Genomic DNA, 72,089 nt, shown 5'->3' with positions numbered 1-72,089 from the left:
AACGCAGCAACCTTGAGCCTGAGCACATCTGCTCCCCGCCACCACCGAGTGCGCATTCCACAGCCTGGCAGACACACCGCGATGGGTCTCAGTCATTAACTGGCTGTCAGGTTCCTCAGATGATGGAGCTAAAAATAGCGCGCTATAGATAGAACCTTCTCCCACGCAGGCAGGCACAGGCTGCAAATGGAAGTGGGGAGAAGGGGCTGTGCGGCTCTCTCCCCTAAAGGGAGGTTCATGCCCATCTCCAGCCCCGCGCCGCGCTCGTGGGCAATGTCCTGCTTCCTTCGGCAGCATCCCTCCCTCACGACCCGCAGATGGGCCCCAATGTTCCAAATGCGCACTGCCGGGCGAGGCGCACCACGGTGGGGTTCATTTGTATGCTGCAGCCTGGATAACAGTGATACGGCCCCAAACACGCCAAAGAGACGGCGCAGATGAAACCGGCGCTGCTCGCTCGGCAGGCGAGCTATTTATAGAATCCAAATATCAGCATTTTCCACCCATTTACACAAAGCAATTTCAGCCTTTTCAGATGAGAAAAGTGCAGCCCGGATCGTCATTCATTCCAGTGCTGGAATCACATTTGGGGCCAGGAAGCCCTGATTTTACAGGAAAACTCGAGGCAGGCTCGGACGAAAGATCAATGGCAACCTAAAATGTAGGCTGTCATTTTTTCGCTGTGAACATGTCCTGGTAATAAAAAACATGTTGTTTTAGTAAATAAGCTCGGGGAGATGCATTGCCAACTGTTCTTTATCCCCGCCGACCTCACCCTGAGCGCTTGGAACAAAGGACTGAGAGAGAGAGACACACACACACAGGCATAGAGTGCGAGTCCACAGCAGAGCTGCCAGCCGCCCGCCAAGCCACTGACACGCTCTTCACCTTCAGAGCCAATGCCGCGTGCTGGGTATTTCACTGCTGAGATGCTCACTTTGCTGATTCTCTCGAAAAGTGTGAAATGTGTTTCTTAATGATGACGAGGCTGGCAGTCGAACTGGCTGGCTAGCAGTGCAGATCCTGGGGACAGATGGACTTGGGGTCACGTCCGGGTTCTGCCACAGCCTAGCTATGTGATCTGGGAAGTTACCTAATCCTGCTAAAACTGTTTCCTCACCTGTTAAATGGCACTGTGGTCCTCTCTCTCATCGGACAAAGGTCCTTGTACTTTCAGACCCATGCCGTCCAAACCCATCTGGCATGTCTGACACCACCCCCTGATTTGGCAAACCAAAGGCAGAGGGGAGCTGCCGTTGAGTTGTCTATTTTCCAGGTGCCATCTCCTCATTCTTTGCTTCCCTGCCAACCCACCTTTCTCCTCACTGTCCAAACCAGTGGTTCTCCAACCTTAGGGTACCATCAAAATCATCAGGACAGGGAGTTCTCTGGCGGTCCAGTGGTTAGGAGACGGCACTTTCACTGCTGTAGCTGGGGTTCAATCCCTGGTTGGGGAACTGAAATCCCGAAAACCTCACAGTGCATAATGTCACATGATGTTGATCTGATCCAGGGACCACACTTTGAGAACCAACAGTCTAGAGAAACCAGTATGGAGGGCAAGGAGCTAGGAAGTTCTGCTCCAATTCATCAGGTCTTATAGAGTCTCAGTGCATATAAGCTCTTTAGGGTTTGCTGAGCCCAGACCTTTGAAACACAAAAATAAAGATATATTTAGAAACTGTGATGAGTGCTATATAGGAAAACTCAGCATATCTGGAGAGAGTACAGGAGTCCTGGTTCAGGATGAAGGACTCTCTCAGGACGTGACAATGGATTCTGAGAATGAAGGTGCATAGAATTAGCTAGATGAGGAGCCAGCAATGAGCATTGCAGGAAGGGGTCCCAGTAGATGCCTTGGGAGAGAAGTGAGAGTGAAGGAGAGACTGCAGTAAGGATGAATTTCCAGCCCAAAGAAACTAACCGCCAGCTGTGGTCTCAGTGAGACTCACTGACAAGAGGTCAGAAGAGAGACTCAGACCCTTTTTTTTCACCATCTGTCCCTGCCAGTTGCCCCTCCACTGGCCCCCCTCCCACCTGCCCCAGTACCATCAAGTCCTGCTGCTGAGTGCCCTGCCTTCCTTGATGGTTCTCTTCATAATACCTTGTTCCGCTTGTCGACTGCTACATTAAAAACCCCAACATTTAATTCTCACAATTCGATTGGTTGGCTGGTTGGCTGGTTCTTCTGCTGGACTCACCTGGGCTCACCTATGCAGCCTACTCGGCTGGCAGGCAAACTGGGGCAGCTGGGCTGTCCCACACCCCTGCCTCTCCACCATCGCCCCATGGCCACGTCGTGTGTGTGTGTGTGAGTGAGTGAGTGTGTGTACACTCTGAGGGGTGGGGATCCCCAGGGCCATGACCTCTCCTGAGGGCAGCCTTTCTTGAGTCATGACCACCCAGTCCAAAAGGTCCGAACTCCATGTTTCCTAGCATATTCATTCCTATCTGGATATTTCTAAAGCTCCCTTCTCCACCAGCAGCCATCAGGGAAGAGAAAAGCAAAGACCTGGCTATGTGAACCTTTCATTCTCCCCCTGGTGCCATTTTCCTCCATGACCCCTTGGGGTCAGAGAGGTGGGAAGAGGGATTTCCCCCTCCCTTATATCTCCTCTCAACTCCAGCTAAGCCTTCGTGATCCATGATGGTCGCTGCTCTGTTCCCAGGGCCCAGCACAGTGCCTTGCACACAGTGGGTGCTCACCAAGTGTGCTCTGGATGAGTGAATGCCTTTGCTCCCTTCCCTGACTCTGATCCAGGGGTGCCAGGCCCATTACCCACCTCCCCAGCTCTCCTTGGCAAATCCTATTTATCCTTCAGACTCCAGCACACACCCATGTTTTCCAGGAAGGCCTCCCGTCCCCTCCAGCAGTCAGAATAACTTGGAGAGGTCCTATTTCTTCCTCGGGTCTCTCCCCTATCCCCTGGCCCTCTGTTTAGAAAGGATTTTGTTCAGCTCTGTGCTAGAGCGAGTTGCCTACGCATCCTACTCCCATTCTAGGTGTTTGTTATTTGTTGATGGGAATGGGAGACATTTTATTTTGCTTTATATTTATTCCCCTTACCTCTTACCCCCATCTCCAGTGGCCAGCACCACGCTTGGCACATGATAGGTGCTTAATGAATATTTGTTGAACTAATAATAATAATTATTATATTACATATATGTATATATACATTATATATACTATATATAAAGTATATATGTAATATTATATTTTGCTAAATATATATATAGTATTTTATGTATATATATATAGATTATGGATGTGTTATATATATCATATATACAGTAAGTCCCTTACATACGAACCTTCAAGTTGTGAACTTTCAAAGATGCAAACGTGCATCTGGTTCCAGCAAGGAACCAGAACCTGTACCACCCACATCAGGCGTGAGTGAAACTGCCGCTTGCTCTCCATCTCCTGTTGCTGACGATCCTTCAGCTCTACCATCTCCCACCTCCTCTCCCTCCTCCAGTCAGTAACTCTTCTTGTTCACTCGATGCCAGCCCTGTATGTCAGCTGTTGTCCTGTACTACTGTACTTTTCAAGGTACTGTACTGTAAGATTAAAAATGTTTTCTTCATTTTTTGTGTTTGCTTGTTTTTTATGTATTATTTGTGTGAAAAGTATTATAAACATATTACAGTACAGTACGATATAGCCAATTGTGTTAGTTAGCTGGGTACCTTGGCTAACTTCATTGGACTTATGAACAAATTGGACTTATGAATGTGCTCTTGGAACAGAAGTCATTTGTATGTAGGGAACTTACTGTATATGTGCTATATGTATCATATATTCTAGTTACAATGAATGCTCCTCCATTCCAAGGACAGTTCTACATTCTTTGCATGTTAACTCATTCCATCCTCCCAGCCACCTTGAGGGTTGCCCCAGGCCATGCATTTAGTACCAGAAAGAGCTGGGACTCTAGCACTGGAGACTGCCTGGTTTTAAGAGTGCATGCCAAGGAAAGAGTATTGGTTATTTGGGCTCAGTAAATCCAGGAAGTCTTCTTGAAGGTGGAGGTAGATTCCCTGGTTATCTAAAGGAGAGGAAGAAGTTTTCTTGGTGGTAATGGACAGAGAAATACAAGGAAGAGTAGGAAGTCCATGGGCAAAACCATTTGCTTGTTTTCTGTTCCTCACTCATCAGGCCTTAAGTCAGCAAACTTGAAAGAGAAACTGCTTTATTTGGTTCCAGGGAAAGATGGTTCCATGGAACATTATCTTGATATGCTGACTGTACCAAGTATCATCACTGCTGGAAAAGGCGCCCCCGTCTCGGCATATCAGAGCTTTAGTAAGAGTTCACGGTCAGTTATCAAGGTGAATTACTTTCGCATAGGTATTCAGTGAATGGCAGAAACACCATCCACTGTAGCTAAAGGGTTCCTTCTCCATCTGCATAATTCCCCATGCTGTCAGTCGGCGTGACATGTGTGCGCCAGGCCTCTCACCACCATCTGGCAGCCTCTTTGACATCGCAGCTCCCCCTGCACCCCAGACCCTGCCCTCCATCAGCAGCGGGTCCCAAGCCAAGACTGTCGGTAAAGCAAGATCAGGACGTATGGACGCCTCAGCGATGACAGCCGTGATTTAGCTGCGCCAATTGCTTTCTGACGTTTCTATAGCTCTTCCCAGATTTACCTTCGTGGCCGGCCAGTTGAGAGCTGCAGGAGGCAACAAGCAGAAATTGAATTTTCCACAGTGCACTCATTTGGGAGGCTCATTCTTCAGTTCTATAGGCAGCTGCCTGGGAAGTTTCCAGCAGCTGCCGCTGCCCTCCATGCTCTGCCCTGGCCAGCCGCCCTGGGGGGAGCTGACCCCACCCAGGAAGGGCAACTTGGCTCTGGGGACAGATGGGGAGTAAGAGTGTGCTCTTCTCTGAGGCTACTGGAGTGGGTGTCTGGAGGCCCTCTCCTGAGTTTCCTGAGAAAGCCCGGGAGAAGTTCCCATTTTGTTGACAATTTGACCACACAAAGGCTCCCAAGGGTGTCATGGTGAGTGTCGTTGTGGGAGAGACACCTCAGCACCCATACTTAGCCAACATCAATGTGCACGCTGGCCAGTTCTCTAAGTCCCTCAGACAAAAGAATATTTGCCCACAGTGAGGTTACACAAGAATCAGCAAGAAGGAGACCTTCCCTTTGTCAACCTGACATCAGAACAATAGGCTGCTGAGCGGAGACACAGGGGAAGTTAGGGTGCCAGACAGACTGGTTATTTGCTTTTCTGTAACCCTAAATCCTCTTCCTCTGTTTCACTCTAACACCTTTGACATGTGTAACATGCCCTGAGAGACGGCTCCCGAGTTTTGGTGTGTAAAGGAATTTCCTGATGGCCTTGTCAAGACCTGTCTAATCTCCGGCGGTCGTAAGTTGCTTTGAGGTGAACCCAGAAAAATGAATTTTGAACAGGTACCATGCGGGGCTCTCTTGTAGGTGGTTCTCAGCTGTCATGCAAGAAATATGGTCGCTACACGCAGTCCCTTCCTCCTGTATCAAATCTGTCTTTGAAGGTGATGACAGGAATGCCAATTATGGGATGTTCCTTGCTTCCTTCTTTCTACCCCTTAGACATCGTGTCTGCTCCCAGGACACATTCCTGTGGTCTCCCTCCTACAGCATGGCTTGCTTCTCTCCCAAAGCGGGTGCCCCCGTCACCAGGTCATGTGCTGGGTCTCCATGTGAGCAGCGGTAGAAACAATGCTCTATTCCTCTTCATGTCCGAGGTTGCCTAGCATGGCGATGGGCTTACTAAATATCCTCGAGCCACGACATTACCTGTGTATTAAGTACTTACCTTTCTTCAGGCCCTGGGCTAGCTGCTAATGAGAAGAAAGAAGGTAGACAATAATTTTAACCCAAATTGATAACAGGGACTAATAGTATAAAGCATCAAACCTATTAGATCTGCAAAGACTGAAAAAGGGAAAAACCCCAGTTTGCAGAGATGAGGCGAAAACCTGACAATATATGTAGGATTGTAAGTTGACAGGACCATTCTGGAGGGCAATCCAACCCTATGTGACTAACATCAAAATCTCTATTCCTTTCATCCTAAAATTCTAGTTCTAAGAACTTTTCCCAAGGAGACAATAGAATGAGGACACAAAACTGTTCATTTAGGTTAGTCCCCAAACATCTATTGAGAACATACCATACACAGGGCATGAGCTAGGGACCAGGCAGAGTGTAAATCTAACAGGCAGGGGGATGTCAGTGAGAATGGGTCCACGGAGAGTCACCTCAGCAGGGTTTATCAAAGCAAAAGGCCGGCAGCAACCCAAGTCCATCCAAGGAGGGCTGAGAGTACATTGTGCTACAGCCAGATAACTGAATTCTAAGCAGCCCTTTAAAATGTTGCTGTGTGTCTATAGTCATTGGGGGAATCTCTCGGTGACATCGAGTGAAAAAAAAGCAAATTGGGAAACGGAAAAAGTCTCACTGTGTTGAGTGACACATAAATGCCTACACAAGTGCATACATAGAAAAACATGTCAAAAACTTCACTGCCAAACGTCAGGGTGTTCAAAGGATTTGTTTCTGGTTGATGGAGTGTTTTACGTTCTTTCTACCCTTCTGTATTTACATTTTCTACAAGAGCATGTACACAGAATGCAAATATTATCTTTGTAAACAGAATGAGTGAATGAATGAATGAGGAAAATGCAACATAACATCAGAGTTCAACAAGAAACTAACTGCTGGGGAAGGCAAAATAGCCTTCCCAGAAGGCCTGGTATCCTCTTATACTCTCCCGGTGAGGATTTGAGCTCCTGGAGGGTAGGGACTGGGGCAGGCACAGGGTAGGTGTCCAGCAACCGCCTGTGTAGTTGTGTGGCTGCTACCCTCCCGCTGTGTCCCAAGGTGAAACGCTTTCCCCCAGGAAAGCTTCGCGGGTCTCCTCTCATTTGACAACTGCTGGACTCTGTGACCTTCCTAGGCCCCTTCCAACTCAGAAGCTGAAGCGGCTGTCAGCCCACAAGTGAAATCAATCCAGCCCCGACGTCGGGCTGGGAGCTGGCCCACTGGCCCTGGCCCTGGGCTGTTGTTTCTTATCTGCGGAGGCTCCGCTGAACTGGCCAACTAACGGGGCACAGCTGAGGCCGTTAAATCTTCCCCAGCAATGCATGTGCTGTCAGTATTATTCACAGTAGCTTGCGTCCCCTGCCCAAGACCCCTTTTCCCCAAAGATACCCTTCCAAGCCTGAATCATGGCTAATAAACCCATACCCAAATTGATCTCACAGCTGTTCTTCAGATGCCGTGCCAGCCCCTCATCAGAGCCAAGCTGTTTGGACCTGCAATAAATAGGGGTGATTTTTCATCTGGGGCTTGTCATTGGTTTCAGAAAATGTCCTCATTCAGCAAAGGCCTTATTAACACAATTTTTTAGAGCAGTTTTAGGTTTACAATAAAATTGAGAGGAAGGTGCAGAGATTTCCCATACACCCCCTACCCCCACCCAGGCATAGCCTCCCCCATGATCAACATCATTTATCAGAATGGTCCACTTTGTACCAAGGATGAACCTACATTGACATTATAACCACCCAAAGTCCGAAGATTTCTTAAGTGTTCACTCTTGCTGTTGTACATTCTGTGGGTTTGGACAAGTGTATAATGACATGTATCCATCATTATAGTATCTTATAGAGTATTTTCATTGCCCTAAACATCCTTGGTACTCGGTCTATTCATCTCCCCCCAGCCCACCACCACCCCTGGCAACCACTGATCATTTTGTCTCCACAGTTTCAACAAAGGCTTTTCAGTGGAGCCAGTAACACATCTTGGCAACATCATATCATGAATTTGGAAAACTGGCTTTCTCCTACCAACAGATATACTGGCCAAAAAAGGCCCCTCAGTCTAACATAGTTTGGTTATTCCATGGCTGTATGATTCACTCATGAGAAGGAAAAGAGGACAGTGAATGGCCCCTCCCCATAGCTTCCTTCCATCGATTGAGGCACAACTTCAAACAACATGGCGCCGATGTGAGAGGGACCTGGAAATCAAACACCGCTAATCAACTCAGTACTAGGCAGTTGGGGAGAGAGAGGAGGGATGATTATTTGGAATGAGGTATCTGGTGGTCCATGAGGACAAGAGCTGCAGACCACTTAAGGACAGCAGTGATACAAGTCCTAGAAGCAGTAGCCACAGTGGTGAGAGAAATAACAATTATAATAACAAACATTTGTGTAGAGCTTTGCCCCTTACAAAGCATGTTTTCCATATATAATCCTATTAGATTCAGTTGAAAAGACAGCTTTTCCCTTAGATGCAAAGCACCCAATGGCCATTGATCCATTCATTCATTCATTCATTCATTCATTCACTTACTGACAAACACTTACTGAACTCTCTCCTAGGTAATCGTATTAGCCAGGGTACTCCAAAGAAGTGGAACTTATAGGATATTCATATATAAAGGGAGATACTTATTTTAAGGAATCTACACATGATTATGGAGGCTGGCTAGTACAAAATCTGCATGGTGTACCAGCAGGCTGGAGACCCAGAAGAGCTAATGCTGTAGTTTAATTCCAAAGACCACCTGCTCGCAGAATCTCCTTTTGCTCAGGGGAGGTGAGTCTTTTGTTCTATTCAGGCCTTCAACTGATTGGATGAAGCTCAGCCACATTATGGAACACAATCCCCTTTAATCACTGTCGGCCGATTTAGTTAATCTCATCAAAAAAACACCTCACAGAAACACCCAAAATTCTGTTTGATCAAATGTCTGGGCACTGGCCCAGGCAAGTTGACACAGAAAGTTGACTTAAAATTAAGTATTGTGGTAATGGAGGCACTGAGCTGAAGAAGCCCAGCCCTCAAGAAGATCAAAGACTAGTAGGGAAGCAATAGTACGTGCTAGAATAGTAGTACAAAATAGAAAACAATACATGCTATAAAAGAGACACTGATAACAGTGCTGGAAATTGAAATATAATTCCTTTGACCATGGGAAGGAGGTAAAAGAGCAAAGAGCTCACAGAAGCCTTCCTGCAGGAGGAGAATTAGAAGTGGGATATTGAAGGATCTTGAAGAATTTGGATGGGTGTACATGGAGGAAGGATCCTGACACTAAGTAGGTGGGAGAGCATGAGCAAAGAGAGATATTAGAATCTGTTCAGGAAGCAGCCAGGAATTGACTATAATTGTGGAAAGAATTAACAAGCGATATGACAATCAACCGAATAGATGAAGGCCATTGCACTCTGTTTGAAAGTGTTCTCTCTTGTCCCATTCCACCTTCCTGTTCACTGTGGTCTGACTTATTTCTCTGCACAGTTATGGTTGGCCATGAGCATGGCAGGCTGTAGAAGGCAGGCATATCCTGTGTTTGCCGTAGCACCCAATAAACCCTACCCATGGCTACTCTGGGGGAAACCGCTCACTGCCTCGCGGATCTCCAGCCCATACTCTTCCGTTTGAACTCTACCACTGGCTTTGAGATGGACCATGTGACCCAGTCCTGAGCCAATCAGAGCCTCACACTCTCAGGGCTAGAGTGACTGGTTAGGAATGAACATGTGACACCACTGGGGCCAGTTATACTCTGTGAACTGGATTTTCACTCTTTTTCTCTCACCATGAATATGAGGTGATGGAAGTAGCACTAACATCCCCATGGAGTCTGAGACCGGAGCCCACAAACTGGTGGGCAGAGCACAGAAGGGAGAGAAGATGGGTCCTTGTACCTTCAAATACAGCCCACAGAACATGGAGGAGGCTACTGCGAGACAGACTGTGAGCCCTGGGTCCATAAGCATCTGGTGATGATTAAAAACCCTGATAAGGGGCTTCCCTGGTGGTGCAGTGGTTGAGAGTCCGCCTGCCGATGCAGAGGACACGGGTTCGTGCCCCGGTCCGGGAAGATCCCACATGCTGCGGAGCGGCTGGGCCCGTGAGCCATGGCCGCTGAGCCTGCGCGTCCGGAGCCTGTGCTCTGCAACGGGAGAGGCCAAAACGGTGAGAGGCCCGCGTACCACAAAAAAAAAAAAAAAAAAAAAAAACCCTGATAAGAATTTTAACAACCACTTACTGAGCACTTACCATGAGTCAAATACTAACATATTTTGTCTTATTTATCCTCTCAACCCTGAAAGGTAGTTACTATTATTCCTCATTTTATAGCTGGGAAAACAGCCTCAAAGAGTTTCAGAAGCTTCCTCAAGGACACCCCTCTAAAGGTAACAGTAAAATTGAGTTTCAAATGCAGGTCTCCCTGAGGTTGAACCCCAAGCTCTTGGCACCTTTGTGGTTCAGAAACGCCTGGGAAGATTTTAAGAAATTCCAGAAACCTAAGCCAATCCCTAAAGATTTGCATCACTTGGTCTGGAGTGGGCCCCGGGCATTGATATTTTTTCAAAGTTCCCATGGTACTTACTCCTAATGGGCAGCTGGGAGGAGGAACTATTGCATGAGATCATGGAGACACAGTTCCTATTTCTGTAAAGTATTTTCAGCCACTTGCACAAAAGCATGTGACCTCCCAAATTCCCAGCAACTCAGGGCAACCCTCAGCTTGACTAAACATTGCCATTTGGATTACACGATCCAGTCACCCCTGAGTGATAGAACTGCCATCTGACCTAAAGGCTGCAAATGAGGGGTGGAGGGGATGAGCGAGGCGAGAGAAGAGAATGCTCCTTTCCTTTTTTAATGTGGCCTGTCATTTTTAGGGAACACGCTTTACAGGACTATGAAGTATAAAAAGTAGCTGCAATGAGAAGAACTCAGGGATATTCGCTCCCGGCTTGTCCCAGCCATGAGTCATGTTCTGTTCCACTCCTCTTATAAGCACAAATGTCCCTGTGATGTGCAGGGAACAGTATACACAGCTGAGCCCAGCACACACACATACCACAGTGAGGGCCAGGAAAGGGACTGGCTAAGGCAGGGCACAAGCCTGTGCTTCATGTCTAGGGGCTGTTTAGTTGTTCAGTTGTTGGGTGGGGGGGCAAGGGGGAGGTAGGGGCTTGTTTGCTTCTTTTCCAGGGTTGGCCAAATGTAATCGTTTAGGACTTCCTTTCTGAACACTCTTCTTGCTTTAAAAAAAAAAAGATGCCTGGACTGCAATTTTGCCTTTATGGCCTCTCCCATGAGATCAGCTTTTATTTCAAAAGTAAAACCCCAGCACAAATGGTAAGGAAGCTTGCAAACCTTTTGAGGATGGCTGTATAGCATGGGCTTGCATTAAAATGCTTCTGCAACTCCTATATTATCAGGAAAATGCCTTTTGTGCTTGCTCTAAAAAATCTCCAGCTTCCTTCTGATTTTATGATCCTGTGATTCTCTCATTTCTAGCACAGTGCCTGGCACATAGTTGGTATTAAGCAAAAAAAAAAAATTATTTTGAAGGAACAAAAGCAGAAAAGAATGCTAACTGACCAACTAGATTCATTCCTTCTTCAACAGCAAGACACTGCAGGGACTTTGGTATTACATGAAATGTGAAATGATTATCGAACTTTTGAATCTGGATGAAACATTTCATTATGGGGGGGGAGAATTTAAGAAAAAAATGCAAATACAAAACTATCCCAAGTTTGTTGTTAGTCTCATAATGTGCTTCTACAAACAAACAAAAAACCTTAAAACTATATTCAGAGGGAAAAAAATCAGAATAATAGGAATAGTGCTGGGGAGAATGGTATCTATTTCTAAAAGACAACAGAAGGATGTTCGGGCCCAGGACTCAGCTTTTAAGACTTTCCTCTCAAACTGGTTATTAATCAGAATTCTTTGGCTTTAACCAAAGATGAATCAACCTGTTTGGGCTATATAGCCAGAACACATTTCACCTTCTTGTCCAAAAAGCTATCGTGGATGCCTTTGATAAATATTGCACAAGATCAAGGTCCACCAGGGATTTAGCATTTCCCAAATCCATATTAACCCATCCTTAAAAGATATGAAGTGGTTTAGCATAGGGAACTCATAATAGTACAGGGTGATCCCTCTTTTCTTCTATAAGCATGTCCAAACTGTCTAATAATTTTATAAGTGATGGTTGTCACACTGGTCTGGAGTTGCTACAATTCATCCTTTTTTCCTTAAAAAAGAACTAGAAAAACTGTCTTCATCCCTGGCTCTCTCCCCTATCAGTTTTATGGCCATGTCAGCAAGTTGTTTAGTGTCATGGGTTGCAATTTAATTGAGCCTTGGGAATGGCGCTAATCTAAAGTAGCTCAATATACTCTCTCTGTCCTCCTGCTTGTAAGGATCCTTTCACTCCTTTCCTGAACAGTTGTTTAAAGGTGAGCCTTTCTGAAGAAGCTAGAACTAAACTAAGCGTGGTCATGGTCTGTTCAGGGCTCCCACACATGCTAACATTCTATATAATAACAGCTACATTTACTGAAGAACATACTGTGTGTTCAACATTGTTCCAAGGGCTTTACTCACAGACTCACAGTGATTCTTGGAACAACTCGATGAAGTAGCTATTAACCACCTTGTGTGGATGAGAAAACTGAAGCACAGAAAGGGTGAGTAATTTCTCCAAGGTCACACAGCTAACTGGCAGAGCTGGCATTCAAACCCATGTCCTGAACCACTGTGCTACACTGATCTGTCCATTCTTTGTCACTTTTTCTGAACTTAACTTTAAAGACCCTTTGTAACATTATGGAATATGGGAGATTATTTTCAGTTTTCTGTTAATAATTTTTGCATCAGATGAGTAGTTTTTAAAGCCCATTTAGGTCACTCTAGCACCACTGTTTGGTCCCGACTTTATGGAAAATTAGCCTTCCTCCCACCAGCCCCCTGGTTTCCCTGCCTCTTCTGAGGTCCTCCTGGCCAAAGCCCCATCCCTGCTTTGCGCATCTCAGCTCATCACAGGCAAGGCTGCTGCCCTTCTCCATCCTTCCCCAGGAAAGCCAGTCAGGCTCCTTTCCTGCCTCCTGATTCATTCCCCATCAGTCTTTTCAGGAGTCATAATCCCAGACTAAGACGATGGTAGAGACGGAAATCTCTTCCCTGGAAGCATCATCCACAAGGAAAGACTTGGTGTTATGGGTTGAATTGTATCATCCAAGTTCATATGTTGAAGTCCTAACCTCCAGTACCTCAGAATGTGACTTTATCTGGAAACAGGGTCATTTCAGATGTAATTAGTTAAGATGAAGTCATACTGGAGTACTGTGGGCCCTAATAGATTGTGACTGGCGTGCTTATACGAAGAGAAAATTTGGACACAGACACACAGGAAGAATGCTGTAAGGAGGCATGATGATGAAGGCAGCGATCAGGGTGATGCAACAGAAGCCAAGGGATGCAAAACACTGCCAGCAGACCACCAGAGGCTGGGGGAGGGTCATGGAACCGTCTTCCTCAAAGCCCTCAGAAGGAACCAACCCAGCTGACACTTTGATCTGGGACTTCTAGCTTCCAGAATTGGGAGACAATAAATTTCTGTTGTTTAAGCCACCCAGTGTGTGGTACTTTGTTACAGTAGCCCTAGGCAGTGAATACACTGGATATCAAATAATAGAGAGGAAACATGGCCATCCCAGCTAATGAAAGCCTCCGACTCCCCACTTAGATGTCCCTCTCTCAAGAAGCCTTCACGGATCCCCTGACAGTGGTCTACAGAAGAGAGGATGAAGGGTAAGCTGTGACAAAGTGAGAGAGTGGCATGGACATATATACACTACCAAACGTAAAATAGATAGCTAGTGGGAAGCAGCCACATAGCACAGGCAGGTCAGCTCGGTGCTTCGTGACCACCTAGAGGGGTGGGATAGGGAGGGTGGGAGGGAGGGAGACGCAAGAGGGAAGAGATATGGGAACATATGTATATGTATAACTGATTCACTTTGTTATAAAGCAGAAACTAACACACCATTGTAAAGCAATTATACTCCAATAAGATGTAAAAAAAAAAAAAAAAGCAATTAAAAAAAAAAAAAGAAGAGAGGATGGCCAGGAGATGGGGTCGAGAAACTATTGTGCTATAAGTACCTTTACTTGTGGTGCTTTTGGGTGGAAGGATTGTGAAGCTGGGAGGGAATAAAGCGGCTTACCAGGCTCCATCCTGCCCCCACCCCAGTCTGGGTGAGTTGTTCCTTATCCTTCCCCTGTCCTCACTTCCGGACTGAAGCAGGACCCCACCCACGTGGTCACCATTGTATCTGTACCATCAACTGCGGGCTTGGCCCACAATGCATTTCTGTCAGGTGGATGCATGGGCACCTGTGTGCACAGAGAGCCAAACAGCTAAGAAGACGCAAAGGTAGGAAGGCAAGGAAAAGAAGAAACAGAGGGCTTCCCTGGTGGCGCAGTGGTTGAGAATCTGCCTGCTAATGCAGGGGACACGGGTTCGAGCCCTGGTCTGGGGAGATCCCACACGCCGTGGAGCAACTAGGCCCGTGAGCCACAACTACTGAGCCTGCACGTCTGGAGCCTGTGCTCCGCAACAAGAGAGGCCGCGATAGTGAGAGGCCTGCGCACCGCGATGAAGAGTGGCCCCCGCTTGCCACAACTAGAGAAAGCCCTCGCACAGAAACGAAGACCCAATACAGCAAAAATAATTAATTAATTAATTAATTAATAAACTCCTACCCCCAACATCTTCTTTAAAAAAAAAAAGAAGAAGAAGAAGAAACAGAGTATCTTTAAAAGCAGGATTTTTTTAAGAGAGGGTGGTAAGAGCGGGGATAGAGGAGGGAGGAGGACAGAGATAGGAGAGAAGGATGAGAAGGGTGTGCTCAGTTTTCTCAGGCGGCTCCACAGTTTCTTACCTGATCCTCCTGCAACCAGAGGTTTTCCATAGTTGGGATTCTGAGGGGTTTTAAGAAAGGTACGATGGGGCATAGTTGTATTGGGGCAGCATCCTGTACAAAAACACACTGACATTTCTGCAGCAAAAACAGATGACTAGGGCTTCCCTGGTGGCGCAGTGGTTGAGAGTCCGCCTGCCAATGCTGGGGACATGGGTTCGTGCCCCGGTCCGGGAGGATCCCACATGCCGCGGAGCGTCTGGGCCCATGGGCCATGGCTGCTGAGCCTGCGCGTCCGGGGCCTGTGCTCCGCAACGGGAGAGCCACAACAGTGAGAGGCCCGCGTACCACAAAATAAATAAATAAATAAATAAAATAGATGACTAGTCACACAAAGTGGGATAAAGGAAGATTAAAAAGAGCCCCACATAGTTCAAGTCAGATTTTTTTCAGCTTTAGGTTTTCCAAGGTTTGGGGGTTGAGGGTAATGTTAAAGGAGTGTGGCTCTGTGATGGAGCAAAGCCAAACTGAGACACAAATCTCTGCTCACCAGTCTCATTTCTAGGAAGGGAAGTATTCAGACAGAGAGGCTTTCCCCAGCTGTTGTGTTCTAAGGTCACAGCCAGGGTGAGTTTGGGGCACGGGTTCCCAAGAACTGTTGGGGACAAACCATTTGTTCAACATATGAAAAGATAATGCTTTGTTCTCAGTCAAAGCCAGTTGGAGAATGAGAGGCAGGGAGAGAAGTCTTCTCATTGAAACTCAAATCCTTCCTTTAGTTCCAGACTCCTTTCCACCTTTTCCCCACTAATAAGCCACATTTTCCTTTGTTCTCCTTTTCTGGGAATAGTTCTACAGGCATCTCCCCAGCTGCCCAGAACCCTGCTGTCCCAAGCTGCAGATGGTCTGGGCAGTGTCTGGGTGGAACCAGATCCATGGGGCCTCCAGGGCAACACCTGGGACCTGCTGAGCACGGAGAATTCTCCCCTCCTGTAGGACGTGTCCTTGACCAGGCCAAGTTTACTCCTGAATAACTCAAGGCAGCTGCAGAGCTATATCCACTGTCACTTAAGGATCTCAAGCTCGTCCAAGCCTAATTTTCTCTCTGTCTCATCAATGTGTGAGGGTTAGAATAAGGCAGAGGAAGAAAAATAAGACTCAAAACCAGGCAGGTTTGACTTTCCGTCTTGTCCTTGCTGCTTGCTTTGTGACCTTAGGCATGTGACTTACTTCTTTCTGAATATCAGTATCCCCCTCTGTAGAAGGGGGATAATGATGGTCTCTTGCAGGGTTGCAGTGAAGATTAAGCCAGATAACATATGATAATATATTTTTATAATATATGATAATATATATAATACATATATAATGTGTGATATATGATACAATATATGATAATATATATTCATTCCTATGTTTGCTATTCCGTGAACCATCCAGTGACACTTCTTGGGGCCAGTGGCTCACTGTCTCTGAGGTGATATGAGGGGGTGGAGGTGATGGGGTGGGAGCACTTGGAAGACTTTTGGAGCAGGAGCCCAAGCTTCTCCTGCACTGGTCCATATTCCCCAAACCTCAGGCAATTCCACAGCTTTGGGGACTCTCCAGGGACTTATCTTGGAAGGTTGTCCTGGATTTGAGGCTGATTCCTGTAAAGACAGGTTGATTTCAAAACCACCACTTCCAAGATGTCAATGATTCAAAACAGTCCATTGATGCTCCCACCAGCTCATCTATAAATGGTCTTGCTGATCTGGCCCTGCCCCGGTACGGACACTCCCCTGCGCCTGGGCACATCTAAACTGGACACAGCGCCTGTTATTCCCAAGTCAGGTAGTGCAATGGTTGGCAGTTCACAGGGCCCTCAGGAGAATGAGGGGAATTCAGCCAGCACTGATCACTGGAATTGATGCCTGGGGCGGCACAGAGGTCTCCTCAGCATCCCAGATTCCAGAACCTAGCCATGTTAGGTTAGGTCTGGAAAGGTCCCTATTGTCTGTGCTGTGCTCTTGGCTCCTGGTGTCTCTCTGTGGAGTCTTCATGGCCCAAGATGGTTGCTTGAGTTCCAGTCACCACATCTGTGCTCTCCTTTCTTCCCAGGGGCCTCCCCAACCAGAGTGGCCATTACTGAGTGCATGCCTTACTGATATGTGTAGTGGTTTTAAACATGTCCACAGAGTCTATGACACTCCTATATAGAAAGGTAGAGGTCTAAATTTGGGCCAGTATTTGTGACTCACCTGTAACCAATAATATGCAATGGAAGAGAGACAGCGTGACTCAGGTCAGAAAGATCATGCAGCTTCCAGATGGTACTCTAAGGATGCTGGTTCTTAAGAAGTCTCACACCCCAGGACCACCATGCTGAAAACAGTATTGATATAAAGACCATTGGACGGGAATAAGAGGGCCCAATGCCAGCTGAGGGGCTTTCTCTCTTTAGCCTCTCAGGGGGCATCAGGGCCCACTGTTAAATGGTGTCGGCTCTGGAGGCTAAGTGCTGGGATTCACATGCTGCTTCGTCCACTCACTGGCTGTGTGTCCTTACACAGGCCACTGTACAATGGGAATATTAATAGCCCCTACCTCATAGAATTGGCATGAAAATTAATTTGGCTAATACATGTGACAGGCTTAGAATCATGTTTCACTCAATATTACCTTGTTTTCTGTACTTCATAGCACTGATTATTTCCTGGAATTATTGTGTTTCATCATTTGTGGTTCTCTCTCCACTAGAACGGGAGTATACAGGGCAGGTACCACATGTACCATCCTCACTGCTGTGTCACCATCACCTGAAAGAGTATCTGGCACACAGCAGGGTCTTGTATCAGTTCAGCTGCATGTAACAAATGAACTCATGATAATAAGAGTTTTAAAAGGTAGAAGTTTATCTACCTCTCATGAAAAATGTCTGCAGGTGTGCAACGGGAAAAGTTTTGTGGCACTGTCATCATCAGAGGCTCAAACTCCTTCTACCTAGCTATTCCACTAGGCTTAGTGTGTCTACTTCATGGTCGAAGACGGTTGCTTGAGCTCCAGCTATCACGTCTGAATTCTGCATTCAGAAGAAGAAAGCACAGACATGTGTATTACTCCTCCCTTAAGGAAACTTTCCAGCAGTCCCACACAATAACTCAGCTTACATTTCATTGGCCTGACCTTACTAGGTGGCTACATTTAACTCCAAGTCAAGCTGGGAAATTTAATCCATTGGAAAGGTGCCGTTATTCCCAGTTAAAGTCAGGGTTCTAGAGGAGAGGTGGGAATACTGAGAAGAAACTAGCAGGGCTCAGTAAATCTCAGACAGATAAATGGTCCAGAAAGGGCCTCTGCCCTTTCTGACTGTGCCATGGGGAGTCCCACTGAACTGAAAGGCCAGTTGACCTGGAATTTTTGCCAGCCCTGCCTATATAAGACTGACTGACTGGGAGTGGGAAGGTGGGAGGCTGGCTCTGGAGAGACGGATGGGCCAGGCAAAAGCAGCTACTCCTCAGTCTGTGGCACCACCCGCCTTGCCCTGTGCAGGCCCCAAATCACTGCCGGTGCAGCCCCTGGGCCAGAAGGCATGACTGGCCGGCAATGAAGCTGTCTGAAGGGACAGCCAAGGACAGGGCTGACCTTCCTCATTTGTACCTCCCAGGACTTCATCTGCTTGGTTACCAATGGTCCTCACCATCCACGACTGCAGGATGCAGAAGGTCACCTTGCAGCATGGTGAGTGCAAATGTCAGAAGTCCTCTGGCTGCAGGCCGAGATTCCCACTGATGAGCAGGGAACTTTAGGCCCAAGAGGGCAGACACCCTACTCGGCTTCTTGGGCCTCGAGAGCCCTGCTCTCGCCTCCAGACCTATCCTTCCTGCCTCAAGGGTGTAGCATCATCTGAGAAGGTCTGTCTATGGAGGCTTCCAGAAGCAGGTGCCAAGTCACAAGCTTCTGCTTCTGAAGAGGGAGAGCAGAGAGCCAGATCTGGGCAAATCTAGGCCAGGTTGGCACATGCTGAGCGGACAGACTCGGCATTTTTTCCTGGATTCAGCTCCTCAGCTGCTTTCTGTGCTCACAGGCGTCTTCTTCCTGCTGCCCTCCCAGCCTCCCGTGGTGATGCCAGGGCCCCACAGAACCATGACCCTAGTCCTGGGGCTGAATCCTCTAGGTGTCTGGAGCAAAGGGTTGCCAAAGATCTCAGTTTCTTTGATGCTCAGGAATAAAAGGTTCATATTCAGCTAATAGGCAATTCCCTCCCCACCCCACCACCACCATCAGCATCAACATCGGTCTCTTCAGAACCTGAGCTTGGAGGGGGGCGCCAGTGAGGCACAGAACATGAAGTCCACCTGCCCTGGAGGAGTGCTGACCCCGGGCTAAGCACCATGCTATGCCCTTGACACCTATTATCCTATTTCATCTTCTCCTCCATCCTATGAGGTAGAGACCATTGTTATTATCCCTATTTTGCAGATGAAGAAACTAAGGCCGGAAAGCAGAAGCTCCTCATCCTGATTTTGTCAGCAGGCCAAACATGCAGCCTGTTTTCATTTCGTTTGGGCCTTTCTTGTCACCACGAGTTATTACTTTTTAATGGTTTATCTTTGGCTTAAAAAAAAAGTATTTCTGTCCTGTGGACATATCTGGATTTCCCTTTAATACACAAATTTTCATTAGGACCAGGTGTGGAAAAGGCTGAGGTGGTTTGAGAGAGAGCAGAATCCCCTATCAGTATATTTTGGGAGGACAAATGGTTCCCTAGAATGTAGCATCATCAAATTATGACACCTCCCATCCACTGAGGGCTAACTGTATAAATGATTTGCTAAACACTTTACAATTATTGCATTTCATCCTCTAGTCCCTGCAGGTGGAAATCATTATGACTTTTCCAATCTTGTCATTGAGAACTCTGAGGCTTACCTAGGTAATCTGCCCGAAATTACATGCTTAATAAATAGCAGAACCAGCTCTAAAAGAGGGTCAGCCCACCATGGCCCATGAGCAAAACCGAACCAGCCTCCTATTTTTGTGTGGCCCATGAGCTAAGAATAGTTTTCACACTTTTAATGATTGAAAAAAAAAAATCAAAAGGCGAATATTTCACAACTCTTAAAATTATATGAAATTCAAATTTCAGTGTCCATAAATAAAGTGTTAATGGAACACAGCCATGCCCATTCATTTACATATTGTCTGCCGCAGATTTTGAGTAGTTGCAACAGAGGCCGTGTGGCTCGCAAAGCCTAAAATATTTACTACCTGGCTCTTTACAGGACAAGTTTGCCTATCCCTCCTCCAAAACACAGGATCTTAATCCTTGTTCCAAAGTTTCCAAGAAAGCTCCAAGGCCAGCATCAGAGCCCTGAGTGCCAGGGTTTCTAGACCCTCCTACCCCTTGAAATGAGACCAGACAAGCCATCTAAATCACCAAACCTCTCTGGAGCTTAAAGGCAAAATACACATCGTCATTACGCCCTGCCCAGCTCGAGAGACTGACAGCAGATGAAAACAAAATAGTGTATGTGAAAGCATTTTGTAATCTGGAAAGCACTCTATAGAAATGGGAAGGATTACTAAATTATTTGATGGAAAGAAAGGAGGTTGGCATGAGGAAAATAAGCCAGTTTGGGGGAGGGGGAGTTCTGCTTTGCTTTTGCATGATTCGTTAATGAAACAGACCAAACCTGCTAGAAATGGCCTTTGGTGTAAACCCTGTGCCCCTCGCTCATCTAGCAGTTTCTTTGGCCCTGCAGAGAGGAATCATCCCTCAAGCATTCATATTCCTATTTGGCCAGTGCCTCTGCCCCAGAGAAGTGGCTTACCTAGCCTTCCCAAGTTTGACCCACTTCCCAAGGAGTGGGCTTCCTCCCCGGGGAATCTCAAGGTGCTAGGAAGACTTCCCTATCCCCACATCCACCCTGTTCTTTCTGCTCACTGATTTGCAAAAGATCACAGAGATTCATTTCTATCTTTATTTCGAACTCTTTAAAACACTTGTTTAAATATTTCTGGAATAGGCTGCCGTTAAACCCTACTGTTTTTTTCTGTAGTGTGAACAAGTTAGTCGATCACTGGACCAACAGATATTTACTAAGGTCCTCCAACGTGCCGAGGGAGGAAAATATAGTACATAGATCGATGACCTCCAGGAAGGAGGCAATTTGAGGGACCAGCAGGGGAAGCTAGGAGGGTGAAATTAAAGCTGGTGCCATCACCACAGTACTGAACCAACTCTATTTTTCAAAGTGTCTAAGAAAGTGAAAGGTGGAGAGGAAGGTACAGCGAGAGTTCCTGAGGTATAGAACAGTTTTGTCTAATAGAGAAGATTAAAGGTGTGAGGCACGTCTCGAGTAGGAAGGGATATTTGGAGCTGCCTCCTGGTAGTTCAGGGGTGGGGTCCACTGCCGCAATGAACCCCCTCAGCCACTTACAGGAAACCTGCTGTCCTTGGGGCTCTCAACACAAAAGCCAATCTGGAACCCGACGGCAGCCCTGCTCGCCTATACCCCGACCCGCCCAAGAGTCCCTGCTGGCACCGAGGATGCCTGATGCTCAGCCGATCTTTTAAAAGTAAGAGGCAAACAAAACTGTGTGCAGAATTGGATGTTTATTTCCACCATCTGCGTGGCAATACAAGTTCAAGTTATAATGGCATCCGCTCTCCATCAGTATCAGGGAACCATTTAAACATCCACAGCCATTTACTGATTATAAACACACACTAAAAAAAAAAAAAAAAAAAGCGGCAAGTGGCATGTGGCCCCGCACCTGCTGCCTTTGTGTGTCAGTCAATTTCATGCCTAGGAAGCACTGGGCTCCATGGGAATGGCTATACGAGCAGTTTGGTTGGTTGTGGTTGGTCCTTTTTTTCTTTTTGTTTCCTGGGGAACAGCATAAACCAAGTTGGCCCCAAAATGCACTTACTGCAAATAGATGGGAATAAATGGAAAATAGACAATGATCATAAATGCAAACAAAAATGCTGAATTTCCTAAGGTTAAAATGTCCATTTGCTTATAATTAGTAGATTAAAACTAATGAGTATTTTTACTGGCTTTCAAGAAAACTTAGCAGGGGTCATTGTGCAAAAGGCTCCTATCTCCCACCTGCCACCACCTCCACCCCAGAAGGTTTGAGTCACCAGGTGATGACAATAGGGCATAAACTGAACATGGTGAGAGCAGGCGTGGGAAATGGAAGGCACAAAGAGAAACTGATGCATTTTACAGGGGAAAAAAAGAGAAAGTTTACCCAAAAGCTGTGACAATGTTTTCTGGATCAACTTTTTATCTTGCAAAGGGTTTCTTCATCTCCTTCAGACCTGTCCCTGCCCTGTCATAGGCCAGTAGGTGGCTCCTGCCTCAGTTCTGACCTTAATTAGCTGTGTGACTTTGGGTAGTCAGCCATTCTCAGAACCTGTGTTCTTACTGGGGAAAGCTTAAAAGGGGGAGTTTCATTTCCAGGTTAACTTCTTCAAGGAGAGGTTTTGCTTTTGTTTTGTTTTGTTCTGTTCTTTTTGTTTTTGGTTTTTGACAGCTTTCTAGCTAAAAGTACTTTCTGCCTTTATGGTGTAAAGGACCAATTTACTGCCTATGAACACATTTTTTGGAGGGGGGAGTGTGGAAAAAACACTCTCTCAGCTTCTTATCTGGTCAAAAGCCCCAAGTACTTCCTAAAAGTTCCTGTCTCTCTAAAGTGGTCCATGAGATACATCAGACATTCTTCGCATTGAGCATCACACTCAGCTCCTCTGATCCATCCCGGAGGGGGGCCCTGTCTGCCTCCCTTCTCTGAAAACTGGTCTTGAGATGGTACTCAACCTTCCACTGCTCATTAAACCTGGCTGGCTGGAGCCCAACACAATGACTCAATTAGCCTTCTACACATTTATTTAGAATAAGGGTTTCCTCTATATATCTAGAATGATTACCCCCACTGCCTTATAGGCCTAATCTAATTGGGGGTTCTAATTCGCAGCCTTATGTAAAGGAAGTTGGCATTGAAATTGAATTGTTATACACGACTATGGACTGAAGTCCATTTCTTATGATAACCAGTGAGACCTGGAGCAGGTCAAATGGGAATTTCTCCAGAATCCTGGAAGATCTTTAGGAGCCCATTTGGAGTACATCCTTCATAAATCCAGTATTATTAATCCATGGGAAAGTCGTTAGAAAAACACCATCTCAAGCCTTCTTCTCTCTGCACTTGTCTAATTTTCTCTGGTTCCTCAAGCCATCTGTTTCTCACCTCTTCTCCCTTTTCCACTAAAATCTACCCTTAGGGGATCTTATTTGGATCATGACTCAAATGTAAAAAAAAAAAAAAAAAGGTAATTAGAGAAATGAACAATGATAGCATATTTGATGATATCAAGATATTATGTTAATTTGGGGGGTGATAATAGTATTGTGACTTTTTAAAAAATGAGTCCTTTACTTAGGAGATCCATATTGAAATGTGAGCTACACCTTGAAATGCCTGAGATTTGCTTTCAGATAAGCGGGTGGTAGAGGTGACATGAAATTGGACTTGACAAGTGCCAAAGATGAGTGATGAATACTGGGCCTCATTATATGGTTTGCCCTACTTTTGTATATGTTTGAAATTTTCTATAATAAGTTTTCTTTAATAACCCACTCTTAGGGAAACATCTGATAAACTCATACAAACTAAGATGCCACTAACTGATAAGGATAAATAGTAGTTATCTATTTCCTGATGTATCTACATTTTAATAGGAGAAAGAAAGACTTAAGACAAAGAAATGAATCCAACAGTGGCAAATAAGACGGGAGCAAAGGGGAGAGGAGGGAGGGAAGGGGCCACAAACAGCCACTCGAACCAAGAACTCTGAATACAGTTCCAGTCTCAATTTTCTTTTTTTCATCTGACCTAACAGGATTTAATCAAGATCAGGCCAATAAACACAGCTACAGTTTTTTAAGTTGAAGTATAGTTGATTTACAATGTTGTGTTACTTTCAGGTATGCAACAAAGTGATTCAGTTTTATATAATATATATATTCATTTTCAGATTCTTTTCCCTAAACTCAAAATATTGAGTATAGTTCCCTGTGCTGTACAGTAGGTCCTTGTTTGTTTTTATAGTAGTATGTATATGTTAATCCCAAACTCCTAATTTATCCCCCCCTTCCCCTTTAATAACCATAAGTTTGTTGTCTCTGTTTAACACAGCCATATTTTTAAAAGACTATTTCTGGAGCTACTTTATTGAAAGTTTTCTCCATTTTTTTTGTTGTTGCTAACTGCCATGTAGCAATAGCTACTATCAAAAGCACTTGCTGTTTATCAGACTCCTTGCTAGGTACTTCACACACATGATTACATTTGATCTTTATTTCAACTTTTTTAGATATTATTATTCCCATTTTACAGATGAGTCAGAAGTAACTTGTGTACTGTCACTCAGCCCAGGTGGAAGTCTGGCCTCTTAATTACGTCACAGTCGCTGTAGTACCTGGAACAGAACTCTTCCTAAAAGTTCAGTGGATGATTTACTTCTCTCACAGTATATGAACCACTTACCGAAGGTGTGCTAAATCATTGTCTTGCCCTGTATTTAAAATTTAGTAATTAGTATTTTAAATTCTGAAATGCTAAAAATCTACGCCAGACTAAAACCACATCATAATCTCTGATGGCCAACAAATGAAAGATTTATTAGGCTAATGAGCAACTATAAATTAGACTTAAACATTATTATTTAAATAGTAATAAGTGGGTGCACTCTGGGGTTTGGCGGGTCTGTTTGGAGCAAGGGAGAAGAGGAATGGGAGATAAAGGAGACTAGAAAGGTAGGCAGGGGAGTGCAGCCCACCTCGCAGGCCACGAGTGTCTTGGGCTAGATTCTCCGGGAAGCAGATGCTGAGACAAGGTTAAGGGTTCACAGGGTTTACAGGGGAATAACGCTTGTAAAAGAAAAGGAAGGAAGCAGCCTGGGGCAGGGGAGCCATCAGGCTGTGATGCAGACACCGCAAAGTTCAGCCAGCCCCGTAGTGGGCCCTGAAGCAAAGACTGGCTTTAGAGGCGTCCTGATTGGTGTGGAAATAGCCAGGTCCTTGTGCTTACCACCTTGCTCAGAAATTGTCCAAAGGGTGTGACTTTGTCTCAAAAACTGAGGTTAGAGCTAACCTTGAAGGAGCAAACAGCAGGGAGGCTGTTCGTTAAGCACACTCCTGCAGCTGGGTAGCAAATCTTTTCTTGACGGGGAGATTGGAGCAGGACCTTTGTGACTGCCACACCAAGCAGGATTTTTGGAGTTTGTACTAGAAGCAACGGAAAACCACTGAATAGATTCAACCAGACATGATGGGATTTCATACATAGTTATATATTTAATAATGCCTACTAATTCATTCATACAAAAACTATCTTGTTTGTCATGTGCCAGGTGCCACGTAGGTACTTGGGAATACATGAGTGGACAAAGATCCTGCCCTGGGGGAGCTTATGTTCTAGCCAGAGGGAGAGACACAAACAGGTGAACGTAATAAATATGTAAGTTACATAGTATGCTAGATCTTCACTCTTTGGTGTGGTCCATGGGCCAATAGTGTCTGTAACACCTGTGGGTTGGCTATAAATGCCAGCCTCATCCCAGACCTACTGAACTCAAATCTGCATTTTAACAAGAACCCCATGTGATTCTTAGGCACAGTAAAATTGAGGCTCCACTTTCAACTTTAAGAAAAATTTTAAACAATGTTAAAGTGGGAGAGATAACTACCAGTATGAAAAAGGGAGGGTAGTCTGGGTAGACCTCATCTGAAAGGGTAACTTTGATTAAAACCATGAAAGAGGTGAGTTAACCAAGCATCTGGGTTGAGATGTTCCCAGGCAGAGGGAATAGCTGGAACCAAGGCTCCGAGGCAAAGTGTGGCTAGTGTGTTTGAGGAACAGCAAGATGGCCAGTTTGGCTGGAGGAGGCAAGGGTGAAGAGTAGGAAGAAAAGAGTCAGATAAAGGGGGTGGGAGTAGGATAGCCAGATGCTGTAGGGCCTCTGGAGACATAGCAAGGACTTTGGCTTATACTCAGTGATAGAAGGCGTCACTGCAAGAGTTTGAGCAGATAAGAGACCATGATACACGCCTTAAAAGGATCACCCTGGCTGTTGTGTTGGGAATAGACTGTAATGGGGCATGAGAAAGCAGGGAGACTTCTTGTGGGGGGGTGGAGGTGAAGTACCAAAATAATACAGACAAGAAACATCAGTGGTTGAGACTTGGCTGGTAGCAGCGGAGGAGGTGAGAAGCGGTTTGATCCTAGATAACTTTTTAAGGTAGCTCCAACATGATTTCTTGACGGATTAGATGTTGGATGTGAGAAAGAGAGGAAAAGAGGAGAATTCCAAGGTGTGGAGTTCAGGAAAGACGTCTGCTAAAGATGTAAACTTGGGAGCCATGATCATTCTACTATAAAGTCATTTAAGAATAGGGCTAAATATAATAAACTGCTATGCCTGCAGGTCTGCTGACTATATCAAAAACTTTGGTCAGATAATACAGTTGATGTGGAAGTCACAATGAATGAACTTTCTCTGTACATTTTTGCTGGGTTGTGATCTGAAATTTCAGGTACATAAAATAGTTAATGCACTTTAAATATGTTTCTTAAAAAAATACTCAGGTGTAAACACAAAACAAAAAGAAACTCATAAAAATGAAAGTAGAACAATTCTGGAAAAAGAAAAAAAAAGATCGTCATCTAAAATCAAGTACATACTTTTTAATTTCCACTGGAGATGAGCAAAATTCATTGATGACTCCCTCTCAAAAAACATTCTACTAATAAACTAATGAAGAAATTTTAATTTTTGATATTTAAATCTAGTACAAATTGGTACATTATAGCTTTATGCAGACCACCATAGCAGTTATTAATGGCAAGTGCTATGTTTTAGGCACTGAGTTAATCACTTTACTTATCTCATTTGACTCTCAATCCTATAGGATTGTACCCATTTCACAGATGACGAGACTGAGGTTCAGAGAGGTTAAATATGTGAACTCACATGGTCAGAAAGTACCAGTGCAGAGATCTAATTCCAAATCAAATGATAACTACATGTAAAATTCAGATAGTACAATTTAAAAATGAAATGTGCTGAAGAAGTGACATTATTTTATTTTTAATTAAGGTGTTTCCTTTAGAAAAGATTCAATACTTCTAAGTCTCCAACTTTCTATAGTCAATAGATCCTTTGGGAAATGGTTGCTGGGTTTTTTTTTCTTTTTTAAATAATCTAGCCTCCACTGCCGTGACTCATGATTCTCATTAAAAAGTATGCCTTTTCTTGCTGATTTCTGGGCAAGTCGATACTGTTGACTGAATCAAAAAATGGCCAAGTAATTTAATGTTAGTTATCTGTACTTTCAAATTGTATCTGGAGCAGTGATTAGGTAAAATAATATAATGCACTATCAATGATTTATTAAAATTTCATTTCATGTAATAAATTATACAATTTACTTTTATTTATACATAGTCTACACCAAAAATATTTTTGGAAACATCTTTTTCTTTTAGTATAACATACAGGTTAGCAGGCTGATACCAGCTTCAATTCTAATAGCTAAAATCCCCCACAATTATACATTTATATGTATAAATATGAAGAACATAGCCTTTCCTCACATTTCTCTGGAAGTTCAAGTTGATACCACTTGATAAAAACAAGACCATATAAACATTTCCAGATTTTGCTTAAGGTCTTAGATTGAACTGTAGAATATTAGGTGGAAAATTATAAAGATATATTCATTAGCCTTGAATTCATCATCTTACATGTGTATATTACCATAATAGCCAACAAAGAGCATGCAAGTAAAAAGGAAGGCACAAAAGGAAGCAGCGGGTAAGTCTTAGACCTGTACACTGAGTAGCCACAAGAGACAAATAATCAACACAATTTGACAGACAAGGAAAAAAACTGTTCACTGGATTTCTTTGTGTTATACGTTAACAGCATATTCAATTGTTTTTATCAGATTATTCAGGGGGTATCAAACTTCTGAAATGATCAAACTTCTGTGTACACAAACTCAGTTACAAAATAAGGTCAGCCTCATGAATCCAAAACATAAAAAAACCATTTAAGGGCCTCCCTGGTGGCGCAGTGGTTGAGAGTCCGCCTGCCGATGCAGGGGATACGGGTTCGTGCCCCGGTCTGGGAGGATCCCACATGCCGCGGAGCGGCTGGGCCCGTGAGCCATGGCCGCTGGGCCTGCGCGTCCGGAGCCTGTGCTCCGCAACGGGAGAGGCCACAACAGTGAGAGGCCCGCATACCGCCAAAAAAAAAAAAAAAAAAAAAAAAAAAAACCATTTAAGGGCTTGGCAGAAATTAGTACATCTTAGACAGTGGGAAAGAAAACCCAACTTTCATATGCACCAAATGTGGATGTATTCAAAAAAATTTCTGAGTGTATTATCAATGAGACTCATCAGGGTTTGTCATTGTTGTCAATTGTTGGCTATTTTCCTCTATGAAAGAACACAAGAATTTAACTCATGATGAGCTACTAATTCAATATTAAAGTAACATTGCTGGTTTAAAAAATTATCTTTGTTTTAATTCTAATTTTACTAAAACGTATCATAGCCATTTAGTCTAAAAATAAAAGCACATCCCATAGCTTAGACCTCAATTACAGTTCTTATTATAGTGGTTAGAGAAACAGAACCACAATAGAGGTATGTGCTATGGCAAAATATTAGAAAAAACTTAAAAGTTATCATTCTGCATATCAAGTGCCTATTGGCTGAACATAACTGTATTCAATAGTTCATATTCGGACAACTTGTCAACTAATGCAAAAAGCTAAATAAAAAGATTTATAGTTGAACACAGAGTTCCTAAGGCTAGTATCACACAGAGGGAGAATTTGCCAGCAGAGAACTCAAGAGCCAAATTGAGAATTGGATTTAAAATACCTTTCCCTGCTGTGTGCATAATTAGTAATACGTTCGGTGACCTAAAGAATATTTCATGTTATTCAATTTTCTTTTCTGGGCAGACTACCACAGCCCAATGACTTTAAAAACCAAACTCCAAAATTCTACCTGATAGTCTTAATAAGGGCAGTTGGATCATAAAGACAGAAAGGACATCTTAGTCACTGACTGGAAAAGATATCATCCGTTGCCCCTCTGCCCCAGTACAAGAATAACTGAGGCCAATTATGAGGCTTACCAATCATTACTAGCAGGCTAAAATAAATAACTGTATGTAAATGCTTTTTTATACTTATATGTGGAGATGAGAGACAGCAAGTCAAAGGACACTGGGGTGGTGGCAAAGGAAAGCCTCAATATGCAGAACCTACAACATCCCTTCAAAAATTCTTGTGACTTCTCCGACCTCAAGGTCAAATTGAAACCAGCAGGAATAGAGCTGGAATTCCAAAACCTCTGAAAAGAAAGGACTAATAATAAAAACTGCAGCTGATTTTTATGCACCAGAAATGAAATGTTATAACATATCTATCATTCACATGTGGGTTCATGTAATTTGTCTTCAATTGGAATTATTATCTATTCAGCAGCTGAAGCCCAAGAACTGCTGATACACTGCAGATGAGAAAACATTTGCTGGTCTCTCGGCTCTGGCCTTTCTTAAACTAAATGATGATCACACAATATAGATCACTTGTTCTATAAAACAATCTTGGCTTACGTGGACGGTATGCTGCACTGCCAGCATCTACATCTGCAACATCACTTCATTCCCTTTCACAGATTCGAGAGGGTCTATAGCAACTCTTCAGCTTTATTAATTCTACAATTCAGTCTCAAATTCACATAAAAAATTATACAATTTTTTAATCCAGGATTTACTCCTTTGAAAGAAGTTATTATAGCTATTTAAAGAACCCAGACACTTCAAATATCTGAACCCCAAAGATACAATAATTTTAAAGTAATCTTTACAATATTTGTAATTAAGTACTTTATCTCAACACAGTTGACTTCCAAGGTTGTCAAGCCAGTGTCCAAAATATTCTAACTTACCCGTGGGAGTGGCAGCTGTCTGAGCTCACATTTAACATAGTTTACAATTCCAAAACAACAGAGAAAAACACCATCCATAAAGCTACGTGGCATTCTCTACTGTAGTGTTTTCAAAAGTTCGTTCAATGGGATGTTGGTAAGTATTTAATTAAAAAAAGGGTTCCATCTTTAGATAAGGATACATTCAAACTGGAATAGAAGGAATTCTTAGAAACTTTAATATGCCAATAGGCAGGTTTGCAAAGTCTCCAACTTATTTGTCCGTGGAACCTTTTATACCCATGAGCATCTCTTAGGAATAAATGCTCCACAGAGCAAGTCTTGACAAATACAGCTTTGACATTTTGGTGCATTCAGAGGCTTCACTAACTCCTTAGACTATGAGACATCAGTCTATTTCTTAAAATTAACAACAAACGTAATAGTTATAGCCAGTACGTCTGGAATTTCAGACTCAGAAAGTAAGCATATGGGCGATGAGAAGGGAATACACCTGTTCTTCATACTCTATCATTTTCACCTCCCCAGCAAAAATATGTTCAGAATCCCCATGTTAACCACTCTTAATGACAGCTGTGCAAAACACCTGAACAAACCAACCAAATATACAGACTCCTTGAAGCAAAATGATGGAATAAAGTTTTCACTGTCCCAAGTGGAAAAATGCACACGTGCCATATTAACAATTTATAATTATATATTTAGAAATGGTAACCTCAGTTTTCACTTAAGAATCTATATGCTGTGGAAGCAACCTAAGTGTCCACTGACAGATGAATGGATAAAGAAGATGTGGCACATATATACAATGGAATATTAGTCAACCATAAAAAGAAAAAAAATTGAACTATCTGTAGTGAGGTGGATGGACCTAGAGTCTGTCATACAGAGTGAAGTCAGAAAGAGAAAAACAAATACCGTATGCTAACACATATATATGGAATCTAAAAAAACAAAAACAAAAAAATGGTTCTGATGAACCTAGGGTCAGGATAGGAATAAAGACGCAGACATAGAGAATGGACTTGAGGACATGGGGAGGGGGAAGGGTAAGCTGGGAAGAAGTGACAGAGTAGCACTGACATATATACACTACCAAACGTAAAATACATAGCTAGTGGGAAGCAGCTGCATAGCACAGGGAGATTGGCTTGGTGCTTTGTGACCACCTAGAGGGGTGGGATAGGGAGGGTGGGAGGGAGACACAAGAGGGAGGGGATATGGGGATATATGTATAGCTGATTCACTTTGTGATACAGCAGAAACTAACACAACACTGTAAAGCAATTATACTCCAATAAAGATGTTAACAAAAAAAAAGAATCTAGGGCTTCCCTGGTGGCGCAGTGGTTGAGAGTCTGCCTGCCGATGCAGGGGACACGGGTTCATGCCCCGGTCTGGGAGGATCCCACATGCCGCGGAGCGGCTGGGCCCGTGAGCCATGGCTGCTGAGCGGGCGCGTCCGGAGCCTGTGCTCCGCAGCGGGAGAGGCCACAACAGTGAGAGGCCCGCATACCACAAAAAAAAAAAAAAAAAAAAAAAAAAGAATCTATATGCTGTTTAGTTGGTAACATTTATAGAGCTACCTTCTTTGAAGTACTACTGAATAATTCAAGTTGCTATGGAAAACTTCTCTTTACTGAGGAGTTCTTTTACTTTAGAGAAGTTTTTATCAACCTCAGCACAACTGACATTTTGGGCTGGATAAATCTTTGTTTTGAGAAGTTGTCTTGTCCATTGTAGGATGTTGAACAGCACCCCTGCCTCCCCTCACTAGATGTCAATAGCATCCTACTAGGTTTGACAATCAAAAAAGATCCCCAGAGAATTCCCTGGTGGTCCAATAGTTAGGACTCCACGCTTTCACTGCTGAGGGCGAGGGTTCAATCCCTGGTCGAGGAACTAAGATCCCACAAGCCGTGTGGCGTGGCCGAAAAAAAAACAAAAAACAAAAACCCCCCAAAAATATATCCAGATGTCACTTAGATATAAGAAGCCAATCATCCCCAGTTGAGATCCATTTCTGTTGAGCAAAAATTAAAGCTTACACCTTGACCTTGACTCTGCTTTCCTGGGAAATGTCCATTTTACAGGCATACTGTGACTTACACACATCAACAAACATCTACTAATTAGTAGCATTAGCGATCTTTCTAAATTCTGTGTGGTCAGAAACATAAGTAATTTGTGAGTGATAGAGAACGGTCAGAAGAAAGCAGTCTACACATTTCAAAGAGAATTAGAGTAATGTGTAATTTTACTATCATTATATTAGTAAGAATTATCTGAATCATAATGTTTATTTGGCAAATATTTAGCCATTAGAAAAACGTTAATTGTACATTATAACCTGTTAAGGATAATGATTGAGGCAGTCTAAGAACAACAAATGCAACAATCGTCAATGGCTAGCTCAGACCATGTTCTATTCCTCGACCAAATATTCTCCATGAAATTCTCAATTCAAAAATCTCAAGTCTTGTCTTTAAACTGCTAGCTTATACTGTAGCCTCATCACTTTTTAAAAATTATCACAAAGAAACCCTTCACATGTCATCAGGAAGAATCCTGGCATGTGCCAAGAAGTACATTATCTAGTTTTAAAGCCATTTCTTCTATAACCACATCTTCAGTTTTATCATAATTGTCAACTCCAGATACATCACTCTCTTTATTTTGTTCTTTTCTTACTGTCTTTAAACACTTGTCAAGTCTATTTATGAACAAGTCCACATCCTGTGTCTTCATACCGATGGCTGATGCAGCATTGAGGTAAGCACAAGGGTAATTATTTGTATGTGACATAAAGCCTCTGAAAGTGTAGCCACTCACAGTCTGCACAGACCCAAGAGGCACAACCCTGAAAGGGAAAAGATTTACCAATTTAGAATGCCTGGTGATGTTAAGAGTATCACCCATAAACAAAAGAAAGCTGTGTTACTAAGCCTTACACCTACTTAGTAAGAAGTTTAATAAAAGCCATAAATCGTAGCCTATGAAAACAGACTGCAGCCTTAAAATAAAATTATACAATGCACTTCACATAGGAAAGTACTACCTGATGCTTACCATTTACTTAGTTTCTATTAAAGAGCTACAAGCTCTAGGAATCAAAAACACCTTTACATCTTCAAAAAGGTAAAAAGAAAGTTATTTCTGTTTTTGTATCAAATAACAGAATCTGACTTCACATATACATACTTTAATGGAATATTTAAGTTTGTAAATCAAACCACTTTGATTAACTGCCATGTATCGCCTCAAGTAATCAATAGACTAGAATTACATCTATCTGATCATGTTATGCAATGGAAGGTTTTAAAGCCAGGATCCAGCAGAAATTACATAACTGCTTACAGTGGGTTGATGGTCAGCAATCAGTAATATTCAGCAATGGTACATGCATTTTTAAAGCTTGATTTCACTGTCATACTTGATATAAGCAGATTTCTAACAGTACTTTTTTTTTTAAGAGCTCAATTAAGATCAACCTCAACATAAAGACAAATAGTGGCAACACTAAAAAGCAAGGCCAAGAAAAGCATTTTAGAAGTGTCAAAACTATGCTGCATATAGATATAGCTCATCAAGGTAAAAGGTGAATTAATCTAAGATTTTCTTCCTTTTAAAAAGTTGTTCTTTGATGTGAAATCTCTAACCTCTGGTAGTCAGAGAGAAATTCTTTAGCAGAAGCACGTAAAGAAGAGTACTTAGAGCAAGGTACTTTTCAAGTCATTTTTCTCTGACCTCATCAAACATAAAATGAAAAATGAAATTCATCTTAAGCTATGTACATATAAAAGCAAAAAGTAGATTTTTCAAAGGCAGTACTTAGACAAGAACTGCATAGCGTTTTCAGCTTAGGAAATGGACTTTTCCTTAAAAACACTTTCACTTAAACTTAGTAATGCAGACAACTTATTTCTAACACCATAATGTGACACCACTGAAGATAATCTAACAAAGGAAAATAAAGACAAAAATTTGTACAGAGGGGTAATGAACTTTGTTTTTGTATGTCTATTAAAGCAAACAAGATTCTTTCCTGTGACTATTTCACGTTCCACAGGTGACTGACTGTGTGACAGCCTTACAGATTCTCTACCTCATCATTCTTTTCCTCCACGATGAATTCTCAGGTGCAGTTCAGCACATACTTGGGGGACTTATTGTTAAAGAAAGGTGCTTTATTAGAGTTAATTTTGAAAAGTGAAATAAATCCAATCCTCTTTTAAACATACTTACCTGGCTCCAGAAACCTGTCTGGTAAAAAGCATGGAGCCAAGCTGAGTGACAGCTTTGTCACAGTGTTTATCTAGTGTTTTAAGTGTCATAGCTGAAAAAGAAAAAAGTATTCCAGTGAGCCTTGGTTCACCAGCACAAAACCACTTAAGAAACAAACAATCACAGAGACATCACTTTTTTTATTGTGCTAATAAACATGCAACATAAAATTTACCATCTTACCCAATTTTTAGGTATACAGTTCAGTGGTATTAAATACATTCAATCTTGTTACACAACGATCACCACCATCCATTCCCATAACTTTATCTTATAAAACTGACACTCTATACCTATTAAACAATAATTCCCCATTCTCCCCTCCCCCTGGCAACCAGCATTACACTTTCTGTCTATGATTTTGAGTACTCCAAGTACCTCATATAGGTGGAATCATACAGCATTTGTCTTTTTGTGACTGTCTTATTTCATGGAGACATCACTTTTTATTCATTGTCACATGGCACCATTTCACTTTAATGCATTTAATAAATTATAGTAAAGATTTGTTTCCATATCAGAGAAAAGTATGTTAACATAAACATGCTCAGAATCAGAAGAGAATTTCCATATCACCCTTCCAAAAAGTGAATTTTCCAATTAAATAAATGGAACAATGACATGGATAATATGACTTACCGTATTAGATACTTTACAAATATAATCTCAATCATTTTTAACAACTTTGTATGTGAGGGATCATTATCTCTACTTATAGACAGGGAAAAGGAAGTTAGAGGCTAGTACATGGCAGAACTGGGATTCAAATCATACCGTATCACCTTCTATAAAATCTACATAGATTATAAACCAACAAAGGACTGATTGGGGTGATTTTATTATCTATCAATGGCCAAATGGTTTTCCAAGGAAGCCCATTCCTGAAAAAGGCTTCAATTACAAATTATTATTTCCTTACTTTCCTCAGATATACATGAAATATGAACTATATTATACTATATATATTCACAAATTAAAAGGGGTAATCATGAAGTTTAAAAGTTAGTTAAATGCATAAAAGTCAACATTCTTTTTATCCTGTTTAGTAGTTCTTGTACTACATGACAAAATGAAATGATCATAAATACAGATTCCTCTAACACAGGCATACTCAAGAAAATAAATAAAACAGCATTAAAAATTATAAGAATATCTTTAATGTTATGATGTTTTGTTAACTGGTAGAAATTTTAAAATATTTATATAGAGTCCTTATCAGTGACCAAGTTATTTTGGTGAGAAGCAAGAGTTAAAAGTATTATTTTCCATATATTCAGTATAACACTTAACATAGATTTGAATTCTTTCAGCGTATAGGTTTTATCTTAGAAATACATTACAGCATTTATAAAGGCTGACTAAACTTTTAAAATTTACAAATTAGCACTGTAATGAAATTAGATACATCACTGTAACCAGAAATAATTCATACTCTTTCCAGAAACACCAGCTTCCCACTGGGGATGGTTCAGAAGTACTGTGGGTTTTTTTTTAAGAAAAAAAATTACCTAAAGATATGGGATTGTGAGGTGTATGCAACACTCTTTCATTGTAGGCTTCTGACAGCTTCTTTAGTTGGTTGGACAAATATGAAAACATTTCCTGCAACAACAAAATGTTACATTTAAAGAAAATCAAATAAATAAATACTCACTGCAACTTGCTAGATTTAATAAAACAACCCTAACTGCTGTACAGTCTATGCTGTAAATTAACTCCTTCATATGCCCTAGGAGCAATTATTTTCCTTTGCCACAATATAGAAAGATTTAAAGCTGCCAGAATTATCAGAAACCACAGGATTTCAAGGTAAAGAACCAGCACATTTCCTGCTCTGGGGCTATCACATATCTATCACAAATCCTTCCTCTTTTCAGAACCTCCAGGGCTACCACTCTAGTCCAAGCAGCCATCAGCCTCTCCCCTGGACCACAGCAATAGATTCTAAATGACTTCTCTGCCTACTTTCCCACCCCTCCAGACAGAGGCCGCAGTGGTCTCTCAAAAACATGAATCAGATCATGTCCCTCCCAACGACTTCCTCCTGTAAGTGTTAAAAAAAAACCAAACTCTTCATCCACGTGATACACCCCAGCCAACACACCCAACTCAGTGACAGTCATTCCCTCCGCTCACGACCTGCTAGCCACATCAGCCTCCTTTCCAATCCCTGAACATGTCAGAACCTTTGTGCCTGCTTCCCCTGGACTTGGAAAGCTCTTCTCCCAGATGAGTCCATGAGTGGTCCCTTTTGTCACAATGTAAGGAGACCTTTCTTTATTACTTCCCTGTTAAAGTAGCTCTCCGACTCTGCCCACCCCCAACTCCCAATCTCCCTCCAACACCATTACCTATTTTGGTTCCTTCACTATACTTACCACAGTCTGAAATTTCTCTTTTATTTGCTTAAATAAATATTGCCTATGACTACCTATTAGAATGGAAAAACTCCTTGAAAGCAGGGACTTTCTATCTTCTTCACCACTGCTTTCCCAACAGCAAGAAAAACGTGCCAGACTTTTAGTATGTGCCAGACTTAGGAAGAGGACGTTTAACAATGTATTTCCTTTAAATATTATAAACTTAAAATTAACAATTCCCTTAACTCAATTAAAAGAATACAGCATCTAAAAACTAAAAATTGTATTCTTGATCCTACTCTGAAAAATAGTGTATACCCAGTAGTAAAAAATAAAAATACATATATTTTACAAGTACAAAATCTCATGTGCACATGTATGTGAGAATTTAATAAACCTACAAATAAATATTGAGTTGGCAACTGTTTGACCTAAAATTGTATTTTCTTCTCTTAGTAAGCACTTCAAAAGTGTTGAAATGAAAATCTTCCCAAGTGAGTCTGCAGCTGAACAAAACCCATTTGCACTGACCTCCTCCAGCCACAGTCAAAACATATAAACTCTAATGATGCACCAAAGAGCCAAGGGCCAACAGAGTACCTGAGTGGAGACAAAAGGAAATGATACTTCAACTTCAAAGGCCACATAAGCGGCTTCAGTTTTCTCTAAGGTGTGGGTTGCATAGTCTGATCCCACACTGAGACCCAGAGTAGCTCTTTCATGTCTAAAGTACGTAGTAGATGACTAACTCCGTCTTTTGTTAGGTAAAAATTTAAAAAAGAGGGAAATTCTTACCAGGTTTATGAATTATTAATGAGTCTCCTTAAGACCACAAACATTTTTATCCTTGTCAACACAGTATATTTTATATTCTGAACTAAAAAAACTTTAATAGTCATTCTTAAATTTTTAGGATATTTTATAAGATCAATTCTCAGCATGCCAGAATGATGAAATCTTAGATCACTAAAATGTACTGATTCTTTTTATATTCAAAAAGCTAACACCCACATCTGTCATACTGAATGAAGCTATAAGTAAACATACTGTTATATGTAATAAGTCTTTCTCTTTTGTCATTAAAAAAAGTGTATAGAAATACTTAAGGATGCATATGTTATCACCATTTGCAGAAACAGAAAAAAGAGTAGGCATCTTTTCTTAGACATATAAAGATTTCCTGGCCCCTCCTTCTTAAACTAATATTGATGTTCACTTCAGAAGGTGCAACAATAAGAAAATCAAATGAAATTTAAAAATCAAGAGTTTTTCCTGCAACTGAAACAATTCATAATCTTTTAGTACCACACCAGAGTTAATGAAGAGTTCAATTCCTAGGTTTCATTTATATATTTTCATCTACTATGAGGTAACTAGGTCATAATTTAAATGCTCAGTATTGGGAATTCCTTGGCAGTCCAGTGGTTAGGACTTGGCACTTTCACTGCCGAAGGCCCGGGTTCAATCTGGTCGGAGATCTAAGATCCCACAAGCCACGTGGCGAGGCCAAAAAGAAAAGAAAAGAAATGCTCAGCGTTGTTTAAGAAAGAAAAAAGGAGTCATACATTTTAATTTAGATATTAACTGTTGATTCTTCTTCATTATATTATATACCAAAGTCTTAATCTGCATCTAATTCTCTCTTACTCTCAAATTCATTAACCTCTCATAAGCAGAAACAAATCTGATAGCCAGGAAATGCCTTTTACAGACTTCTACATTTTCCCCCCTAACAACAAAAAAACTTTTCAATTGTGAGGGCCAATTTAGAATATTATTCTATCTAGTCATGGCTGCCACAATAATCACCAATGCGGTTACACTTGTAGGGTGAAAGGAACCTGATGAGTAGTTAATTTGTCCTTAATTTGTCCTTAGCTATTTCTAAAAAAAAAAAAAAAAAAAAAAAAAGTTTCCTTAGTAACACCCCTAGAGGGTGCTTTTAAATTTACTAATGCATACATGGCTATTAAAAAACTAATTTTCCCAATGTTCAATTTCTAATATTTAACAAATTAGTTCTAACCAGTTCTATAAATAACTTGCTAATGCCACTACAACTGTAGCTAACATTAGGATAAAAATCTTCAGACTATAAACGTAATACTAACTCAATCACGTATCACTAGTAAATGGGAGTAAACAAAAAAGAATATATTAGTGAGTCCAGTTCACATCCATCTGCAAATATTTTTAGTATCTCTACTCCATATAAAGTGTTATGATAGGTAATCCAATAAGCAAAGCAGTTTACAATATCTTAAAGCTCAATGTACTGAATCCTACAGTATTTTTCATATTAAGGTCCTAAATGCTCTCCCATTGATATCACTACATTTTAAAAATATCATTTAAGAGACTGTACCACTATTTCCTACACTGCTACTTAGCTAAGCAATTTTTATCTGATATATCAAAGGTACTCCAGAACCTGCACTATTTTTTGCTACAGTTAGATCTATAACTGACATTTATTATAAAATACTTCCGTAAAGGGAGAAATTTATAAGCACCCCAAGCAAATGTATACAGAAAGATCTTACTTAAAAGAAATGAAATATTATCGATTTTCTATGTCTCTTGTGCTGTATTTAACTTAATTTTAAAAGACTCTTCACTAGAGATAAACTGAACTGTATACCTGAATGCTAATGTCAGCTACATTTCTAGAAAAATACAAAACTTTACACCATAATTCAAGATGTTAATGGAAGAGAAGTTGAATTATATTAAGCATTATCTTTCGTATAGTCTTTTGCAAACTGATTTGCAGTTGTGAAGCCCAGCATCTAGCTTATTCCTTCCCATAACTCAAAGATGTGCATAATTCACTAAATTTTAAAGAAAAAGGTCTTATGCTTATGCTGCTACATATTACAGGAGAAGATAAAAGAGAACTTCACATATTATTACAATATGCCTCATAAGGTGGCACAATATGCCTCATAAGGTGGCCTCAAAAAAAGGAAACATAACAAGTAGTCTGGTATTTCATTAATAACATGGAAGGTTGGATGGACAACGGACTGTTGTTATGCATCCACACACACAGATGTCCTTAAGTGAAGACAACGGTACTAAATGAGGGATGCTGCTATCTGTAACTGTGGCCAGGCCACAGTGTCCAGGCATACTCCTTGCATCACAGGCTAAAGCACTGCTTTCAAACTCTTCTGTTGAAGCCCCATATCCAGGCCTGAAATCTGACACTTTGGTTGAGATTCAACTACTCTACTTTCAGGGATGCAAATCTTCTAAGTTCCCAAACTTAGCTTTATTATAGGACATTGTTTGAAGCTGTATGTCTTATGCTCTCCAAGTTTCAGCTAACAAATTCCAGCCACAGGAGCAGCCAGTCCTCTGTCATTCCTCTTCTGCTCTTGTCCAATTCAGCAGATATTTGCAACAATGAATGATTATCTGCCTGCCCTGTTCAGCAAAGCACTCTTCTAAAAGTAAAGCTAAGCAGAATTATAATGATCTTCTCCAGAACCAAATGTGAAGGATGAATGTCTAAGACTGATCCTTCCTTCTGCATAGAGCAACTCAAAGAAATAGTTTCTACAATTTTCACCCCTTTTCTTAAAGGCCTCTTCAGTTAAACTTCCTGGTCACTTCTCCCCTCAGTGAAGCAGATGTGTTGATCAGGAAGGGGCTAAGAGCAAAGAGGTTCAATTCACACCCAGAGTTCCACTCTCTTTGATCCTTTCACCCTTCAAAAAAAAAAAGGCTTGAGAAGAAATGGCTTCAAGCTGAGTTCTTGTCTGCCTCTACTGTGAAAAAGATAAAGCCTTCTTGGAAGATGTAGAGCTAAATGAAATAAACTAAAAATATCATTGTGGTGAATAAGGGCAAGGAATAAAAACAAAATCCTAAGTTGTCTTTTAACACTCCTTTTTTAGTAGGCAATAACACCAATAATATAAAGAGGAGCTCTCAGTGATGGTATATAAATAGCTCTGGCTGGAGCAATATAGCTTTGCCTCGGCTTCTCCAGAGCTAAACCAATAAACTATCACGATTAAATTTTCACAGTCCAAAAGCAAGTCCATTTAAACAAAAGAGGCCTTTACTTCCGCAACAAATCCAATAAAAAAACAATATTTATGCTACATATATGCAATTATGGTTTATGGAGGACATCCACATTTTTCAACAAAAAGACTTTCCTGTTGAATGAAGTTGGTAAAAAGGAAACTTTATGCTCTTACAATGATAGAGTTCTCAAAGTTCTCAAATGAGCTTTTTTTTTTTTTTTTTTTTGCGGTACGTGGGCCTCTCACTGTTGTGGCCTCTCCCGCCACGGAGCACAGGCTCCAGATGCGCAGGCTCAGCGGCCATGGCTCACGGGCCCAGCCGCTCCATGGCACGTGGGATCCTCCCGGACTGGGGCACGAACCCGTGTCCCCTGCATTGGCAGGCAGACTCTCAACCACTGCGCCACCAGGGAAGCCCTCAAATGAGCATTTTTATACTCTGACAATTACTACTATAGATAGTTTCTGTTCTAAGTAAATTCTATACAAAGAATTTTAAATAAAACCAATGACTACATTAGAGCCTTTGGGGTTTTACACACCTCCACTAGATAAGAATAGAGGTCAGGAGATTATCATTTTTATGGCTCAAATGCTTAGCACACAGCAGGTAAACACTTCCACAACAGTGGATGGGTGACTGGAAGCAGTGGGAAGAGTGGGAAGACAGAAAGTGCAGAGGCTTTAGCATCACCTAGACTTGGGTTCTGGCACTTATATGTGCTCCTTGGGTAAGTATACTTGTTCTAGCCTCAATTTCATCTGTAAAATGGGGATAATACCTACCTCAGAAACCTGCTCTGAGTAGTACATGAAATGAATAATGAATTTGTTATAATGAAAATAATGAATTCATTATAATGAATATAATGAACCTAGCAGAATTCCTGGCATACAGCAGACATTCATAAAAATATGTTTCCTACCCACCTATTTTTCCCTTAGCCTAAAATAGTTTTCAGGTTGAAATGACTAACATTAGCTAGCAGGACTCCTACAGACACATGCTAATACCCTGCAGTTATAATCCTATTCTTGTCCTGTCCCTGTTCATTCCACTCTACACTATCTAGATAAAGGAAAAGAACGAAGTTCTGGATGTTACAAAGCAAGTTACCGCTTGACATCTAAAATGGAGTCATCCAATTCATAACACTAAAAACATAAAATTTCCCCACAAAATATTTACCTGATGATTAACAAAGGACAAGGTCACAACGAAAAGCAGAGCTGGGCTGCCTACTCGATCCATTCACCAGCTGAGCTACATATTGCTGCAGGTCAGTCTCAAAGAAGATGGAATTTCATTCTTGCTAAGCAAAATGTACACCTGCATGGGCCTTTGGTATCACCTAAAAGTAGCTGAAAATTTTAAAGTCAAACCCTAAATGTCAATGGTCAGAAGAAGCATGGCATAATAGAAATTCTTAGATTCCAAAAAGATGACAGAACAACCCTAATATCAACAATTCCAAAATCCTTAGGGGTCAGAAAAAGTACTTTTGGAAGAGGAGTATCCACTAGGGAGGAAGCCCTACTCCCAGAAGTACAGTGCCTGTTACATACAACAGGTAATCACCATTTTAACTTATTCCTTTTCACAAGTTTTCAACTATATCCATATGGAGAAATGTCTCTATAAGAACATCTAAGTCACAATGGAAGTCAGTATCAAAATGTTATTTGCTTTCTGCCTAATTTTATAGAAAGATACTTATTCTGTGTAAAACAAGAAAAGACTGTACAACAGTGGATCTATGTGTTCCCAAATGCCCTGCATTAGTTCATCCTATAAATATCTGATGAGCATCTACTATATAACAAGCAAAGGATGCTAAGAATAGAGGGATCAATCGGCAAACTCCAAAGTAGGCAGTAATCTACTAGACTACCCAAAATCAAGGACCAAGTTTCACTTCAGACACCTGACGGTAATTTTTTAGGGATGTGCATTCAAACAGTCAGTTTAATTTGCTAATTAAATAAGTTTACTATAAAATTACTCAAGACATATTAGTTTATATGGCAAATATTTAATATTATTAGCTATTATTATTTACAGTTTCAATTCAAGAAGAACAAAAACAGGAAAAACTAAATAGTATGTTTATTTGATATTATAATAGCATATAAAAATTAAAAAATTTGCATCTATAAAGTATAGTTTTAAAATGTCTAACTTAAAACTTTGTGTAATGGTTTTATTGTTTGAGCTACAACATATTCTATTTATTTAGTTTAAAAATGAAATTTTAGCCAAACCTGCAGACTGATATAAGGTAAAAAGTAGCTACGGTATAAGAAAAGATTATAACTATGACAAATAAAAATACCAGAAATAAATAGAAAACTAACAAGTTATATTTTCAAGCTTTGATATTTGAGATATTTGTGCAGTTCACCTCAAACTCCATGAAATATTATCTATGTATAAGTATTAAAATGCTATGATACATTCCTCTCCAAGTTTCCATTACAGATAAAAGTGACCTGTGTGCCCCAAAATAATGGGTTTTAAACTTGGGTGTGCATCAGATTTATTAGGGAAGGTTGGTTAAAATGCAGTGTCTAAGCCCCACTCCAGACCTACTGAATCTAAACTTACCCTAAAGGAAAGTGATCTAAATCACAAAATCTCCAATAATTGCACAATACTTTGCTTTCCAGACTCAGTCTAAAATACCCTTTAAGAATTCTACACTTATGCTAGTCATCAATTCTAGCCTACAATTAAACCATGGGGGCCACTTAATAAGTGCACAAGTTGCATTTTCATAGAATAGATGTCACTTCTTCTAGTGACACTTGACCCTGTGAGAGCTGGGCTAAGGTGCCCCAGCTGGGTTAGGTGATATATGCTCTCATATACTCTGCTTGTTCTTTCATAACTCTCATCAGACTTGTAATTATTTATTTAATATGTAGATTTCCCCAACTACAATTTCCTTAAGGGTAACGACTATGTCAGTCTTGTTTGTAAATTTAACCTTAGGGCCTATGCATAAACATTTCTTTGCTTGAATGAATGAACGAGCAGGGGCCAGTGCTGCTCAGGTAATGTGGGACCAGACCACAAAGGATCATGATGGATCATAATGGGAGGCTAAGGAGTTTGGACTTTGTCTTACAGGCAACCAAAAAAAGCAACCAAAACCCAAAGCGGAATAACTTGAAGAAAAGTGCATTTTTAGAATATAATCTTTTTTTTTTTTTTTTTTTGGTCACGCTGAGCAGCTTGTGGGATCTTAGTTCCCTGACCTGGGATTGAACGTGCGCCCTCGGCAGTGAAAGTGCACAGTCTTAACCACTGGACCAAAAGGGACTTCCCCATTTTAAGAATATAATCTGGCACTGCTCTACAACATGACAAATTAGAGTAGACCAAGACTGGGGATCAGGAGAAGAGTTAGTAAGTTATTGTAACCATCCAGGTGTGATATGGTAAGCGCTTTAGTTAGGGAGTTGTGGCAGGGACAATGGAAAAGAAGAAATGAATGTTTGAAACATTATGAAGGGTATAAGAGGAATCAAAAGTATCAGCATTAGACAAACTGTTATATACAGAATGGATAAACAACAAGGTCCTATTGTATAGCACAAGGAACTATATTCAATATCCTGTAATAAACAATAATGGAAAAAAATATGAAAAAGAATATATGTATAACTGAATCACTTTGCTGTACATCAGAAACTAATATAACATTGTAAGTTAACTATACTTCAATGGAAAAAAAAAAAGGAAGTATCAGCATTAAAAATCTAGTTTAAAACGAAAGAGGTAATTTATTGGTCATCTAACAGCCAGTTCTACAAGCAGGTAAGGCTGGATCCAGAGACTCAAATGACTCTCAGTTCTGTTTTCCCTCTTATGTTCTCTACTCTAAAGAAGGCTTTCTTGGCATGGCCAGAAATATGGCGCTGAGAGTCATAAGATTACATCCTAACAGTTTACTGTCTGCAAAGCAACAGACACAACATCTCTAAATGAACTATCAAATCTGCTGGAAGGACTCTATCTCCACATGTCCACCTGCGAACGAGGCTAGCCAGATCACGTGGCCACCCCTAAGAAAGAGGAGAAGGGACCCTGTGATTGACAGTCTCACCAGGACCACCTGGAGTCAGAGAGGGAGTTCCCCAGCAACAGTGGTTCTGCACAAGCAAATAGTGTATATCTAAAATACAACTGAGCTTTTTTGACCAAAGCTGTTAAATGTATTATTGTTTTTGTATCCTCTGGATATTAGTAGACCTAGGTCTTCAGATTTATAGCTATTTAAAGTGGCTACATTGCTACCAAACTACATTATTTACCTATATTTTAAAAAAAAAAGTACAGTTTAGAGGTTTTAAGAGAGAGGATCAGAAGCCCAACTGCCTAGATTTAAATCCATGTCCCACAATTTACCTCATACATATTACTTCTCTGTCACTACATTTCCTGTGAAAATGAGGATAACACTTCACAGGGCTGCTGTGAGGATTAAATGAATACATGACAAAGTGCTTCAAGGAGAGCCTGCCACATGGTAAGTGCTCCGTATTAGGGGTTATAACTTCATATATATACATAAGTGTATCTACACATATATGGTATCTGCTAGATAACACAAGCCCAGCATTGAAAGACTATGTTAAGAATGATTTTACATGAAACTTTTCTACCCAGTAGTCAAACCTTAGTGCTCACTCTACCTGACCTATCAGTGGCACTGGGCAATCACACTTCCCTCCTTGATACACTTCCTTCACTTGGCTTCTAGGACTCCACGCTCTTGCTTTCCCTCCTTCTCAGTCTCCTCTTCTGGTCTCTTTCCTTCTCCCAGACCTCTTAATGTTGGAGTGCCCCAGAGCTCAGTCCTTGCACTTCTTTTCTTTAGACTCATTCTCTTAAAATCTCAGCTAATCTCTTAGCCAGTTAACTCCCCCAAATTTTTATGTCCAGCTCAGCTCTCTCTCTTAACACTAGACTCGTATTGCACTCCATACCTGCATCTCTACCTAGACGTCAGAGGACATCCTGATTTCAACTTTGTCTGAAACTGAACTCTTGGCCTTCCCCTCCAACCCACGGGCTTCCCCATCTCAGTTAATGGCTCTTCCATTCTTCCAGCTGCTCAGGTCAAAAACCTCAGAATTATTCTTGATATCTCTCTTTCACTCACAATACATTCATCTGGAATTCCTGTTGGCTCAATCTTCAAAAGAGAGCTAGAATCCAACCACTTCCATCACCTCTACTGGCACCATCTAGATCCAAGTCAACATCACTTCTTGATTTCTGCAAAAGCTCAACTTCTACCCTTGCCCCCCTAATTGATTCTCAACACGGCAACCAGATCAATCCTTCAACCAGAGGATCCTTCAAGGATCCTTTATATCCTTCCTGATATAAATCAGATCACGTTACTCCTCTATTCGAAACCCTCCAATGGTTCTCTATCTATCTCACTCAGAATATGAGGCAAAGACCTTATATGGCCTAGAAAGCCCTACATGACCGGCCCACCCCCATTACCATCCTGACTCAACTCTCACAACTCTCCTTGATCACGCTGCTCCAACCATACTGGCCTCTTCTCTGCTTCTCAAACATACTGACTTGACCCTGATTCCTGGTACTGGCTTTTTGCCTGAAACACTCTTCTCCATCATACATGTATACTCCCTCAAACTTCTTCAAGTCAACTCAAATGTCACGTTCTCAACGAGGCCTGCACTAACCACTGCATTTAAAAAATCAATTCTCACCACTTCCCCCCACACATCATCCGCAACCCCCCCTTGTTTTACTTTATTCTTTTCTTCCACAGCACTTTCAGCTTTGTAATTTATATATTAAACAAACATTTATATTTTATATGATTTGTTTATTGCTGGTGTCCTCCATATGAAATGCAAGCTCCATAAGAGCAGGTATCTTTGTCTATTTTATTGATTGCTCTATCAATATAATGTGCCTGGGGCTTCCCTGGTGGCACAGTAGTTGAGAGTCCGCCTGCCGATGCAGGGGACACGGGTTTGTGCCCAGGTCCGGGAGGATCCTACATGCCGCGGAGCGGCTGGGCCCATGAGCCATGGCCGCTGAGCCTGAGCATCCGGAGCCTGTGCTTCACAACGGGAGAGGCCACAACAGTGAGAAGCCCGCGTACCGCGAAAAAAAAAAAAAAATTATGTGCCTGACACATAACAGATGCTCAACAGATATTTAGTAAATTAAGTATTTACTCAATGAAACTTATCCTACACTCAACTTTATCTACTTTCAGTTTCAAAGAAACAATAGTCCATACTGTAGACCATGCTATTTTAAATGGGCTTGTCATTGTTCAGATGGGGGATGGGAGGGGTCAAGACAGCTTAATAGGGGTGGAAATGGATAGGAGGTACCATGAAACTGAAGAGACCATCATCTTAAAAATTTCAAACTTAAGTTTGATTTATAAATTACCCATATGATTTGTGCTGAATTACTAAATTACAGGCCAATTCCCATGATTATAATGCTCAAGGTCCAGAAAGTAGCTGTTTTATTTCAGGAAATATTCTACAATCTTTTAGAACTAGAAGTGGCCTGAGATAGCAACTGTTTCTTTCACAAGTAATGAAATAAAATCTGTGAGTTCAAGAACCTTTTCCATAGTGAAACAACTAGTGATAGGAGAGCTAAGACTCACTGACATCGGATACAACTCAACTCTCATACAGAGAAATGATGGCTTTCCACATCTATAAACAGTCTTCATCTGTCATACGGAGAAGAGCCCTTGAAAGATTCTGCTGAGGTTTTCTCCTGGCCAGAACAAGATGATTATTTCTTGGAGTTTATCAAACTGGAGTGTTAGTCTAATCATTTAAAATTTCTTTTCAGGCATAATTTACATATAGTACAATTTCAGGTGTCCACTTCTATGAATTTTGACAAACATATACAGTCATGAAACTACTACCACTATCAAGATACAAAACATTTCACTACCATTAATAGTCCCCTCCCCCAACCCAAGCCTCTAGCGTCCAGTGATCTTTTCTCTGTCCTGGTATTTTTTTGCCTTTTCCAGGATGGCATATAAATAAAACCATACAATATGTAGCCTTTCAAGCCTGGCTTATTTCATTAGCATAATGCATCTGAGAGTTGTTACAGTATTGCATATATCAGTAGTTTGTTCCTTTTTATTGCTGAGTATGTACATACCACAGTTTGTTTATACCCCAGATGATGGACATTTGAGTTGTTTCCAGGTTTTGGCAATTATGAATAAAATCACCATGAACATTTACATAAAGGTTTTTGTACAGATACAAATTTTAATTTCTCTTGAGTTAACAGCTAAGAGTGGGACAGCTAGTTTATGTGGTAAGTAAATGTTTATAAGAAACTGCCAAAGTGTTTTCCAAAGTTGCTGTACCATTTTGCATTCCTATCAGCAACATCTGAGAGTTCTACTTGCTTGAGATCCTTGCCAGTGCTGTCTGTTTTTATTGTTTGTTTGTTTTTCTAATATTAGCCCTACTGCTAGGTGTGTAGTGGTATCTCACTGTGGTTTTAATCTGCATTCCCCTAATGACTGAGGTTGAGCATCTTTTCCTATATCACGTAAATCTTAAAAGATGTCCTAACAATGAAAAGTAAATAATTACTTTCATATGCGTTGAATTAGTGGGGAGAAAGGGACTAGGGTAAAACAGGGCACAGAAAATGTTAAACTTCTGTTACATATTCATAATGCTGTTGAGAGGATCCATCAGATGACATACATGAAAATACTTTAAAATATGTAAATTACTATTATAAATCTAAGGGACTGTAATTGCTACAAAGTGTTAGAAAGTTATACAGATACAAAAACTGCACCAGGGGCCTCTAGCTCTCCCAGATGGGAGATGAATAAAACATCTTAGTCTGATCTGCCCTACCAACATTGTTTGTCTACAATTTTGGAGTTGCCCCTGAATTAAGCTAGTTTTTAGTGCTGGAGACAAAGTCCAGTTTTTTTTTTTTTGCGGTACGCGGGCCTCTCACTGTTGTGGCCTCTCCCGTTGCGGAGCACAGGCTCCGGACGCGCAGGCTCAGCGGCCATGGCTCACAGGCCTAGCCGCTCCGCAGCATGTGGGATCTTCCCGGACCGGGGCACGAACCCGTGTCCCCTGCATCGGCAGGCGGACTCTCAACCACTGTGCCACCAGGGAAGCCCACAAAGTCCAATTTTTAAGCACAAATGTCACTTTTCTTTTCATAACCAACATAATCAATGAGTTCAGCATTCTAATAATGCCAAGGGATGGACTTATTATTTTAGAATGAGAAGCTGGCCAACATCTGACCTAGCTCTTCCTCCTGCAACTGACATGTCACACCTAAACAAATCTTCAGGCTTCCAAAACTAAAAAGAAAAAATTTGTCTATTTGTCTTTTAAGAGCCTCTACCTATAAGTGATAAATGAATTAAATTTTACCGAAATAATAAGAATCCCTGATGCAGGAGTTTCTTAAGACAAAAACAAACACAAAAGCAAAAATCACTTTTCCAAGATTCCTCAGGATATATGAACAGACAGGATAACAATGATTAACTGAAAACCACCTAGGGAGGGTCCAGATCAAAGTAAATCCCCTAGGATTTTGCTAGGTATCTACATCCCAATGTGATAAACCAATAGACAAAAACACCAATACTTTGGAGTACTGTTTTAGTCAACAGTATTGTTTACACCTAACGGGAAAGATTACCTTTCTTTCTTTTAATAGCTTCTTGTAGCCATTCGATCCAAGGGATAATAAAGTAATAAGGACATCTAAAGAAGGTGAAGCTGAAGCTCTTCCTGAAATAAGGATGATAAGTTACATTCAGAAGGGGAAAAAAGCTTTGTAAATTAAGATTTATTACAGTAGCCTATGTACAAATGGATTTTTGTTTGTTAGTTACTTTTTCTGAAGAGCAACTGATTTATTTACCTGGATACATCTTGCTTATTTCCTGAATGAAGGAATCATTAAAGCCAGCAATTATAGCGCCACCTACTGGAACCATAAAATTTTTGTCCAAGCTCTGAACGAAAGCGTCTATTCTACCAACCCGAGCCCCCTAGAATGGAAAATGGAATAAGATGTAGTATTACATATTAGTTTCTAGAAGAAGAGACAGCAACTGCTATTAATAAATACCATTAAAACAATGCACAGAAACAAAAAACAGATGAAAGATTTTTGTTTTCTTTGTACCGATGACAGTAAAATATTTTTAAGCATTAAACTGAGTTTTTAAATGCTGCTCCTTATATGTGGAAGAGCACTTTATAGTTACAAGCTGCTTTCACACATAAATCATTTAATCTTCACACCAAGCCTGTGAGGAAGGCAGAGTTTCAGTATCAGTTCGGGTGGGAACTACAATGAAACAGAACTCTTCACCTTAAAATTGGGTAAGAGAGAGTGAATTCCTCCCATGCCTTTCATCTGTGATCTTCTATTTGACAATAAATAACAACAGTGGGTCCTACAACTATTAAGTAATTTTAAACACTCTCTGTGAGTTCACGAGTGGCCTGTAGCCGCCCATGCTGCCAATCAATAAATTATACATTAAGTGCCTCTCTTTGATGCTTGGATAATCTACTAACCTGTATGACCACTTTAAGCAACAAGCTCTGCTCCTACCACCACTTGGATAATAAAGGAGAAAAGAAAAATTTTATTTTTAACTTCAACTAATGGAATTTTTTTGGTATACTCTTGGCGTAAGAGTTTCTACGTAAGAGTTTCTACATAACTTATGTTTCCTAATGTTATAATCTTAGATGATCTCATTCCACTGCAAATGAACTTCAAGTGAAAATCTAGTATTCTGGTGAAAAACGGAATACTTGCTAGAAATGTAAAACTAAGTTCTAGTCCCATGCGACATAGTCTATAACATTCTGCCTAATGTGCTTCAATTTCCTCCTCTTAAAAACTGAGATACTATCTAAATTTCAACTAAGATGGTTTTTTTCTTTATCTGTAGCCACAGATTTTCAATCTGTATTCACAATCTACATTCCTATTAATATTGTAACCATATTTGACCTTCATCCTCCCAGTTTATATCCACATCCATAGCTGAGGGAGAATAGAAGGAGCAGATAGAAGAGAACAGAAGTAGCCTAATCTAAGAGGCCAGATCCAGGCAATAGGTAGAAGCAGCAAAAGCAGAAAAGGGAAGGGGCACAGACAACTTTGGAGGCTATCGCATGACTGTTTAAATCTTAACCTTCCCCTGTCATTCTCCTTTCTAACTTCCTCATAAACTATGATCAGAGAAAATCTCACCTTATCACAGGAAAACAGAGAGAAGCATATGAGACTAATTGAATAAATAACTGAAAACCGTGCAAAGTAGCACATAAAAATAAAGTGGAACAGTCAGAGTTACCTTTTTATTAACATTTAAGTGGTGCCCAAGGTTTCCTGAGAGAAATCTGAACCTAAATTAGGAGGAGTACTAAGAGAGCAATCAGTGCACCAGACTTTGCTAGAACCCCTTCATCACTAAAACACAGAAAGCATTCAAAGGGTAGCAAATTCTGTGGCAAGAAAACAAACAGGCTGGACCCAATCTCAGGAATGGTGTATAGACCTCATTCTCCACACTAAAGTCTGGGGCCATTAATGAGGAGGAGAGAAACACCAGAAGGGTGGAAGGGGTTAAACAGAATAGGAAACACAGGAGCATGTCCTATGAAGTAAAAGGTTGCCATTTATCAGTTCATCCATTTACTCATTTATTCAGGGAACAAATATTTGGGCACCTATCATCTGCCAAACATTGTTCCAGGTTCTGGGCATAGCAGCAGTGAATAAAACAGATCATTGTTCATATAATAATTACGGCCAGAATTTACTAAGAACTTACTATTCATCAGGCACTGTTCTAAGCACTTTACATTCTTAACTCAGTTAACCCATGCAATAGCTATCTGGGCAGATGCCACAATAATAGCTATTTTACAGATAAGAAAATTAAGGCACAGTGAAATTAAAGTGACATGCCCAAGGTCAGAAATGTAGTTAATAGCACAGCTGGGACTCAAATCCAGGCAGTTAAAGCACCTTACTGAAAGTCACCCAGGCAAAAACCTAGGTAATCAGGATGAAGAGCCCATGTTTAAAAAACAAAATATTATTCCTATGGCACTTCCATCCTTCCAGCAACTCAGGCCAAAAGCCTTGGAGTCCCTGAATCCTCATGTCCTCGTTCCTTGCATCTGGTTCATCAGTATACCGTGTAAGATCGACTCTCAAAATACATCTGAATCCAACCATTTCTTAACACCTTAACAGCAACCACTCTGGCCCATGCCACCAATGCATCTCATGTGGGCTACTGCAACAGCGTTCCCCACTTGCCTTCCTACAGGCCATTCCCCACAGCACAGCCATCACACATCACTCTCCTGCTCAAAACCCTCCAATGGCTGATGACCATACCAAGAAGAAAATCTCAAATCTTTAACACACCTCAGTTAACACACCTCAAATCTCTTTTTTTTTTTTTTCTTTTTGCGGTATGCGGGCCTCTCACTGTCGTGGCCTCTCCCGTTGCGGAGCACAGGCTCCGGATGCGCAGGCCCAGCGGCCATGGCTCACGGGCCCAGCCGCTCCGCGGCATATGGGATCCTCCCAGATTGGGGCACGAACCCGTATCCCCTGCATCGGCAGGCGGACTCTCAACCACTGCGCCACCAGGGAGGCCCAACACCTCAAATCTCTTTACGACCACCGCTGCTCTCAGTTGCCCTGGTCTGGCCACGCTGGCCTCATGCATTCCAAGCACACCCCGGCCTCAATGTCTTGGCACTTGATGTTGCCTTCTGTCTGGAATCTCTCCAGAGAGCTGCCCAGCTCATGCCTTCATAACACTCGGGGCTCTGCTCAAATGTTACTTCTCAGAGAGGACTTCCTGGATCACGCCATCTGATACTCCTCCCCCACAAATACTAGAGCATTTATCAAGGCCTGTCATCCTTATTGTTTACTGTCTGCTTCTGTTCCATGAGGATAAAGATTCTGTTGTATTTACTACTGCATCCCCAGTGCCTACCCTGCTGCCTGGCACATCCGTGGGAACCCTGCAAATATCTGTTGAATGAACTGACAATTAGGTCTATGAATAACTAGTATAACACCTACTTCTCTCAAATTCTCAATAAACAAAGTTGCTGCTTCCCACTCTTGGGGAGCTTTACAATCCTTAATTCTACGTATTTTTGTGACTCTACTACAACCCTCTCTATTAATGTGTCCTCACATCCATATTCCATGAGTCTCCTAAATTAGTCAGTTTAGTACCTGTCAGAAGTATAGGTTCTGCAAAGCTAATTTCCTGGAGACTACATATGCATATCAGAATGCTCTATATGCTCAGCATTGAGTCATTCTGGGACACAGCCCTAAAAAAAAAAATTCTGAAACATTTTAGTTATACCTCTTTCTTCATTGTTTGCTTGATTATTACAATACTATCTTCTCAAGAAAGATTCCCAATTTTAGTACTTTGTTTTTTAGAGGAAGATAAAGGGATTTGGAGTCACACTGAGCTATATGGGCCATTTTGCAGCTTGGGACCTTAGGCAAGTCACTTAATACTTCCGAGTTTGTTTCCTCACTTGTAGAATGGAAACAATGAGAAGTACACCTTAAACTGTTAGGATTAAGTTAATAAACTTTAAAAGTCTAGCAGGGGGCTTCCCTGGTGGTGCAGTGGTTGAGAGTCCGCCTGCCGATGCAGGGGACCCGGGTTCGTGCCCGGGTCCGGGAAGATTCCACATGCCGCGGAGCGGCTAGGCCCGTGAGCCATGGCTGCTGAGCCTGTGCGTCTGGAGCCCATGCTCCACAATGGGAGAGGCCACAACAGTGAGAGGCTCACGTACCGCAAAAAAAAAAAAAAAAAAAAGTCTAGCAGGATGCCTGACACATGGTGGGTATGGGTACTCAGTAAATGGTATGTATAACTGATAAAAACTACCGAGATAAATTAAAGCTAATTTTAATTTTTTAGAGTGTCATGAAACAACTAGCACTGAATAAGACCCAAGTATTTATTTGGCTGAAAGCAATAGGGACACCACCTCTTTTTGTGAGAGCCAGTGTTTATGTACTGCTTTTTTTTTTTTTTAAAGAAATGTCAATTCTAGAAGGTAATACAGTATCTGCAACAATACAACAGCTACCTTATAAAAATTCATTTACCATCTTATAGTGTTATTTTCTGGTTAAAATTTTAGTAAAACCACCTCACGAATGAAGAGAGGTGATGACAAAGTAGGGTATTCGTGATGCACAACTCCATGGGCAGCTTTCATATTGTATCCTGGAGCTTGTTTTCATTTAAGAGTCTTAATCTCTTCAATTACACCACCAAATTTTCTAGTATTCAAAAGTATGTCATGAGCACCAAAACAATGAGCACTGCTGAGTTAAGTACATAACATATGGGTAAATGTTAAGGAGCCATTAAACTGATCATTATGAAGACTTTATAAACATGTGGAGAGTATAGAAATATAATCTAAGTTTATATTTAAGTTTAAAAATTAAATATGCTTTTGACTACATTTTAGAAAGTTAATACTAAATGTACACAATGGCTATAACCATGTAAAAAGCAATACGTATATGTATTAAAGAGAAAAAAGGGATACACAAATTATTAAGGGTAATTGTTAGGGTAACAGGGTTATGAGTGATCTACCCTTTCCTCGCTTTTCTAAACGTTTAGGAATGCTAGAATATCTGACTTTTAAAAGAATTAAGGCTGCCAAAAATTAAAGAGGAGGAGAAAGGAAGAAGGGGAGGAGGAATAAAAATGAATCACTGAAATAGTATGTTTTTTTCAAGATTTCCAGCATAGATAACTGTACAACCTTCCTCTGCTACCATTCAAATTAGATATAATCTAGTCTGAAACTGTGATAAGACTTAAAAAGTTAAGGAATAATGCAAAAGGATACCAAGGAAACAGTAAATGGTCTTCCTCAAAGGTTTTAAGAAACCCTCGAATACCATGCATACAACCACTCCACCTCCGGACTTCGTTATGTAAACTAATCTATTTCCTTATTGATTAAGCTAATTTGGGTTGGGTTTTTGTTACTTGCAGTCAATTACATTCTAACTGGTACAAACTTTGAGTAAAGAAATTAAGCAAATCAGCTAATACTACTGTATAAACCATATTTATATCAGAGATAATATTAGTACTCAAAATAACAAAAGAGAAAACAAAAAAATTTATGAGATAGGATCTACAGGGCTAAGGAGCATTCACCACCACATGGCAGAAGGCCACAGATAATCTTGAATAACTCTTATCCACATAACACAAATCACATGTGTGTCAAAACTGAATATTTGACTAACATCATTATGCACGCAAATCATAAAATTCATATCATACCTAGATAATATCTATCCATATCCTGATATAGTGTGAATAATTAATCACTGTAAGTAAATGTAATACATCATTTATTCATTCAATTGTTTGAGTAACCAATTATTGAGTGTCAGTTATGTACCAGGTACTGTCCTAAGTATTGAGGACATAACAGTGAACAAAACAAAGTCCTTTCCCTAACAGAACCTTAATTCTAATCACTACCAATAAGTAGACAGTAAACAAACATCATATCAAATGGTGACAAGTGCTATGGCGAAAAAGAGAAAGAGGCCATCAATTTCAAGAAGCACCATTACTTTACATACCGCTAGGTAAGAATAAACATTGCCATTTAACATTATAAGACACCTCAATTTCAGAGATATAACATGGAAAAATGTGTACTTTAAAATCAATGAATACGGCAAAACAGGAAAAGAGGGATAGAAAATGCTGGCAAGGAAGGTGTTATTTCAAATAAGGTGTCTGAGAAAGTCTCATCAACCTAAAGAAACTCAGGTAAGAAGCCACACAACTGTCTAGAAAAGCAACCTAACAAGAGGTATGAGCAGGAATGGGGTGCACACGGGTAGCACAAGAGGAAGAGAAAGGAGGCAAATGTGCCAGGAGGGTGGGTAAGAGGGAGAGCAGCAGGAAATGAAATCAGGAAAGCTGCAGACGCCTGAGGACACAGAGCCATGGCTGTGACTCTTACTCTGAGTGGGATGGGAAGCTCAGACATGTTTTAAAAATAAGAATCTAAAACAGATGACTGGGATCTAGGTGATGCTTATAAAAATTAAAAAAAAATAAAATCACAGTTTTTAAAAACCTGCCAACTCCATAGTTATATGCTAAAATGTTTATAAATGAAGTCATTTTCAGTCTAGGATATAAAGGTAAAGTGATTTCTTAAATACTAAATATAGAATATAGAACAAGTAATCAATACAGTTTTAAAAACACTATAATCCACTATATTAGAAAAATGAAAACACTGGCAATGGAACATTCTCAGAAAGTTAAAAAAATAAGCTACTAAAGTATTTCCATATTGGTGCTGACCAAAACTATAGTCCAATGACACTAGCAAAGAATAATGACTTTTACTGAGTGACTACTGGATGCAAATTTCTAATGCTCCATGAGTTAGAAGATGCTAGATTAACTGTTTTTCTGTACTAGGGTGTAAGAAAAACAAAGTAATAATCCCAAATATGTTAAAATCCATTTTTCCCTGACATATCTTTTGAAACTCTCTTACCTGCTGAATGAGGTGCATGCACTTTGAAGACTGCACTCCATAAGCATTGTTAACTATATGTGGAATGCCATAATTAGCACAAATCACAGCCAGTTCTTCTAATCTATAAACATATTCAATAGAAAGACATATTCATACTCTGTCTTAATAAATTACGAGAAAAGTTTTTTAATTTAATAGTTATCCTTAAAGTATACTAGGGGAAAAAAAAGACAAACTGAAATTTCTACAGCAGTACTTTAGCATATAGTTTGGCACCTTGGAAATGCATAGCAGGCATTTAAGGATAAACTTGAAAAAGCTTTTAAATTAATGTCACCAATAAATAAGAAAATGTGTATTTAGAAAAATCTTACATAGGTGGTAGCTTTTAAATCACCTGAAAATTTCCTATATAAAAAGCAAGAAGCAGATTATTTATAAAGACCTCTTACAAAACTGATATGCTCATTTTTAAATGCTTTCAGTTGCTTATCATCCTAAACTAATATCTGCAAAATAATCAGCATATCTTGAAATGTTAAGAAATCTCACATTAAGCATCTCATAAAGCAAAGAATACATTTTCAAATAGACTTTAATGTATTAAAAAATACAGAACATTAAAATATTTCAGTACCAAAATAACATTTTCCAACAACTTGGATACTAAAGAATCTTTTAAATAGCTGCTGGTTTTAAATTCACTCGTACTCCTTCATTTGACACTCCCCATATTAAAACAATCTGAGAGTCTAACTTTATGCAAAGTAAGATAATAAATTTCAATTAGAGTGTCATAAATGATGTTCCTTTGCAAAACCAAATAATATTTGTGACTGAAGTCATATCTCTAACAGAAAAGTCTTCACACTATGAAGCTAAAACTAAATCCTATGGTTTGATAAAATTAATTTTTAAAAAACATTCTCTCTACAGTATAAAAAATTTGGAAGCAAAGCATTTTGAGAGAATAAAAATTATTTCTCAGATAAATGTACTACAAATATATATTATATGGTTTAATTATCAACTTACACATAATACATTTTCCTTTTATAGTAGCTGTGCATTAATGTTTTTAAACTACAAACAGAACTAACATTATTCTATTCAACTGTCAGAAGTTTTCAATTTACTTCCCTAAAAGTTTTATGAATTAAAAACTTATTTTATCACTCATTTTCATAAACCTCACAAATCAAGGCAGAAAACTTATCAGATTTTGTTTTTAACAAAATGGACCTTCTGGGATACACACAAGTATTTTCTTCATAAAAGGCACTTTCACATGTTTGTGTTCTAATGAAAGTATTCCTTGATAACAAGCTTCCTTGAGAGTAAGGCACTATAATAACATAAAGTACTATTTTTTTAAAAAAATCACTTGAGTAGTTTTAAATATTCTGAATTGATCAAATTTGCTAATATTTTCAATGTGTATGAGAAAGGCAAAGAGAAGCAGAAAAAATATTTTCCATGTGAATCAGATTGTATTCTAATTAGAAGCCAATTTGAGGTGTTTCTCAGTTCGAAGAAATGATACTCTTCTTTTTTTTAACATTTTCTTTGATTTTGCCCCACAATACTCTCTGTCCAGTTAACTAATAAAGACAATATATATGTTCAAATTAAGACTATAAAGGAATTAAACTTAAAGAAATCAAAATGTATTTTTAAATTTAATAAAATCAGAAATTCAAACATATTACTAATAACTGAGCATCACCATTTTCCTAAAGTTCACTCTAATCAGAAACATTCATTATGTAACATCACCAAAATATAGTATATGAGAATTCTACTGACTGAAAAAAAACCTTTTTGATTTTTTCCAAAGGAGACAATGCATGTAAAATGTACTTAGCACTATACCACGCATACTGTAAACATTCCAAAACAGTTATTCAAAATGATACAGATGGCCAATGGGCACACGAAGAGATGCTCAACATCACTAGGTATTAGAGAAATGCAAATCAAAACTACAATGAGGTATCACCTCATACCAGTCAGAATGGCCATCACTAAAAAGTCTACAATTAATAAATGCTGGAGAAGGTGTGGAGAAAAGGGAACCCTCCTACGCTGTTGGTGGGAATGTAAACTGGTACAGCTACTCTGGAAAAGACCATGGAGGTTCCTTAAAAAAACTGAAAATAGAGTAGCCATAGGATCCAACAATCCCAATCCTGGGCATATACACAGACAAAATTCTAATTCGAAAAGATACATGCATCCCTATATTCATAACAGCACTAGGTACAATAGCCGAGATATGGAAGCAACCTAAATGTGCATCTACAGATGAATGGATAAAGACGTGGTCTGTGTGTATGTATATATATATATATATATATATATATATTTATATATATATATATATATATAAATATATATATATATATATAAACGGAATACTACTCAGCCATAAAAAAGAATGAAATAATGACATTTACAGCAACATGGACAGACCCAGAGATTACCATACTAAGGGAAGTCAGACAGAGAAAAACAAATACCATTTGATATCACTTATATGTGGAATGTAAAATATGATACAAATGAACTTACAAAACAGAAACAGACTCACAGACACAGAAAACAAATTTATGGTTACCAAAAGGGAAAGGGGCTAAGGGAGGGATAAATTAGGAGTCTGGGATTAGCAGATACATACTACTGTATATAAAATAAACAAACCACAAGGTCATACTGTATAGCACAGGGAACTATATTCAATACCCTATAATAAACCATAATGAAAAAGATACAAAAAAGAATATACATATATATGTATGTGTGTATATATATGTTATATATAGAGATATATACATATATATATCTATATGTATAACTGAATCACTTTGCTGTACACCAGAGACTAACACAACACTGCATATCAACTATACATCAATTAAAAATATGTCAATTAAAAAAAAAGTCAAAATGAAACAAAAACAAAGATATCCTCAAGGATAAATAATTTAACTAATACAAATATTCATATGGTGTTTTTGGAAATGCAATTTATTTCAATCACATTAAAATTTTTCTAGATAGCAAAAACATCAATGAAGAAAGACTAAAGATGCTTATTTAATATTTAAATACAAATTTAAAATTTGATTGATAAGTAATGAATAAACAACTAAAGCATATGCAACATGATCTGAAAATAGAATCCAGACTCATGAATGAAGCAAGGTAAACTTTCAAGAGCAGGGTTTTAAAACTGTCTCTTAAAATCTGCCTATAGTAAAAGCTAACATGCATTCATTACTGTCAAATTATGACTCCATAAATTAAAACCAAAGTATAACTTGATGCTATGAAAATAGTCCAAAGTCAATAGTTTTTTTACAAATTATTAGCACTTCTGTTCAAAATGTTAAAATGAAACCAACAGTTGCTGTCAAAACTAGAAATATGTATTACTATATCTAAGCCTACTACATTTTCAGAATAAAAATCTGCAGCCATCCTTCAGAAAAGCAAACATTTGCCTTTTTAAAAAAAAATTTCTTAAATATCTGCATTTTTCTCAAAATGCAAAGACAATTATACACCTAACTATATATCTGGGTTAGTCTTGCAATTAAAAAAAAAATTAGGGGACAATAATCCTAAAATTTTCTATTTAAAATCTGTTAATACTGATAGTACCTATATATGAAAACTAATTATAAGATCAAAGTGGACATGGCAATAAAAACAAGTATGTAAATCCAAAATTTAGCATAGAGATTTCTATTAAACAATAAGGAAAAAGATGCAAGATGTCCAGAAACATAAAGAAGAGCAAGAAAACAGAGATGCTCTGCATCTACTCAGGTGATAAAAGGATCTCCACTTGGTACTAGTTGTTTTTTCCTTCTTCTATATCTAATTTTTATTTTCCCAGGCCATTATGTTGTTTCTTCAACAGTCCATTCACGTAGTATTTATTGCCAAATGTTATTTAGGCATCTTTGAGAATTAGTATAAGTGCATTTTATGTAAAAGACTGATGAACACTGAAGGACAATATTCACAAATCATTTACCTATCAGGCACCCTTGGAGCAAAACAGGATGTAGTAGAATGAACACAAAGAACGTAATCAGGGCCAAGTTCCTGGACTTTAGCCTCCACTGCTTTCAGGTCTGTGCGTAGCTCGTCACCTTCTAAAACGTTCTCTATCACCACAGGCTCAAAACCTAACCAAGTCAACCAGAAACCAAAATGTTAGTATACTAAAATAAGGGGAGATTGTGGACTCTAGGAAGCAGTGCTATTCTACACAAAAACTCTTAAACATTTATTCTAGTCAATGAACTCTTCTCTAATAATAAAGACCTGGCTTAATACCAGCATGAGTCAAAGGCAGGTCAAAATACTGTGAAGGACATCTAGACCACAATTAGGACCACAAATCTACTTAACATTTTTTTTTCTTTTTTTTTTGTGGTATGCAGGCCTCTCACTGTTGCGGCCTCTCCCGTTGTGGAGCACAGGCTCCGGAAGCGCAGGCTCAGCGGCCATGGCTCACGGGCCCAGCCGCTCCATGGCACGTGATATCTTCCCGGACCGGGACACGAACCCGCGTCCCCTGCATCGGCAGGCAGACTCCCAACCACTGCGCCACCAGGGAAGCCCTACTTAACATTTTGATATGACATGAAAGACTAATTCTGGGAAGTAAGGAAGCAAATGTTAAATAGATGCCTACAAAAGTAATGAGTCGGGCTTCCCTGGTGGCGCAGTGGTTGAGAGTCCGCCTGCCGATGCAGGGGACACGGGTTCGTGCTCCGGTCCGGGAAGATCCCACATGCCGCGGAGCGGCTGGGCCCGTGAGCCATGGCCGCTGAGCCTGCGCGTCTGGAGCCTGTGCTCCCGCAATGGGAGAGGCCGCAGCAGTGAGAGGCCCACGTACCGCAAAAAAAAAAAAAAAAAAAGTAATAAGAGTCACTGATGACAAAAAGGGTCACTTAGCCCAGTTCAATTTCAGTCCACAGAAAAGTAAATCTACTCATTCTCTGGCAACATTTAAGTTTTATTTTAAATTTCTCTTTATTTCAGAAATGAACAAAAATAATAGTTCGAGTATTGAAACAAATCACAATCGTCAACTTAATGTATTACCTCTAAAGAAAAATACATTTTAGTAGACCTATCTCATAGCTTACAAAAGCCTTCTATAATTTAAATATAAAAATTATTTTGCACACGAGTTATTATGTACTCACATCTTCAGTGTTCTCAAATACCAGATCTAGCAGCAGGCTAGATTTGTGGATTTAAGAGCTATGAGGGATTCAGAAACCATTTAGCTCAACTCACTCACTTCAAAGATAAGGGAGCCAAAGTTTAGGAAGATTAAGTGCCTTCCTCAAGGTCACACAGCAATTTAAAGCAAAGTTACAGGCAAGCAGTCTTCTGTTTTAGAATCCACATCAAGTTGTCCACATTCTATCTATAGAAATATAAAACTTCAGCCACTATAAAATCATCAATTCATATATGGTGGTCCACAGAACTCTAGGTTTCATATCTATACAGCTATTAAAACAAAGAAAACTTTACTTAAATAAGTAACTTCCTAAGGACAGTTAATTCTCTATTATTTCTCAAATTCTCTACACTCAACCCTATTTTTGCTTTCAAACAACTATGATGCAAGTTTTGGGGTTTTTTTAAAGAATACAACCATCTTGCTTCCTAAGAACATAACATAGTCCAAGTCATACATCATTTGGAAAAAGTTTACAGTTTTTCAATATGCCAATCTTTCTATAAGTTTGGTTATCAGTTCTTTGGTTAATAGTTTGCAAATTAACAGACTTGACAGCTTTATGCCACTTAAAATAAACCTTTTAGAAGTCTACCCATTTCTGCTATATGTCCTTATTATGAATCCCTTTACACGAGTTTCTTTAGGATTATTTATGCAGTTTAATTACAGCCCAATACTGTTCATTTCATACAACAGACTGAGGCCATTCAAAAAATAACTTTAAATTCTCAAATTCAACTTGACCTAAGCAAGCCAAATACTAAAATACCAACTTAAAGTTTTTGTCTCATCTATACTCAATGATGCCTGTATCCTTGTACTTTGATTCATGGTAATGATTTACGTGTATTCCACTCATGTATACATAACAAACATTCCTGAAGCACCTCTTATGCTCTAGGGATTATTGTTGGGCATTTCATATGTCATCCCACTTAATTCTGAAAACAGTCTTCTGAGGCAGGTGATCATATCCCCATTTTAAAGAATAGGGACATATGACGTAACACTTCCATTTCTTAGTGTGTACTGAAAAGAATTCAAAGCAGGGACTCAAACAGGTATTTGTACCTCCATGTTCACAGCAGCATTATTCACCACAGCCAAAAGGTGGAAGCAACCCAACCCAAGTGTGCACCAGTGAATGAATGAATGAATAAACAAAATATGGGATATATATACAATGGGAGTCTTAAAAAAGGAAAGAAATTCTGGCACATGCTATAACATGGATGAACCTTAAAGACATTATGCTAAGTCAAATAAACCAGTCACAAAAGGACAAATATTCTATAATTCCACCTATATGAAGGACAAATTTATAGAGACAGAAAATAGAATAGTGATTGCTAGGGACTGAGGGTGGTGGGGAGGGGAGAGTTATTGTTTAATAGGTAGAGTTTCAGTTTCAGAGGATGAAAAAGTTCTGTAGAGAGATGGCGGTGATGGTCCACAACAAGAGGAATGTACTTAATGTCAAGGAACTACACATTTAAAAATGTTTTGTTAAAAGGGCATATTTTGTTATGTATATTTTACCACAATAAAAAGAAGGAATAGGAACAGGTTTAGTTTCTTTTTCATTTATCTAGCTCTATATAAAAAGTTTGAATTTTCTGTGACATTGAAAAACATATATGTTACTTCTCTTTTTTTACCTGCAGTGATCATGGATTTAAAGCAGGACTTCTGGTCTATTCGTGGCCATATAATGTACTTTGCTTTTGGTCTTTTGTGTCGTAATGTTAAGAAACACAGGGTTAGACTCATACCAGTTGCCATCGGAACTACAAAGCAGCTGGTCACTGTATGGACACCTACAAATAAGAAGAAAACAGAAATTAGTTATTCCACTAAAAAAACAGCATCCTTCTTAAATAAATAATATACTTCTATCAAATAAAAAGAGTTAACAGACTTAGTGCTTATTCTTCTGTACTCACACTCAGGAAGCTCACTGCTAAATTCATCCTCCAGGCTTATGGCTCTGATTTTCTATCTTATTCTAAAAGTTTTATATATATATATATATATATATATATATATATATATATATATATATATATATATTTGTCTTTTCAAAAGCCATTTATACTCTTTTTGGAGAGAAGCATTAATAAAAGAAATTAGGCAAAGGCTTGTGTGACTGGTCAGCCAAAAGTATTATGATTAACACAGTACATACCAGCCAACTTTATGATGTCCAGGACCAAAGAATTGGTAATTTTGTTCAAAAGGCTAGAACCTGCAGCTTTGGGTTGCACAGCAGAAATATCACCCGATCGTCCAATTCCATGAATGAACCTAAGCAAAAAATGGCCAACAACTGGACAAAAATATTCAGTGTTCTAAGTAATCCACTGTATAAGTATACAAATACAATAACCAAATAAACACTATACTTGACTATTAATAATGTGAAAATATCTAATTAAATCAAAACAAATTCATCAAGTATGCTGTGGTAGCTAGTCTTCATGATGGCCATCATCAATTCCTTTTCTCCCTATGCCCATATGCCACTGCCACACCAAGAGATGGGGTCTAATTCCTCTCTACCTGAATCTGGGCTGGCCTTAGTGACTTGCTTGGTCTGGAAGAATCTAGCAGAAGTGATGGTCTGGAACTTCTGAGCTAGGTCATAAGAAGCCTTATAGCTTCTATCTGGCCTCTTGAAGGGTTTGCTCAAGGGGAGGTCGGGGGCAGGGGGTCCTCTCTTCAAAGCCAGCTGCTATGCTGGGGAAAGCCCAAGCCAAGCCACTTGGAGAGACCATCTGAGCTCCCAGCCATCTGAGTGACTCAACTTGGATAAACTGCCCAGTTGAACCTTCAGATGATTAAACTCTCAGCCAACACCTGACTGTACTACATGAGAGATGAGAGACCTGAAGCAATAATCACCTGCTGAGTCCAGGTAACCTGTCAGAGATAACAATAAATGACTGTTTTAAGCCACTATGTTTTGAGGTGGTTTGTTATACAGCAATAGAAAACCAGGATATATGCACCATTAAATTCTCTTCTTTCTTCCCATTTCCATAATCAGAGCAGTGAACTAACTTCTAACAGGGATGAGCTGATGTTTCAAATACTGCCTTAAGTTTAGAAGAAGTACATGCTCCTTGAAAATTAGTGTGCAAATCCACTCATTTTAAATTTAATCATGTTATACACTATTTAAAGATACCTCTGAATACACTTCAAAATCAAAAATCTGTTTGTCATTTATAGTTGCCTAGATCAGAAGTTCTGCACACTGGAATTATCACAGAACACGTGTCACACTCTATTACCACTGCAACCCCACATGCAAAGCATTATTTTACATATATTATCAACCATGTTATCACCTTATTTTTAACCCTTCATTTTTCATCCAGGTCATACATTCATTATCATTAGTTTTGACTGCAATAATTTCGGTTGAAATAAAATTCTACTATTCCTAGGAAAATTTCATCATGATTTAAAATCATGGAAGACGGGAGTTTTAAAGAGTTTACCTATATTTCGCAGAAAGGTTGGAGAACAGAGAAATGATCATATTTGGAACCACTAACAACTAAATGGTTATCAGAATTGATGAAAAGTTTTCTGAATAATGCAAAAGAAAAAAGTGACTTAATAATCTAAAATTGGGCCTCCCTGGTGGCGCAGTGGTTGAGAGTCCGCCTGCCGATGCAGGGGATACGGGTTCGTGCCCCGGTCTGGGAGGATCCCATATGCCGCGGAGCGGCTGGGCCCGTGAGCAATGGCCGCTGGGCCTGCGCATCCGGAGCCTGTGCTCCGCAACGGGAGAGGCCACAACAGTGAGAGGCCCACATAACGCAAAAAAAAAAAAAAAATAATAATAATAATAATAATCTAAAATTATAATATACCTTTCCCACATCTACTGCAACAAAACAAGATATTTATAAAATGGGATTCAGTTTAGATGCAGATGAATGACGTTAAAGTTCTATAAATATACCATTCTCTAAAAAAACTTGCCATGTTAGAAAAGAAGCATAGAAAACCATAAACAACCTTAGCATATTTTAAACCCTTAACAACCAAATAGGTTAGTTACGTTAAACACTCTTAACAGAATGTATAGACAGTACAAACATTCTTAACAGAAGGTACAGCCAGTATCCTTAATCACCCAGAAACTGACAGGGTATAACCACCTCATATTAGAACTTTTACCCTATTGTCCTGAAAAGCACCTACTCAGGTACATTGTTTCCATCTCCCTGTTGCATCTAGTTCACATGCCTATTTAAACAAGAAGTAAGTTACAAACGGACATTTTTTAATTTAATATGATTAATAATGCCACCATTGTTTTTAACAAAATAAAAAAAAAGGGAAAAGGAAATGCTTTGTACGTAAAAAAATCATACCTGTAATGTCGCCGAGCAACTAATGCAGATGCCACTCTCCCTTCCCTTTCTCCCACACCACAATTGCCCAGGAAATTGTTGCTATCCATGATTGCAAGTTCATGTAAAAAGAGTTCAAGTGTACTTTCATCCCAACCATCCTCTGGACACTTGCCCTTAAGAAAAGAAAAAAGAAAACAAAAAAAGGCTTATGACTGTATTTAAGAAACCAGCATTCCCCAGAACCCTACTTCAATGAACTTTAAAACTTTTCCATGCACATTTTGCCATGCTCCTTGTTTTCTAAAATTCAGACATAAATTCAGCACTCTGAAGGAACTCTGAATAGGCAAAATGTTTGTTACACTGTATTACAATTATCCACACGATGCTGCGAAAAGTGATGATAAATACATACAATGAGATTACTCAGGTTTAAAGTCTCAGTTGAAAGTAACTGAAAACGAACAAACCTTATCTTCAACTAGGATTTTTCACACCAGGATGTTAGAACTAGGGGTGTCAAACTTCAGTGACATTAAAATTCAGGATGCTGGCAAGAACGAGACCTGTGAAGTTCGTCAGCAACACCTGCTTCGAGTTAGTATATCGTAGTTTATAAATATCATGTGTTCCCCAGGAGTAGTGAAAGATGGAAGACACGAACTTTGCCCTATCCGCAAACAAAAAAGTAAATCATGCCGGTCTTCCCCTCGCTTCCCCAACCCGAAGTTAGGGGAAAAAAAAAAAAAAGGGGGGCTCGAAGTTCCGAACTCCCCACATCCCCTAATAACACTCTCTGGGGTTTTGCCAGCGTTGGCGAGGCTGAGAAGGAGCTGAGCGGCGCCAAGCCGGCATATGGCATGCCCAGCTGCGAAAGACTCTGAAGACAGGGCTCAACCAGCAAATACGAGCGGGTGAGGCAGGTCCTGGAACTAACAGGGGCGCTGGGCGGAGCCGGAGCCTGGGGGGCGCGGCAGCTGGGGAGGGACCCGAAAGCTCGGTACCTTCTCCAGAAGCAGCCGTATGAGATGCTCGTGCGAGCGGCGGGCCTCACAGCCCTGCCGCACGTAAGCCGGCGACACCAGCCGCTCGCCCGCCGCGAAGCTCTCGCGGTTCATGTCCGCAGTGGCGACTGCTGCCGGAGAACAACTGACACACGCCGGACACACTCCGAAACCAGGAGGCGACTCGCCGCCTGGACGGTACGGGAAGGCCTTGGGACAAACATCTACGTCTCGCTCTCGCACATGCGCAAACCGCTCCAAATAGCGTGCCAGGAACGGAAGTATTTGAGCATGCGCAGAGGTGTCAGGGCGTTTGGCGGGCTTCAGGCTGTACAGAAAACAAGCCCCGCCTCCCTGCATCTGATTGGTCCAGTTAAACCCGAGTGTGCCTGAGACCGTCTTGAAGGAAGGACTTTTCTTCTGTGAGGAGGGGCTGAGGAGTCAGGGCAAAGTGCGTGGTGTCTCTGAAGAAAACATTTCCTAAGTTACTCTGTGTTCCACTCTTGTTGAATGATGAGCTCTGGGAGTCTGTGCTTCAGCCTTACTCAGGTCGTGTTTCTCAGATTCCTGAACCGTTCATCCTTACCCTTATACATCTCAACATTTACAGTTGCCTGGCAACCCCATTTTTTTTTTTTTTTGACCGCACCACCTGGCATGGGGGAATCTTGGTTCCTCAACCAGGGATTGAACCAGTGCCCCCTGCAGGGGAAGCGTGGAGTACTAACCACTAGACCTCCAGGCAATTCCCTGGCGACCCCATTTGAAATAGTGGTGCCCCACTCCTTTTCTCCTTTGCATTACAGAATTTTTGGCCATAGCACTTATCATTCACCTCCTGATATAACAGACATTTGTTTATACACACACACACACACACCCTATGAATGTAAACTCTCTGAAAGGCAGGGCCTTGGTGTTTGCTGCTAAACTCCACGAACACCTAGAAAAGTGCCCAGAATATAGAAGGGGCTTAAAAAAATTTTTTAATACTGAATTAATGAATTAGTTTCACTATTCAACAACCCAGCACTAGGTGCCTGAGATACAGAAATGAAAAGGCAGATTCCCTGCCTTTGATTTCCTCCTAATCTTCCCTTTAGGTGAGCCTACAGTAATTCCTGAAATCACTCGTATCTAGTGGTATGCTAGGGCCCACTCGCACTGGTTCATACTTGCTTGCAAGAGCTGATTGTTAAAAAAATGTTCAGTAATTTTGTGGGCTGGTTTTAAATATAGCTTCTCTTAATTGTAATTTTACAATTAAGCCAACTGTATTAAAAGCAGAAGTAGTAAATACTCAAAGTCATCACTTCCTAATTATTTTACTACATTTTACTATTATCTCTGCTCTTGAGATTATTTACATCTGTTGTACCTGAATAGTGGAAATAAGATATATTGGCATCCTACTGCCCATCTCTTTCCAACTCCCTTTTTTAGTGGCATCATGTTGGTAGCTTGAAACTGGCTGTGGTAGGAGTATTTACACCATGGAAATCAGCAAACTCTACAAATCCGGCTCTTACCTTCCCCCCATACACCACTCCCCTAGGACTCAGTTGTTTAACATGTACCAACTCACCACTATTCCTACTGCATGTTCCCAGGGCATCCTGCCATTTATCAGCCACAGTGCTTGTCAAATTCCATTTCAATTGTTAATGTTTTGTCTTCCTCAACTAGACTGTGAGCTCCTGGTTGACAAGGACTATATTTGACATCTGTGTTCAAAGCACAGCACGGAACACTATGTAATAGATGTTCAACAGCTTCTCCTTGCCAACAGCCTCCAATCACAGCACACCTGAACCCTTCCTCTTTTTCACCATAAAGCTTTTCCACTCCTCTGCCTGCCTCTGAGTCTGCCAAATGCAAGTGGTAGTAACTAACTCTCTTGCACTACCAAGTTCTGAATAAATAGTCTCTGTTTGTTATTTAGATGGTCTTCATTACTTTCCACAGTTTTCCTGAAGACTCCACTGAGACACGGACTGCACTGTCCATCACTATGGACCCCAGGCTTCAGCCAGATGAGGTTCTCACAGAGACCGTAGTGCCTTACTCCTTGTTGCTGTCAAGTCTGTGCCAACATGGTAAGTCAGTGCCGAATCTGAGCTCCACTATATTTGTGTTGAGTTCCTCAGCTATTTATTCTAAGTTTGGTACCCAGGTTTTGTTATTGCTTCCGATTTTGTTTGACATCCTTGGTGGAATCAGACCATTCCTTTTCATGCTTTTTGGTTCTCTTTTGTACTTCTGTTTTGTATTGAGCTGTCTGAAAGTGTGGTCATAAGAAGAAGAATCATGGGGTAGAACACAGGCATAGGCCCTGTAAGCCTGTTGTTTGAGCCAGCCTCACAGACTGATGAGTTTGCTGTTCTTACCAGACCGGCATACATTTGGACAAACTTCGTTGCGAGTCACCAGTAAAACTGGATGAGGTTCTCCTTTCCTCTTGATTTTTTGTCCTGAGAGCTTGCCTTTGATCAAGAGGGAGTTCACTCTAATTTTCCACCTGCCAAGGGGCACAGATTGTTGGGTCTGTGTTCAGAGGGGTCTTGAAACATGAAGAGAACAAACATCACTTTTAACCAACCATTGTCAGCTCTCCTGAGGTCATCAAAGCTTAAAACCTCTCCTCCTCTGGGAAAAATGGCTGCTTCTTATGTGTATTTTTATTACAATCCTAATGCTGGTGCCTAGTTCTCTAAATGGCGTAACGTCAGCAGTGGGTATTTGGGCCTTCAGTGGCCACTCTGGGGAACATTTGACTTGAATACATATTTTATTAGATAGGCACCTTAGAAAAGAAAGGGAATTAAGATTTCTCAGGCCCAATGGGCAGCTGTGTTTGATTAGTATGCAGAAGCCTCCAAAGGAAATTCTGGTTCGAAAAGTATTTCACTAAAAGATTCTGTAGCCAAAGCCAATGAGCAATTTAACAAACTTTTTTTTAAGATTTTATCTTTTTAAAAAATTTATTTATTTATGTATGTATTTTTGTCTGCGTTGGGTATTTGTTGCTGCGCGTGGGGTCTTTGTTGTTGCGCGTGGGCTTTCTCTAGTTGCAGTGAGCAGGGGCCACTCTTCGTTGCGGTGTTCAGGCTTCTCATTGTGGTGGCTTCTCTTGTTGCAGAGCATGGGCCCTAGGCATACGGGCTTCAGTAGTTGTGGTACATGGGCTCAGTAGTTGTGGCTCGTGACCTCTAGGGTGCAGGCTCAGTAACTGTGGCGCACGGGCTTAGTTGCTCTGCGGCATGTGGGATCCTCCTGGACCAGGGCTCGAACCCGTGTCCCCTGCATTGGCAGGCAATTCCTAACCACTGTGCCACCAGGGAAGTCCCAATTTAACAAACTTAAGCAACAATAAACTAGACTCCTTTCCTAGTAAATCCTCCTCATCCTGTTGCCTCCCTACATCCAGATGTCCCTCTTCTTCCTTGTCCCTGTGATCTCATCAACTCTTCCCTTCTCTTCCTCTTGTCCACACCCCCTCCCTACTCCCAGAAACTCTCCTAAGGGTACAAAATGCCAGTTGCCTCTAAAGATCCATCCCTCCTATGAGCCAGATATATGGGCAACTGCATAATTTAAACTTTGGACCCAAGATGAATTAAGAGCTATAATTAAGCATCTCTGCTGCCATATAAGACCAGCAACTATTCATAGGAGAATTTTAAATTAGTTGGGTGCATATGATTCAGGGTTACCTAACCTATATCAACTTGTACACATGTTGGTCAGAACCTCAGAACCTCAGCTAAATCTTGGATGGCAAAGCTGATTGGATTGACCCAGAAAGGCATCTACAGAATCTCTCTTTCTACAATAAACCTGTCGGAAAAAAAAGGATCTAAAAAATATATATATATTTGAAAAGCAGGACAAAGTCTCCTAAAAGTACTGTAGTATCCCTAAACATTTCCAATAAAAATTTATTGGACCATAATTGAACCATACAAACAGAAAAATGATGAAAATATAGGAGATTTCCATGATTTTCTAGTAGAAAATACCTTCTGACAAAATTCAGGAGTTAATGAAGGTGCCAGTTGTAAAAGTAGTCCTTACATCTCATTTTGTCAATGGGGTTAAACCTGAAACTAGAAGCCTAATTCAAAAGTAGAAATTAGAATGGGAAATATCTCCTTTGCCTGAACAAAAACACCTGTCAGAACATTTTGAACAGCTTTAGATAAAAGTAAGACAGAATCCAAAATAAACTATAATCATGCAGATTCAACAGCTAGGTGGCCCACTTCCCACACAACTATTTTTGACAAGGTAGATATTGTAAACAAAAAGGACACTGGAAAAAAGGAATGTCCCATCCTATAAAAGAAAAACCAAGATGAAGAAAATCCCTCAATTCTGATCAATGGGGGTGCTCTGAAAAAGGAAAACACTTTCAATATCCTGACTTACCCTTAAACACTCAAGTTGAATAAATATAGATGGTCAACCTCATCAATTCCTGGTAGATAGGGATGCTACTCTTACTACATTAAACACCATCTTTGCTCAACCTCTTCCTCAGAGTAACCATACACACAAGTGACAATTCTTTCAAATAACCCACAGATATTTCCTATCTCCCAGCCCTTAGCTGTAACACTTTAGCCCTTGAATAAAAAACATTCCTTCCTGCTCTGTGATACCACCCTGCAAATCTAATAGGGAGAGACTTACTTTGCAAATGGAATTGTAATATTAAATACACAACCGAACGACTATTAAAGTTCCAGAGGACTCTTCTATTCATAATCAAGTTGTGTCTGTTCTGGATATACCTTTGCCTTCTCTATTATATTTGATGCACACCCCAGATAAAGGTCTTGACATCAGGCATGACATTCTATGACCTTAAAAGTCTCCTGACATAGAAAACTAATTAGAGCAGTAAATAGATCCTACCAGATATCCCCAATATCCCTTGAAGCCAGAAACAAATGAAGGTTTCAAAGCTGTAGTTGAATGCCTTATATCCAAAGGTCTTCTCATATCCTTCACTAGCCCTTGTAACACTCAGTAAAGAAACCAAATGGATAAGGATATCAATTTCTTCAAGACCTCAGGACAATCAACAAAACTTTTATCCCTCACTTCCCAGTGATACCTAACACAAATACTATCTTGGCATCAACTCTTCCTGAAGCTACTTGCTTTACTGTAGTGGACCTTTGCTTTGTCTTTTTTGATGTGCCTCTAGATCACATCTAGGACAGTCAATACCTTTTAGCCATCACCTGAAGAAGATAACAGTATTCCTAGACAGGCATGCCCCAGAGGTTCACTGAAGCCCCCTCCTATTTTTCTCAGT

The 72,089-nt window shown here is 40.4% G+C and overlaps 1 protein-coding gene across 2 annotated transcripts; it reads right to left on the bottom strand.

Annotated features, from left to right (window-relative positions):
* Window positions 1-32,064: 32,064 nt before the first annotated feature.
* Window positions 32,065-66,974, bottom strand: SEPSECS (Sep (O-phosphoserine) tRNA:Sec (selenocysteine) tRNA synthase). 2 transcript variants are annotated; one of them, XM_060082585.1, is made up of 11 exons: window positions 66,767-66,974; window positions 65,781-65,935; window positions 63,578-63,696; window positions 63,051-63,209; window positions 60,163-60,316; window positions 56,139-56,241; window positions 49,414-49,543; window positions 49,189-49,280; window positions 35,563-35,656; window positions 34,016-34,106; window positions 32,065-32,630 (listed from the first exon to the last, which is right to left on the bottom strand). In XM_060082585.1, exons 1-11 carry the CDS (start codon window positions 66,878-66,880, stop codon window positions 32,327-32,329), a joined length of 1,515 nt encoding a protein of 504 aa, XP_059938568.1. In that variant the 5' UTR covers window positions 66,881-66,974; the 3' UTR covers window positions 32,065-32,326. The 2 variants fall into 2 exon arrangements, with proteins under 2 accessions (XP_059938568.1, XP_059938650.1); XM_060082667.1 differs by lacking the exon at window positions 66,767-66,974 and adding an exon at window positions 66,233-66,623.
* Between the last annotated feature and the right edge of the window lie 5,115 nt (window positions 66,975-72,089).

The sequence above is a fragment of the Mesoplodon densirostris genome, chromosome 1 (genome assembly GCF_025265405.1).
Source record: "Mesoplodon densirostris isolate mMesDen1 chromosome 1, mMesDen1 primary haplotype, whole genome shotgun sequence".
NCBI classification, from domain to species: Eukaryota; Metazoa; Chordata; class Mammalia; order Artiodactyla; family Ziphiidae; genus Mesoplodon; species Mesoplodon densirostris.
The sequence above is the reverse complement of the archived record's forward strand: the minus strand, read 5'-3'. Positions and strand labels throughout refer to the sequence as shown.

What these genes read in the sequence shown, in the direction of transcription:
- SEPSECS (XM_060082585.1), bottom strand. Translation starts at nt 66,880, where the DNA reads ATGAACCGCGAGAGCTTCGCGGCGGGCGAGCGGCTGGTGTCGCCGGCT. An exon ending in TAAATCCATGATCACTGCAG is followed by an intron (nt 60,317 to 63,050) that starts GTAAAAAAAGAG and finishes TGACTTGGTTAG; the next exon opens with GTTTTGAGCCTGTGGTGATA. An exon ending in TCACAATCCCATATCTTTAG is followed by an intron (nt 34,107 to 35,562) that starts GTAATTTTTTTT and finishes TTTCTTTTTCAG; the next exon opens with CTATGACACTTAAAACACTA.